General features: G+C 41.6%; 1 protein-coding gene across 3 annotated transcripts; it reads right to left on the bottom strand.

The window, feature by feature from the left end:
* Nucleotides 1-20,791: 20,791 nt before the first annotated feature.
* si:dkeyp-110g5.4 (uncharacterized protein LOC561637 homolog) lies at nucleotides 20,792-33,626 on the bottom strand. Of its 3 annotated transcripts, XM_036129963.1 has the most exons (5): nucleotides 33,519-33,626; nucleotides 31,003-31,554; nucleotides 21,291-22,399; nucleotides 20,944-21,218; nucleotides 20,792-20,873 (listed from the first exon to the last, which is right to left on the bottom strand). In XM_036129963.1, exons 1-3 carry the CDS (start codon nucleotides 33,594-33,596, stop codon nucleotides 21,887-21,889), a joined length of 1,143 nt encoding a protein of 380 aa, XP_035985856.1. In that variant the 5' UTR covers nucleotides 33,597-33,626; the 3' UTR covers nucleotides 20,792-20,873; nucleotides 20,944-21,218; nucleotides 21,291-21,886. The 3 variants fall into 3 exon arrangements, with proteins under 3 accessions (XP_035985856.1, XP_035985855.1, XP_035985857.1); XM_036129962.1 differs by having other exon boundaries at nucleotides 20,944-22,399; XM_036129964.1 differs by lacking the exon at nucleotides 33,519-33,626 and adding an exon at nucleotides 32,902-33,043 and having other exon boundaries at nucleotides 20,944-22,399.
* Nucleotides 33,627-66,972: the final 33,346 nt, after the last annotated feature.

Genomic DNA, 66,972 nt, shown 5'->3' on the forward strand with positions numbered 1-66,972 from the left:
ATTGAAGTGGACATCTAAGTGTTTAATTGAATACCCCTTACTTAGACTATTAATGGTAAGAGTTGTTGTAGTTGCAAAAACACGCCACGAGATGGAGCCCTTGCTTCATTTTCTGAAAAGCTCTTTACAATAGTTTTTGTCAAACTATCTAAATAAATTATTTATTTTAATCAACGTTTGCTCTAAAATTCTGAAATATTCATGAATGTCCAAGAGTGTTTTTTATCTAACCACACAATTTTTTTGATGGTCATTAAAAAAATGGATTCAGAGAAGAAAAATTAACTTTATAATCTTGTATCATTAATTTTTAAAAATCTTGTAAATTGGTCAAAATCGCCTGGATTTTTATCAAACTGAAAGACAGGTTATTCTGGCTGTGCTTTACAGATAGAGGCCATTTTTATTGGCATTGACCAATATTTGTGGAAAATACATTGATTTCTCCATTTTACAAACTTTGAAAAAATACAGAGTGTGCCTTTCAAACACTGGAATACATGCAGTGAGAGAATTGTGCACCTTATTCAAGGAATACATCCTTGAAAATCTGAGCTTGTTACACACACACAATTGATTTTAGTTGAATTTTTGAAGTGTTCACAGTTTTTTTCACACTTTTGGAAATAGGCCCCCGCCCCACTTTTTCAATCATTACCATATTTAATACTTTTAGTTAAGGGCAATTCAGAAGGGAATGAAGAAGGTTTTGTAAAAATCCGACAGCCCATTCTTGCGTAGTAGATTTCTTGACTCACACAGCGCCCCCTAGTGATGGACGATCCTCAAATGCGGTCACATGTGCAAAATCTTATTTGAACTATGGTTATGAGGACATGTCAAAATCTGTTATGGTTTTAGAATAATCAGCAATTACATTTAGAGCTAGCTCGCTAACAATCACTTATTTTAGCGTTACTTTTCGAAAAGTCAAAATTCAAAAATCCGCCGCGATAACTTTTTTTATTTGTCCATGACACACTTATATATAAAGTTTGTGCGGATTACACAAAAAATGTTGGAGGAGTTTAACAAGAAAGGTTTAACCTTTGTAGCCATGTAGCGCGAAAACTAGCTGGGAAACGAAGAGTGTGCCATTTCTCTTTATTTTGCAGAATCATCCAATAAACAAAGCGCCATCAAGTTTTTGAGTGTAGGACCAGTAGTTTGGTGGTTACAGGCGTAAACGGCATTGTCCTTTATTATAGCGCCCCTAGTTGTTGAGGGGTCTGAAAATTTTTGGGTTTGAGTAGCGGTGCACATTCTGTATTGGATACCTGATTCAATGGATTCGTTACAAATCCGCATGGGCCGCCCAACGCGTTTTAGCGGAGAATAATAATTACCCGTAATAATAATAATAATAATAATAATACTTAAATAATTTAAAAACACTAGAAACAACAGGTTCTCTGCTCACAGAGCAGACGAACGGCATAGCCGTTCGCCTGCGCTGCGGGCTTGGAACCCTAATAATTTAAAAACACGAGAAAAACAATAGGGTTCTCTGCTCACAGAGCAGACGAACGGCATAGCCGTTCGCCTGCGCTGCGGGCTTGGAACCCTAATAAACTAGAACTGCAAGCAGTTATTAACGGGTTCCAAGCCCACGCACCGCCCCCTTTGAGCATGTTCCTGGACTTCAGCATTCAACACCCTCATCCAAGCCCACCTACGCCGCGCCCCTTTGAGCATGTTCCTGGACTTTAGCGTTCAACACCTCCTGACCACTGTCGGTCCGGGTCTGACAGACCACCTCTGATGTCATCACCCTCAGCACGGGCTCCCTCAGGGCTGCATCCGGAGCCCCTTGCTGTTTACTCTGATGACACACGACTGCACCCCCAGGTTCACCCCCAATCACATCATGAAGTTCGCAGATGACACAAACTCATCAACAGCTCAGCTGTGGAGATGGTTAGAAGCACCAAGTTCCTGGGGGTGCACATCACGGTCAATCTCACCTGGTCTGTGACACCACGTCACTGGTGAAGAGGGCACAGAAGCGCTTGTACTTCCTGCAGAGGATGAGGAGAGCCCACCTTCCCCGCACATTCTCACAACCTTCTACAGAAGTACCATCGAGAACATTCTGACCAGCGTACCATAGAGAGCATTCTGACCAGCTGTCTCTCTGTGTGGTGTCGAGGCGGCAGCACCTCCGACTGGTGGAAAACAACGGTTGTCAAGCTTCTGCGCACGACACCACTCTCATGGGATTTATCTCTGATGGTGACGAGTCCACCTACAGATGGGAGGGTGACCATCTGGTGACCTGGTGCAGGGAGAACAACTTAGAGCTCAACGCTGTAAAAATAGTGGAGATGGTTGTGGACTTCAGGATGAACTCAGCCCCAGCTACCCCAACACCCTCTGTAACTATATATAATATATTTCAGTCATCAGTCAAGTCAAATTATGTTGCGAGTTCAGTTGTTTTTTTCTTTTCTTTGTTCAGTGGTTCATGTTGTTACCACTGGCAAGTTCACGTCAGTAAGAAAAATGGAGTTTGTCAATGGAGGTTCAGTTCTGCTTGGGGCACAGGCTCGCCATGTCCTTTCAGAGAGAATCCATGGAATCTGATCCAGTAGTCTGATCCAGCTTTTTGATCAGCAACAACAAAAAAACCTAGCCTGCACACGATAATACTATTATTGCATTCAGCTAAATAAACTCACTTTATCAATTTTTACAGCATGGTTTTTTTCTTCATTCCTCACATTAACATTGCGATGTTTTACATGCACTTTAATTTTTTTTCCCAACTCAAAACACCGGAATCATCTTTAACCCATGTAAAACAAAAATATAAAATCCTTTTTAATTATGAAACTATGACCTGCAATTTAACAAATTACGGCATATGTTTTTTTTAATCCTCTTCCAAGTCTTTGTAAATCATGAGATGAAATACAGTTATCACCTTACCAAAGAGCATGAAATCCTTCTACATCCAATACTCTCCATCATCATCCATTGTATGGACGAAACCCAGCGCTGAACACAGAAATGTCGGACTGGATCAAATACTGCGTGTGTGATGTGTTCAAGTACCTCGCTCAACGTAAGATTTACACATGTACAGCCTCAAGCTATTTAACTAAGATGTAAATGAGGTTTAAAATGTCTAATGTTTAGTTTGATATTAATGAACAGTCATAATTTTAATTTACATGAAGTATGTTTGAACCAGAAGAATTAACAGTGGGATGTTGATAAACTGACTGTATATTTGTATTGTAGTGCTTAACCATAGATTTACTTCTGAGTCAGTTAGCTTGCAGTTGAATTCATGATCTAGAGACAGGAAGATGCATTCACGGAATGGAAGTCAGCGCAGTTAACGTGGGATTGCGCAATCCCAGGGGAGGCCAAGATCGCTGGCTTGGTGGCGCTTCACTATCAAGCGCCACCAAGGATTTACGTTAAAAATAGTGAAAAGTCTTCGATTTTAAAGAGAATATGATAAAAAATAAGGAAATTAGATTAAAAAAACAACTATTATTACAAATGACTGCGTGAATCACAATATATATTATGTTATCATTATTCTATATTTTCTTTATTTCCATGATTGCCTCCACTGAATGCATGTAACTGCTATCTATAACTATAACCCATAAACTCTGCACAACATTCGCATATTTGCTCATTTTGCATCATTGCATCTCCAACTAGCATTACAAATCCTGTCGAAGTCTCAGTTTCTAAATGCATTCTCGCACAAATGCCCTTTGCACAATCAATCCAGTACATACAAATGGTTTTAAAAATACTTACCTGTACACTGTGACTTTCTCATGCATTGTTTACACTTCAATTGTTTACTTTTAAATCACTGCTGCACCTTATACTGTAATTTAAATTGACTGTAATTTACAAGCTGTATTCTTGCACAAATTGCCCTCTGCACAATCAATTCTGCATATACAAATGTTTTTTAAAAATACACACCTGTACACTGTGACTTCTCCTGATTTGTTTGCATTTCAATTGTTTACTTCAAATCACTGCTGCACCTTATACTGTAATTTATTTACTGCAATTTACAAGCTGTATGCAACGGAATTTCATTCTGTATGCACTCTGTGCATACAAAATGACAAATAAAGTTTTCATATTCTCTTTAAGTGTATCTATCCATATTACATTATAGCGTTACTTTTTAAATAAGTCTGATCCATATCTGAACTATGGATCGTTGCATATGTTCTTGCCATTACTTCTACTTTTTCTTCATTTGTTAATGCTGTTCCTTCTTCATGTTTTAGAACTGGATATGTTCTCTCTGGTCTTTTTCCCTTCATTTTCTTAATCATTCCCCATACCTCAGCTATAGAAGTTGTTCTGCCTATTGAATCACAAAAATCTCTCCATTTTGTCTTCTTTGCCTTCTAAATAACTTTCCTTGCTTCTGCTTGATCTTTTTTATATTCAATTAATTTTTTTAAATTATGTGTTCTTCTCAAAACTCTAAAAGCTATCCTCCCATTTCAAGTCTCTGCTCCGCTTAGAAAAAACACAGGATGTGACGTCACTTCCGGTGATGTGCCCAAATATGGGCATAATGGCCGCTCTGTTCACAGTTCTGCATGGCAGAGCTCCTATATGATGAGAGCTTTGAACTGATCACAAACTTCAAAAATTTGTTAAAAATCAACGGTTTGCTCTAAAATTCTGAAAATATTCATGGATCTCAAAGAGTGCTTTATCTAACTATGTGATTTTTTAAACGCCCATTAAAAAGAGCGTTTCAAAGAAAAAAAATATTAGCCTTTATAGTCTTGCAAGTGTGAATTTCAAAGTCTTTGAAATAGTTCAAAATCGGCTGGATTTTTACCAAACTGAAGTAAACATTTAGTCTGAATGTGCTTTACAAATAGTGGCCATTTTTATTGGGATTGAACAATATTTGTGGAAAATACATTGATTTCTCCATTTTACAAACTTTTAAAAAATCAGAGTGTGCAACTTTGAAAAACCTCAATACATGCAGTGAGAGAATTGTTACACCTTATTCATGGAATACATCCTGAAAATCTGAGATCGTTACACCACAAAATTGATTTTTAGTAATTTTTTGAAGTTTTATAGGTTTTTTTCACACTTTTGGAAATAGGCCCCGCCCACTTGTTTCAATCATTACCATATTTAAGACTTTAGTTAAGGGCTATTACTGGAAGGGGATGAAAAAGGTTTTGTAAAAATCCGATAAGCCATTCTTGCGCAGTAGATTTCTTGACATCACAGCGCCCCCTAGTGATGGACGATCCTCAAACGCGGGTCACATGTGCAAAATCTTATTTGGACTATGTGTTATGAAGGACATGTCAAAATCTGTTATAGTTTTAGAATAATCAGCAATTACATTTAGAGCTAGCTAGCTAACCATCACTTATTTTAGCGTTACTTTTCGAAAAAGTCAAAATTAAAAAAATCCGCCATGATAACTTTTTTTATTTGTCCATTATATGGTTATATATGGAGTTTTGTGCGGATTGCACAAAATATGTAGGAGGAGTTTAACAAGAAAGGTTTAACCTTTGTAGCCATGTAGCGCGAAAACTAGCTGGGAAACGAAGGGTGTGCCAATTCCCTTTATTTTGCAGAATCATCCAATAAACAAAGTGCCATCAAGTTTTTGAGTGTAGGACCAGTAGTTTGGTGGTTATAGGCCAAAACGCATTGTCCTTTGTTATAGCGCCCCCTAGTTGTTGAGGGGTCTGAATTTCTGGGTTTGAGTAGGGGCGCACGTTCTGAACTTAGATACCTGATCCAATTGATTCGTTACAAATCCACGTGGGCTCCACAACGCGTTTTAATTCCGTAATAATAATAATAATAATAATAACTAGAACTGCAAGCAGTTATTAACGGGTTCCAAGCCCACGCACCGCCCCCTTTGAGCATGTTCCTGGACTTCAGCATTCAACACCCTCATCCAAGCCCACCTACGCCGCGCCCCCCTTTGAGCATGTTCCTGGACTTCAGCGTTCAACACCCTCATCCCACAGCATCTGGTGGAACAACTGGAACATCTGGGCTTCAGCACACCCCTTCACCACTTCCTCACCTCCTGACCACTGTCGGTCCGGGTCTGACAGACCACCTCTGATGTCATCACCCTCAGCACAGGCTTCCCTCAGGGCTGTATCCGGAGCCCCTTGCTGTTTACTCTGATGACACACGACTGCACCCCCAGGTTCACCCCCAATCACATCATGAAGTTCGCAGATGACACAAACTCATCAACAGCTCAGCTGTGGAGGTGGTTAGCAGCACCAAATTCATCAGGGTGCACATCACGGACAACCTCACCTGCTCTGTGAACACCACATCTGGTGAGGAGGGCACAGAAGCGCTTGTACTTCCTGTGGAGGATGAGGAGAGCCCAACTGCCCCCGCCCATCCTCACAACCCTCTACACAAGTACCATAGAGAGCATTCTGACCAGCTGTCTCTCTGTGTGGTGTCGAGGTGGCAGCACGTCCGACTGGTGGAAAACAACGGTTGTCAAGCTTCTGAAGTTTGCGCACGACACCACTCATGGGATTTATCTCTGTTGGTGACGAGTCCGCCTACAGGTGGGAGGGTGACCATCTGGTGACCTGGTGCAGGGAGAACAACTTAGAACTCAATGCTGTAAAAATAGTGGAGATGGTTGTGGACTTCAGGAAGAACTCAGCCCCAGCTACCCCAACACCCTCTGTGACTATATATAATATATTTCAGTCGTCAGTCAAGTCAAGTTATGTTGCGAGTTCAGTTGTTTTTTTTTTCTTTTCTTTGTTCAGTGGTTTGTGTTGTTACCACTGGCAAGTTCATGTCAGTAAGAAGAATTAAGTTTGTCAATGGAGGTTCAGTTCTGCTTGGGGCACAGGCTCGCCATGTCCTTTCAGAGAGAATCCATGGAATCTGATCCAGTAGTCTGATCCAGCTTTTTGATCAGCAACAACAAAAAAACCTAGCCTGCACACGATAATATTATTATCGCATTCAGCTAAATAAACTCACTTTATCAATTTTTACAGCATTGTTTTTTCTTCATTCCTCACATTTCCATTGCGATGTTTTACATGCACTTTAAAAATTTTTCCCAACTCAAAACACCGGAATCATCTTTAACCCATGTAAAACAAAAATATAAAATCCTTTTTAATTATGAAACTATGACCTGTAATTTAACAAATTACAGCATAGGTTTTTTTAATCCTCTTCCAAGTCTTTGTAAATCATGAGATGAAATACAGTTATCACCTTACCAAAGAGCATGAAATCCTTCTACATCCAATACTCTCCATCATCCATTGTATGGACGAAACCCAGCGCTGAACACAGAGAAATGTCGGACTGGATCAAATACTGCGTGTGTGATGGGTTCAAGTACCTCGCTCAACGTAGGAATTTACACATGTACAGCCTCAAGCTATTTAACTAAGATGTAAACGAGGTTTAAAATGTCTACTGTTTAGTTTGATATTAATGAACAGTCATAATTTTAATTTACATGTAGTATGGTTGAACTAAAAGAATTAACAGTGGGATGTTGATAAACTGACTGTATATTTGTATTGTAGTGCTGAACCATAGATTTACTTCTGAGTCAGTTAGCTTGCAGTTAGTTGACCTCCACGCAGATTTGGCTCTGAAGGAACAGTCTGTTAAGAGTGATCCTATATATATATATATATATATATATATATATATATATATATATATATATATATATATATATATATATATATATATATATATTAGTGCTGTCAAACGATTAAAAATTTTAATCGCGAATAATCCTATGATGTCGATAGTTAACTCGAGATTAATCGCAAATTAATCGCATATTTTATCCTTTTATTTCTGAAAGTGTAATAGCCTATTTGGGCATTTTAATATGCAATTTTGCAATAAATGACACTAATAAAATACATGCTTGTACAAAAAATATTTTTGTTATTTTTCAAGCACTTTTCAGAATTGGTATGAAAACATCCTGGTGCCAAATGTTAAACTCTGGACTATAATGGCTATATGACTAATCATGATACCCTGATGTTTACACCATGTGTAAACAAATGTGTAAATACCTGTTTTCATGCCGATATATTTTTTTTGCCTCTTAAACAAAAGGTATTATGCATACATATAAATTAATAAAAATTGAACATTTCGATAAAGTCATAAGTTTTGTTCATTTCTTCACTCTCTCTCTCTCACACACACACATCTAATTCTGAGCTTTCACAACAACAACAATAATTTCTTTGAATATTTTTGCTTGCTGTTTCTATCCATATTCATAGAGTTTAAGCCTGGAAAAAGGTTTTAAATCTCCAGGTCATTCCAGCCTTACACTTTGCTTGCAACTAAGCAGGAGCTTAATACCCTGAATGAGACTGTTTAGCAACTGTTAGTAACTCCAGGTCCTTCGTTTGGAAACGTGATTCATCCCTGGGTTGTCAAATACAGAGACAACAAATTAATAATCATTAAAGAACGGTTTATGGGTTGGGTTTCTGCAATGTTATCAACGTGTAAAAGCTCATCTTCAGAACCAATCTCTGCTTAAAATGGTGATCTGCACCAAGTAATCTACTTTCAGCAGTTATTGCACCGTAAACTGCAGAAAATACGTGCAGAGTTGCTCTGTCTGCCTTTACTACCGTCGGCTCCTATGGCGGAGGGATATTTCAGCTGGATACACTCAAATGTAGTGCAGGCAGGCCACTTAATAACCCCTATTTCGTCACTTATTTAAGACCCCAAATAAGCGATTTCACTTTCAGAAACCTGCCCAAAAAAAAACGCAACCCGTGACTCATGAAATTTAGAAGCGCTTTTAGAAAAAAGAAGCCCAAAGTCGCGTGTGTCCGATGTGTGTGTGTTTGTAGAGATCCATTCATGATCAAATGCGGTCCTCTGCTGGAATTTTTTAAAGCATTAGTGTAAATATATATATATATATATATATATATATATATATATATATATATATATATATATATATATATATATATATTATATATATGGATACATGGATACATACATGGATACATACAAAATTATTGAAGTGGACATCTAAGTTTTAATTGAATACCCCTTACTTAGACTATTAATGGTAAGAGTTGTTGTAGTTGCAAAAACAAGCCACGAGATGGAGCCCTTGCTTCATTTTCTGAAAAGCTCTTTACAATAGGTTTTTGTCAAACTATCTAAATAAATATTTATTTTAAATCAACGGTTTGCTCTAAAATTCTGAAAATATTCATGAATGTCCAAGAGTGTTTTATCTAACCACACAATTTTTTTGATGGTCATTAAAAAAATGGATTCAGAGAAAGAAAAAATTAAACTTTATAATCTTGTATCATTAATTTTTAAAATCTTGTAAATTGGTCAAAATCGCCTGGATTTTTATCAAACTGAAAGACATGGTTATTCTGGCTGTGCTTTACAGATAGAGGCCATTTTTATTGGCATTGACCAATATTTGTGGAAAATACATTGATTTCTCCATTTTACAAACTTTGAAAAAAACAGAGTGTGCAACTTTCAAAAACTGGAATACATGCAGTGAGAGAATTGTTGCACCTTATTCAAGGAATACATCCTTAAAATCTGAGCTTGTTACACCACACAAGTGATTTTAGGTGAATTTTTGAAGTTTTCAAGTTTTTTTCCACACTTTTGGAAATAGGCCCCGCCCACTTGTTTCAATAAATACCATATTTAATACTTTAGTTAAGGGCAATGTCTGGAAGGGAATGAAGAAGGTTTTGTAAAAATCCGATCAGCCATTCTTGCGTAGTAGATTTCTTGACATCACAGCGCCCCCTAGTGATGGACGATCCTCAAATGCGGGTCACATGTGCAAAATCTTATTTGGACTATGGGTTATGAAGGACATGTCAAAATCTGTTATGGTTTTAGAATAATCAGCAATTACATTTAGAGCTAGCTCGCTAACAATCACTTATTTTAGCGTTACTTTTCGAAAAAATCAAAATTCAAAAATCCGCCGCGATAACTTTTTTTATTTGTCCATGACACACTTATATATAAAGTTTTGTGCGGATTGCACAAAAAATGTTGGAGGAGTTTAACAAGAAAGGTTTAACCTTTGTAGCCATGTAGCGCGAAAACTAGCTGGGAAACGAAGAGTGTGCCAAATCTCTTTATTTTGCAGAATCATCCAATAAATAAAGTGCCATCAAGTTTTTGAGTGTAGGACCAGTAGTTTGGTCGTTACAGGCGTAAACGCATTGTCCTTTATTATAGCGCCCCCTAGTTGTTGAGGGGTCTGAATTTCTGGGTTTGAGTAGGGGCGCACGTTCTAAACTTAGATACCTGATCCAATTGATTCGTTACAAATCCTCGTGGGCTCCACAACGCGTTTTAATTCCGTAATAATAATAATAATAATAATAATAAATAATTTAAAAACACGAGAAAAACAATAGGGTTCTCTGCTCACAGAGCAGACGAACGGCATAGCCGTTCGCCTGCGCTGCGGGCTTGGAACCCTAATAATAAATAATTTAAAAACACTAGAAAAACAATAGGGTTCTCTGCTCACAGAGCAGACGAACGGCATAGCCGTTCGCCTGCGCTGCGGGCTTGGAACCCTAACTAGAACTGCAAGCAGTTATTAACGGGTTCCAAGCCCACGCACCGCCCCCTTTGAGCATATTCCTGGACTTCAGCATTCAACACCCTCTTTCAAGCCCAACTACGTCGCGCCCCCATTGAGCATGTTCCTGGACTTTAGCGTTCAACACCCTCATCCCACAGCATCTGGTGGAAAAACTGGAACATCTGGGCTTCAGTACACCCCTCAACACTTCCTCACCTCCTGACCACTGTCAGTCCGGGTCTGACAGACCACCTCTGATGTCATCATTCTCAGCACGGGCTCCCCTTAGGGCTGCGTCTGCAGCCCCCTGTTGTTTACTCTGATGACACACGACTGCACTACCAGGTTCACCCCCAATCACATCATGAAGTTCGCAGATGACACAAACTCATCAACAGCTCAGCTGTGGAGGTGGTTAGCAGCACCAAATTCATCAGGGTGCACATCACGGACAACCTCACCTGCTCTGTGAACACCACATCTGGTGAGGAGGGCACAGAAGCGCTTGTACTTCCTGTGGAGGATGAGGAGAGCCCAACTGCCCCCGCCCATCCTCACAACCCTCTACACAAGTACCATAGAGAGCATTCTGACCAGCTGTCTCTCTGTGTGGCGTCGAGGCGGCAGCACGTCCGACTGGTGGAAAACAACGGTTGTCAAGCTTCTGAAGTTTGCGCACGACACCACTCTCATGGGATTTATCTCTGATGGTGACGAGTCCGCCTACAGGTGGGAGGGTGACCATCTGGTGACCTGGTGCAGGGAGAACAACTTAGAACTCAACGCTGTAAAAATAGTGGAGATGGTTGTGGACTTCAGGAAGAACTCAGCCCCAGCTACCCCAACACCCTCTGTGACTATATATAATATATTTCAGTCGTCAGTCAAGTCAAGTTATGTTGCAAGTTCAGTTGTTTTTTTTCTTTTCTTTGTTCAGTGGTTTGTGTTGTTACCACTGGCAAGTTCATGTCAGTAAGAAGAATGAAGTTTGTCAATGGAGGTTCAGTTCTGCTTGGGGCACAGGCTCGCCATGTCCTTTCAGAGAGAATCCATGGAATCTGATCCAGTAGTCTGATCCAGCTTTTTGATCAGCAACAACAAAAAAACCTAGCCTGCACACGATAATATTATTATTGCATTCAGCTAAATAAACTCACTTTATCAATTTTTACAGCATTGTTTTTTCTTCATTCCTCACATTTCCATTGCGATGTTTTACATGCACTTTAAAAATTTTTCCCAACTCAAAACACCGGAATCATCTTTAACCCATGTAAAACAAAAATATAAAATCCTTTTTAATTATGAAACTATGACCTGTAATTTAACAAATTACAGCATAGGTTTTTTTAATCCTCTTCCAAGTCTTTGTAAATCATGAGAGGAAATACAGTTATCACCTTACCAAAGAGCATGAAATTCTTCTACATCCAATACTCTCCTTCATCATCCATTGTATGGACGAAACCCAGCGCTGAACACAGAGAAATGTTGGACTGGATCAAATACTGCGTGTGTGATGGGTTCAAGTACCTCGCTCAACGTAGGAATTTACACATGTACAGCCTCAAGCTATTTAACTAAGATGTAAACGAGGTTTAAAATGTCTACTGTTTAGTTTGATATTAATGAACAGTCATAATTTTAATTGACATGTAGTATGGTTGAACTAGAAGAATTAACAGTGGGATATTGATAAACTGACTGTATATTTGTATTGTAGTGCTGAACCATAGATTTACTTCTGAGTCAGTTAGCTTGCAGTTAGTTGACCTCCACGCAGATTTGGCTCTGAAGGAACAGTCTGTTAAGAGTGATCCTATATTATATATATATATATATATATATATATATATATATATATATATGGATACATGGATACATATATATATATATATATATATATATATATATGGATACATGGATACATATATATATATACATATACATATACATATATATATATATATATATATATATATATATATATATATATTATTAATCGCGATTAATCCTATGATGTCGATAGTTAACTCGAGATTAATCGCAAATTAATCGCATATTTTATCCTTTTATTTCTGAAAGTGTAATAGCCTATTTGGGCATTTTAATATGCAATTTTGCAATAAATGACACTAATAAAATACATGCTTGTACAAAAAATATTTTTGTTATTTTTCAAGCACTTTTCAGAATTGGTATGAAAACATCCTGGTGCCAAATGTTAAACTCTGGACTATAATGGCTATATGACTAATCATGATACCCTGATGTTTACACCATGTGTAAACAAATGTGTAAATACCTGTTTTCATGCCGATATTTTTTTTTTGCCTCTTAAACAAAAGGTATTATGCATACATATAAACAGTGGTGGAGAAAGTACTCATACAATGTACTTAAGTAAAAGTACAAATACACAGACAAAAATTTACTCAAGTAAAAGTCAAAGTACCACATTATTATTTTACTTAAGTAAAAGTAAGAAAGTACAAGCTTTTAAAACTACTTAAGTATTAAAAGTAAAAGTACTTGCCAACCATAATACCTAACAGCTTATATAATGTCATTAAGTGTACCTATCGCATTTAGTTTTAATAAATCAGTAATGTACCATATTAATGAGCAATGCTGCAGATAAAGCATGTTTTTATTGTGTTTACCCCCTGTGACAGTTTAGATTTAGATATTTTATTCTATGCATCAGAATTCCAGGGATCAATATCGACAGCGTTTAGCAACTTAACTTACCTCAATATGTTTTTTCAAATTTGATAGTGAATTTTTGAAAGATAGAATTTCATGCTTTTGGGGAAGGCAAAGGCGGCATTGGAATCTCCAGGAAGCGTTTTTTGACCCAGTTATTTCAAAGAAATCTTTTAAATAAGGCCATGGGTGGGGCAGGTCTTCTGGAGGATGACTATCCTTGGACTCCATTCTGGGAGTTAATGATTCTGCAGGTCCTGTGTACTGTGCTGCTCTTCTTGAGGGAGGGCCTAATGGTTATTTCCCGCTTTGGATTGGTTGAGCGGACTGATTCTGCTCTCGCCATTGGATACTTTCAAACTAACGAACAAATCAAAAAACCGAAATGCGTCTTGGATGTAACGAGTAACGAAACGCTGTATAGAAATGTAGTGAAGTAGAAAGTACAGATACTTACTGTTAAATGTAGTGGAGTAAAAGTAGAAAGTATCCATTATTAAATCTACTTAAGTAAAGTACAGATACACGGAAATTGTACTTAAGTACAGTAACGAAGTACTTGTACTTTGTTACTTCCCACCACTGCATATAAATTAATAAAAATTGAACATTTCGATAAAGTCATAAGTTTTGTTCATTTCTTCACTCTCTCTCTCTCACACACACACATCTAATTCTGAGCTTTCACACCAACAACAATAATTTCTTTGAATATTTTTGCTTGCTGTTTCTATCCATATTCATAGAGTTTAAGCCTGGAAAAAGGTTTTAAATCTCCAGGTCATTCCAGCCTTACACTTTGCTTGCAACTGGGCAGGAGCTTAATACCCTGAATGAGACTGTTTAGCAACTGTTAGTAACTCCAAGTCCTTCGTTTGGAAACGTGATTCATCCCTGGGTTGTCAAATACAGAGACAACAAATTAATAAGCATTAAAGAACGGTTTATGGGTTGGGTTTCTGCAATGTTATCAACGTGTAAAAGCTCATCTTCAGAACCAATCTCTGCTTAAAATGGTGATCTGCACCAAGTAATCTACTTTCAGCAGTTATCACCGGTTATTGCACCGTAAACTGCAGAAAATACGTGCAGAGTTGCTCTGTCTGCCTTTACTACAGTCGGCTCCTATGGCGGAGGGATATTTCAGCTGGATACACTCAAATGTAGTGCAGGCAGGCCACTTAATAACCCCTATTTCGTCACTTATTTAAGACCCCAAATAAGCGATTTCACTTTCAGAAACCTGCCCAAAAAAAACGCAACCCGTGACTCATGAAATTTAGAAGCGCTTTTAGAAAAAAGAAGCCCAAAGTCGCGTGTGTCCGATGTGTGTGTGTTTGTAGAGATCCATTCATGATCAAATGCGGTCCTCTGCTGGAATTTTTTAAAGCATTAGTGTAAATATATATATATATATATATATATATATATATATACATACAAAATTATTGTGTTTGTAGAGATCCATTCATGATCAAATGCGGTCCTCTGCTGGAATTTTTTAAAGCATTAGTGTAAATATATATATATATATATATATATATATATATATATATATATATATATATATATATATATACATACAAAATTATTGAAGTGGACATCTAAGTTTTAATTGAATACCCCTTACTTAGACTATTAATGGTAAGAGTTGTTGTAGTTGCAAAAACAAGCCACGAGATGGAGCCCTTGCTTCATTTTCTGAAAAGCTCTTTACAATAGGTTTTTGTCAAACTATCTAAATAAATATTTATTTTAAATCAACGGTTTGCTATAAAATTCTGAAAATATTCATGAATGTCCAAGAGTGTTTTATCTAACCACACAATTTTTTTGATGGTCATTAAAAAAATGGATTCAGAGAAAGAAAAAATTAAACTTTATAATCTTGTATCATTAATTTTTAAAATCTTGTAAATTGGTCAAAATCGCCTGGATTTTTATCAAACTGAAAGACATGGTTATTCTGGCTGTGCTTTACAGATAGAGGCCATTTTTATTGGCATTGACCAATATTTGTGGAAAATACATTGATTTCTCCATTTTACAAACTTTGAAAAAAACAGAGTGTGCAACTTTCAAAAACTGGAATACATGCAGTGAGAGAATTGTTGCACCTTATTCAAGGAATACATCCTTAAAATCTGAGCTTGTTACACCACACAAGTGATTTTAGGTGAATTTTTGAAGTTTTCAAGTTTTTTTCACACTTTTGGAAATAGGCCCCGCCCACTTGTTTCAATCATTACCATATTTAATACTTTAGTTAAGGGCAATGTCTAGAAGGGAATGAAGAAGGTTTTGTAAAAATCCGATCAGCCATTCTTGCGTAGTAGATTTCTTGACATCACAGCGCCCCCTAGTGATGGACGATCCTCAAATGCGGGTCACATGTGCAAAATCTTATTTGGACTATGGGTTATGAAGGACATGTCAAAATCTGTTATGGTTTTAGAATAATCAGCAATTACATTTAGAGCTAGCTCGCTAACAATCACTTATTTTAGCGTTACTTTTCGAAAAAGTCAAAATTCAAAAATCCGCCGCGATAACTTTTTTTATTTGTCCATGACACACTTATATATAAAGTTTTGTGCGGATTGCACAAAAAATGTTGGAGGAGTTTAACAAGAAAGGTTTAACCTTTGTAGCCATGTAGCGCGAAAACTAGCTGGGAAACGAAGAGTGTGCCAATTCTCTTTATTTTGCAGAATCATCCAATAAACAAAGTGCCATCAAGTTTTTGAGTGTAGGACCAGTAGTTTGGTGGTTACAGGCGTAAACGCATTGTCCTTTATTATAGCGCCCCCTAGTTGTTGAGGGGTCTGAATTTTTGGGTTTGAGTAGCGGTGCACATACTGTACTTGGATACCTGATTCAATGGATTCGTTACAAATCCGCATGGGCCGCCCAACGCGTTTTAGCGGAGAATAATAATTACCCGTAATAATAATAATAATAAATAATTTAAAAACACTAGAAAAACAATAGGGTTCTCTGCTCACAGAGCAGACGAACGGCATAGCCGTTCGCCTGCGCTGCGGGCTTGGAACCCTAATAAATAATTTAAAAACACTAGAAAAACAATAGGGTTCTCTGCTCACAGAGCAGACGAACGGCATAGCCGTTCGCCTGCGCTGCGGGCTTGGAACCCTAATAATAATAAATAATTTAAAAACACTAGAAAAACAATAGGGTTCTCTGCTCACAGAGCAGACGAACGGCATAGCCGTTCGCCTGCGCTGCGGGCTTGGAACCCTAATTATCAGATTCACATCCAGGCAATAAAAAGCACTACATATTATCATTATTCTAAATAAATAAATAAGGTAATTATTACAAAGGCGAATAAAAGAATAAGCTAATTAAAAGAGATATATACATTTATGTCTCACTGTATAATTTAATTTCTACCTACATTTATTAATTTGGTGGCAATTAATTGTATGCTTATTTATTTATTGAGCATTTATTGAGCGACAGGGGCACTCATCTCTCCTCCAGGCATGCCGCAGTGAAAATTAACGTTCATTGTAGGAACATGCCGTGACGTGTGATGTATGACATGAAGCAGTAGCATTCCATTGCACTAATAATTTAGATATTAAAATCATACACCAAATAATTTTCTAATGACATATTAAAATTATAGCCTAATGATATAAAAAAAAGTCGAGTCTTTTTCTCAATTTCCGAGTCAGAATGATCTGAATGTAGGAGTCCGAGTCCAAGTTCGAGTCATCAGTGCTCAAGTCCAAGTCAAGTCACGAGTCTCTAAATTTAGCTAATGACTCGGACTCGAGTTTGAGTCTCGCACTCGAGTACTACAGCACTGGAAGACCGTGACCCATACCTCAGTCATCGACGCAGGCACGGCTGTCCTGGGTTCAAGTCCCAGCATGGACCTTTGCTGCATGTCTTTCTCTATCTGTCAACCACATTCCTGTCAGCCTGCTGTCAAATAAGGGCCAACAGGGACACAAAAAAAACAATACCTCTGATTAAATATAACCACAGCAGATTGGTTCAGTGGATTTATATAAATGATACATTTGAAATAAATATAACCGGAAACATTAAAATAAAGCAGATCAATGCCAAACTGACAGCCTGTTGAATAACACTAATAAAAATGAAAAATTCACAATAAATTGTATCCACCAAAGGATTTGTCATGTTTCTACAGCATGAATCTGTCTTATATTGGTCAGTCATGTCCAAGGACATCGCAGGTGGTGTAAAAAGAGGTACTCAAGAATAAAGACCCCTTAGTTCTGACAAATGGTAGTACAACAATTTCAGTTTGGGGTTCTGGAGGAACTGTTCTGCATTCACCATCTACTGATTCACTTCTCCACAAACACCTAACAAAAGCAGGCCAACAAGGAACCCAGATTATTCACCAGAAAAGACTAAATAAACCCCTTGAATGAACCAGCGGACCAGTCTGTTTACACACCAGCAAATACAAAAACACTTCCATCCATCCTAACGGGTTCATGTATTCCAAATCCACAAAAAAAGGGACTTTTATTGGATTTTATTAAAAGCCAAATTCCTGGGGCGCAGCGGGTAGCGTGACACATATACTGAGGCCTCAGTCCTCGACGTGGCCGACCGGGGTTCGAATCCAACCCCTGGTCCTTTGCCGCATGTCTCTCCTTCTCTTCCACCCCCTTTCCTGTCAGCCTACTGTCAGAAAAAGCGAGCCGCGAAAAATCCCCCAAAAAAAATCATATCATTCATTTCATTTCTGTTTTGCAGCCATTACCTGTTGAGTGTTTTCCTCATCTATATTGCTGTTCCTGAAACTAAAATTAAAAGTACAAAAAAGACTGATTATTCATTTTAAGGGCAAATGTACCAATGGAAATCTTGAGACAGAGTGACAGATTACCGATGAATAACTGTGTAGTGGGTTTATTTAATTCAAGTTATTACATTTTTGTCAAGAACATTGTCTAAAAAAAGAACATAACACTTGATCTGTTGATACAGGGTTGCCGCCATAAGCATCAGAAGTTGTTAAAGCATTATTAATCACAAAATACTGGTCCAGAAATAGTTCCATGGGCTTCCCTGATCCTCCTTGTCAACCCTACAGTCCCTGAGTCTTTCCAACATATATTCATAAGAAGCAATTTTCTTCATGACATCTGTCCATTGCTTCAAACTTGGGAGCAGAAAGGATTTCCTGTGTTTAATCTAATCCTAGAGGCTGTAACTAAACCAACAATAAAAACACATAATGTTCCTTTGGATACATTCAGTATTAGGTCTGTCATCAAATAAATATACCACATTCTATGAAGACTCACTGGGGTATGGTATCATAGGATTTTGTATTGTGTCAATTCCCCTCTCACCTCCTACAATCCCTTAAAATCTCCAGTCACTCTTCTGGTCCCTTGTGAATTCACAGATCTTTCTCCCATAATATTTTATTATTTGTGGAATCATCTCTGGCTAAAAGTTTTGAATGTTTATAAAATGCAATAGTAGATATACCCTTTGACTGCCATTGCTTCTAATATACAGGCGTTTCCCCAATGCAGAGATCGGAATTTAGCCACAAGGGGCACACTTCTGTGCAAGGTGTGATAGTTTGACCATTTGATGTACTTTGACCATCCTTGTCAATGGCAACTGGATTTATCAAATTATCCTTTTGGGATAATTTCTCCTTTGGGCTAAGTGGTAAGCATAACCCCTCTCAATATACATCTAAGCTGGTCTTTTTCCAGTATTTAGCTAGTTTGGACATTTCAAAGGATAATCTCTAAACATAGAACATGTCCAAATGCAGAACCAAGAAACCTTCTTGACAAAACTTTGAGTCGGACTCTGTCTGACAGTCCCGAAGCTGTCACCGTGAATCTTATGCCGTTCTGCTAAAGTTTGTGCTTCACTGTGGTGAATGCTTTCCTTTTCTCCGCTAGCTCTTTGGTCATGTAGGGGAAAAAACGGAAAGAAGACATCCTTCCCATTTGAAGCCTTGTTTCCCTTTCACTGCAGCGATCATCTTGTCCCCTGCATATCGTCTTAGAAGCCGGTAAGTACCGGTCTTGGGGGTCTGTCAGCGTCCACTATTGGGACGAACCATTGGTGATGCAATTAAGTAATGTTCCACCCGTCCAAAGATGTTTCTTTCAAACCCTGTTATTCTCACATAATTTCTCTGTGATTTTACAAAATTTAAATGTGGTCCCACAATATTTCCCTCATCATCATCCTCTCGGTCTCTGCCAACCTCCTCTGCATCGCCGCAAACATTGTCTTCAACTCTGTTATTTCTTTAATTGTTCAAATATCCATAGCCACACTTTGAAGCATACTTATTTTAGTCTTTTCGGTAAACATGGTATCTCCAGTCACTCTTCTGGTCCCTTGTGAATTCACAGATCTTTCTCCCATAATATTTTATTATTTGTGGAATCATCTCTGGCTAAAAGTTTTGAATGTTTATAAAATGCAATAGTAGATATACCCTTTGACTGCCATTGCTTCTAATATACAGGCGTTTCCCCAATGCAGAGATCGGAATTTAGCCACAAGGGGCACACTTCTGTGCAAGGTGTGATAGTTTGACCATTTGATGTACTTTGACCATCCTTGTCAATGGCAACTGGATTTATCAAATTATCCTTTTGGGATAATTTCTCCTTTGGGCTAAGTGGTAAGCATAACCCCTCTCAATATACATCTAAGCTGGTCTTTTTCCAGTATTTAGCTAGTTTGGACATTTCAAAGGATAATCTCTAAACATAGAACATGTCCAAATGCAGAACCAAGAAACCTTCTTGACCAAACTTTGAGTCGGACTCTGTCTGACAGTCCCGAAGCTGTCACCGTGAATCTTATGCCGTTCTGCTAAAGTTTGTGCTTCACTGTGGTGAATGCTTTCCTTTTCTCCGCTAGCTCTTTGGTCATGTAGGGGAAAAAACGGAAAGAAGACATCCTTCCCATTTGAAGCCTTGTTTCCCTTTCACTGCAGCGATCATCTTGTCCCCTGCATATCGTCTTAGAAGCCGGTAAGTACCGGTCTTGGGGGTCTGTCAGCGTCCACTATTGGGACGAACCATTGGTGATGCAATTAAGTAATGTTCCACCCGTCCAAAGATGTTTCTTTCAAACCCTGTTATTCTCACATAATTTCTCTGTGATTTTACAAAATTTAAATGTGGTCCCACAATATTTCCCTCATCATCATCCTCTCGGTCTCTGCCAACCTCCTCTGCATCGCCGCAAACATTGTCTTCAACTCTGTTATTTCTTTAATTGTTCAAATATCCATAGCCACACTTTGAAGCATACTTATTTTAGTCTTTTCGGTAAACATGGTATCGAGGTCACGAGATAAATAATCTGCCGACCCTTTGTCATGGTTTTGATGTGTCTAACCCACATGTAGTATATACTCAAGAGGCGCGGAGCAGTTTCAGATGTTTATTTAAAGCAGGGGAGCACGAGCGGATCTCAGGCGATTTATGGTTCTCGCAGCCAGGGAAAGAAAGTACAGCCGGGCTCGGGCGGTCTGCGGACAAAGGAGAAAGTTACATCAGCTCACGGAGCAAGGGGAATGGTGTTACTTTGTTTCTGCTTACCGCCAAGCGCCGCGATCTAGCCGGGGGGAGTGGAGCGGAGAGACGGACCCAATCAGCGACCCTCCTAGATGGCAGATGGTGGTGGGGAGACAGGCGGGCGGTCAGGAGGGATCCGTGCGGGTCCCGAGCAGCAGCTGAATGGATGGGTGGTTTGAGGAAAGCTGGAGTAACCAGAGCAGTTACGTAGGTGTCCACGGATTAGTTTGTTTGAGCCGAATGGGCACCGGAGACAGAGCTCACGGAGGACCGAGGAACACTCGGGACGAAGGGGTGACCTGAGAAGCAGGAAATACGGTTAAAACTCTGGGAAGGTAAGCTGTCATGTAACAAGGACCTCTTAAGCATACCAACACTTGGCTACACTCTGGCATCGTCCAGCAGTCCAAGTGCTGTCTTTATAGTGCAGCCCCGCGCTGCTGAACGAGCCGCAGGTGTGTACCACGCTCCGCGCCCACCTGTCAACTCCAGCCACCTGTGGGGAAAGCAGATGAGGCGGGGCCGGCAGAAAACTGCACGACGCTGCCCGCAGGGTCCTGACACCCTTATTTGATATTTGGCATAATAAAAACAGTAAATGTAAAGATGTCAGTTCAGTATAATTTTATTTGTGTTCATTTGAAAGATTCAAACCAATGATTAGAAAGTACTATCATTTTGACCATAACATTTTGCCATTACAATATGAGATAAAGGGTTTGTCTTTGGAAAACATTAATTAAGACATACTCAAGTAGGGATGTAAAGCTTCTAGGTTTGCAGAAACAAACAAGTCCATAAATGAGCAGCATGCTCCTTAGAACGAGCCCAGAGCTAAATGTTTACAGAGGACAAGTCATGTCTCATTCTTTACCAGCTAAATGAAGCATCCCATCAGTTTGAGCTGAAAAAAAATAAAATCTAAGAAGCATTCTAAACAGATGTCAGATCTGATGAAGCAGCATCATCAGTGAGCTGTCCTGATCAGGTCACTGAGAGCAGCTTCGTCCTGCATAAATTTGGCCTTTAGGTGAGCGATCATCTCCTCTTGTTTCAGGTCATTAAAGTCACAGTCTCTTTGTGCAGTTGACCCCAGAGGCTCCATCTGCCCATCGCTTCCATTGCACTCATCTTCTTGACAGTCCATCTGATTACAATCCAAATCATTGGTGCAGACCGAGTCTTCTTCCTCGCCCAGGTCATTTACCTCATATTCTCTACTCACCCTGTTGGTTGGGTCTTTCTGATTCTCCTGAGGCTGTGTGCAAGAAGACCGCAGAGGCTCCTCTGAGAACTCTTTTCTGGCAGCTTTATTACCCTGACTCTTACTCTCTGCCCTGTGTCTACTGTGAGGGGGACGAGGAGCTGAATTCTCAGCCCTGACTGCAGAGTCATTTTTTCTTTTCAGCTCATCAGCCTTTTCGCAGTGCTTTACTTTACCTGCATCAGCTTTTATCTTCCGTTTGCCACGGATGAGCTCCTGAAAAACACAAAACAGAACCACATCAACCTTACAGTGTCTCTTAAAGGAACGGTCTCACAGTAAACTCCTCATTTGTTCATTTTCTTTGGTGCGGTGAGACAATTTCATATTCAGGATATGAATTCATGACATTTACGTTCTCAAAAATGCACATTAAAAGTGGCTCTATATTATTTCTATGGGAATGGAAAACAGAGCTTGCACATTCCAAGCAGTGGATCAGGGGACACATCTGCCAGATGCCCCGCTCAGGTCCCACACCAAGAATTGTATCCAGCCCTCTGAACCATTTGGCTGAAAATAGTGTTACACCGATACAGATACCGATACCAGAATGGGATGGGGCCCCGATCCAGCACTAAAATGGCGGTACCGATGAGTACCAACAAATAGGGCACCGATACCATTTTGATGTTTGTATGTCACTTGAACGCAGCCTTCTCTCTCCCGACTAGTATTATACATGTTATATAAATTCATGAAAGTTGCACTATTTTGGCATTTGAGAGCCAAAACTCAGGGTTTAAAAGAGATTATTCAATTATTAATGTAATTTTACTGTCTTACTGTTGCACTATTATACATGTTATAATTTCTTGAATGTTGCACTATTTTGGCCTTTGAGAGCCAAAAGTATATTCAACTATTGTCACCCATTCCAGGTAGGCAATAAAAGGTTCTACTACCCTAAGTAGTATGCAGTTCTTCATACACACACACAATCAATTTCAAACAGATGGTATCGGTCAATACTGCACAGCATCGGTGCAACACTAATTGAAATTAACATAAGGCTGTTGCTATGCCATGATCCTAATAATGTCTCCCAAGTGTTGGGTCATCCACGAGTACATGATAAGGAGTAGACCTGGAAAGACACAGGTGGGTACCTTGGTCTTTTGGAGCCATTTTAACTGTTGATTAATTAAATTAAAGTTTATTCCATCCAATTAACTGATAGGATCCACTTAAGGACCTTCTTTGATTGTTCTAGCATGGCTGCCATCCAGAAGAGGAAGCTGGCGCTCATTCTAAAGCACAGCCAGACCACAGAAGTTTGAAGAGAAACAATCATGATGGAGGCAACATGAAGTGGTCCAAACAAGAGTCCAGTGTGCAAAATGCACTTTTTGTGGTTCTGTTTTTAAGTATAAACACTCATGCTCCTTACATTACCACTTAAGAAGCATGGAGCATCGAGAATGTCTCAACCAGAACTCACTGATGCGCTTGGTAGGCAAAATGTGATGACGGAAAAGCGGAGGGCACTATGCAAAACAAATTGTAACAGTAAAGCTTTTGTCATCGTGTCCGTCTCCATTATAACTTCTAGCAGGGCTGGGAGTGAGCTGAAAAAGGGCATCCAGAAGGCAAAGCACAGGTACCAGCACATCAAGGACCACTTCAACAGCAATAACCCACGCAACATATAGAGAGGCATCAGGACCATCACAGATTTATAGGCAGTGACCAGCAGCTCAGTGATGACCCAGCTCTCCCTGACACCTTAAACGTCATCTTTGCCTGCCGCACCTCTCCTAGCAGTAGAAGGATTGAACATCGTTCTCAGCCAGAGGTGCAGCATCAGCCTCATGTCCTGCAGCTGCACCGAGTGACCTCCACCTTAAAGAAGATCACATCAACTAGGCTGCAGGTCCAGATATGGTGTCTGGTCGGACGCTAAAATCACATGCTGATTAACTAGCAGGGGTCTTTCTGGACATCTTCAAGAACCTTTATTGTCACCATGTGTTACAATGGTGACATTTCCTTTAAGGCAGTGACCACCTTAGGATCTACATGGATAACATAACACAAAGACATACAGACTTAGTATTTACAGTTTTCCTTCTAATAATGAACATTAAAGCCTGTTAAAAAAAAAAAAAAGTCTTGGGCATTGATACAATTTGTATCTGAGGCCAAGAAGTCAGATATCAGCCCCATTGACCAAAAATTTGAATTACAAATGTTGCATTAATTAACCCCTCAGCGCTCCTTCAATTACACACTCATGCCGCAGTATTTTTTATGCAGTAATCTGAAGCCTTCATTTACATTCCCTGAGAAATAAGTGTGCAAATAGGCATTATCGGTTGTGTTATTGTAACATGTGACAGACAAACTTCTCAGCAGGGGGCGATGGCCCTCAAGGCTTTTGAAAGGAGGCTTTTTCTGTGTTCAATGGTTTTTGGATTTAATGCTTCTGAAGCATTTACCTGATGGAAGTCTACAGCCAATAATACACTGGGGGAAACCCTGTATGAGTAAAACTGAATAAATCAGAAGCTTTTAAGTAAGGACTGGAGTCCAGCCCAGTCTCACAACACTGTAACCAGCTGTAGACAGGCCATGTATGATCTGGTCAATATTTAAACAGATATTTGCAGACATTTTTTGTGTCACCTTGTGATAAAGTAGCCTAATATATGTCTTCAGATCCTGAAAATACTTATCAAATTCACAACAAATTCTAGGAAATAATACTGGTTTGTTCATGATTTAACAATAAGAAAGAGCCTGGGCAAAAACCCTACTGGAGAATTCTAAGGTCAAAACGCTACATGACATACCAAAAAGAACATAAAGGCAACCTCAATATTTCCAGAAAAACATCTTTACGGTCCAAGACTTTTGGGAAAATATTCTGTGGACAGATGAGACACAAGCGGACCTTTTTGGAAGGTGTCAATCACATCTAACACAGCATTTCAGAAACAGACCATCATGCTAACAATCAAAAGTGGCAGTGGTAGTGTGATAGTCTGGGCTGCTTTGCTTCCTCAAGACCTGGGGTCCGTTCTTGATACGTTGCTTAAAACATCCAAGATCAAATGAGACATCCAAGATGATTTCATCCGGCTAATCATGATCCGGCTAATTGGGTTCTTCGAACACACCTGTTGTTTATGATTAGTATCGCTGGATTGCGTTATCTGAGACAACTGCGCGTTCATGCGTTTGTTTAAAAGGGGAAATGTATCGATAGTAGAAACAATGATCAGCAACGCTGCTATTGGCTGTTCAGCATGGCCAAAGAACACCCACAGTTTTTCTCCCAAGCAGAGCAAGAGCTTGTAAGGTTATGCAAAATTTGTGTCATTAATTAAAACGACAGGGAACACCTCAAAGTCTGCTAAAGCCAGGAGAGAGAGCTGGCAAAAAGCAGCAGACAAATTAATGCGTAAATACTGTCCATGGTAGATGTTTCTATCACTTTCTACAGTATGAATTTTTGCATTTTAATAATCTCATATTTACTTTGTTCTTTTATGTCAGAGCCTTCACGGGACCCACTAGAACATGGGGACAAGTCTAAGTGAAATACAATAATATTCTACAAAATGGTAGCCTTTAATTATTATACTTTATTTTAAAAAGGCACTTGTTATGTCAAGAGATCCAAATTTCAGTGTCATTCCTTAGACACTGGAAGTAAAGGACACGTGCAAACTGGGAATTTTAACAAAAAAAAAATCTTTATCCGTAAAATATTAAAATCTTCCTTTTCCAAGTCATCCACAGTTTACACGGTAAAATTGTATTGCTCCGTGTCTAGATAATCCATCCATAGTTTTTTCTATTACAATATACCGCTCGACAGGAAGCAAGCCTTTCAAAGTAAACTAAACTTTACAATAAAATAGCCCAAACAAATCTTCTTACTGAATAGGATAAAAATAAAAAGCAAACCATCATACAAATAACTTAAATTTTTTTTTTTTTTTTTTTAGATTTATGGCTCTAACACACCCCCCTCCCTGGGCTGCCACCTTACCGTGGTGGAGGGGTTTGAGTGTCCCAATGATCCTAGGAGCTATGCTGTCAGGGGCTTTAAGCCCCTAGTAGGGTCACCCAAGGCAGACAGGTCCTAGGTGAGGGACCAGACAAAGCGCAGCCCAAAACTCCCCTTATGATGAGTACGATTGTTGGACCTCGTGTTCCCTCGCCCGGACGCGGGTCACCGGGGCCCCACTCTGCAGCCAGGCCTGGAGGTGGGGCACGTTGGCGAGCGTCTGGTGGCCGGGCTTTTGCCCATGGAGCCCAGCCGGGCTCAGCCCGAAGAGGTGACATGGGTCCCCCTTCCGATGGGCTCACCACCTGTCGGAGGGGCCAAAGGGGTCGGGTGCATTGTGCAACGGGTAGCAGTAGAGGGCGGGGACCTTGGCGTTCCGATCCTCGGCTGCAGAAGCTGGCTCTTGGGACATGGAATGTCACCTCTCTGGTGGGGAAGGAGCCTGAGCTTGTGCGCGAGGTTGAGAGGTTCCGACTAGAGATAGTCGGACTCACCTCGACGCACCGCTCTGGCTCCGGAACCAGTCTCCTTGAGAGGGGCTGGGCATTCTTCCACTCTGGAGTTGCCCATGGTGAGAGGCGCCGAGCTGGGGTTGGCATACTTGTTGCCCCCCATCTCGGTGCCTGCACGTTGGGGTTTTCCCCGGTGAACGAGAGGGAGGCCTCCATCCGCATTCGTGTGGGGGGACGGGTTCTGACTGTTGTTTGCGCTTATGCGCCAAACAGCAGTTCAGATTACCCACCCTTTTTGGAGTCCTTGGAAGGGGTACTGGAGAGTGCCCCTCCTGGGGACTCCCTCGTTTTGCTGGGGGACTTCAACGCTCACGTGGGCAATGACAGTGGGACCTGGAGGGGCGTGGTTGGGAGGAATGGCCCACCTGATCTGAACTCGAGTGGTGTTTTGTTGTTGGACTTCTGTGCTCGTCATGGATTGTCCATCACAAACACCATGTTCAAGCATAAGGGTGTCCATATGTGCTCTTGGCACCAGGACACCCTAGGTCGCAGTTCAATGATCGACTTTGTTGTCGTTTCATCTGATCTGCGGCCGTATGTCTTGGACACTCGGGTGAAGAGAGGGGCGGAGCTCTCCACCGACCACTACCTGGTGGTGAGTTGGCTCCGATGGCGGGGGAGGAAGCCGGTCCGACCGGGCAGGCCCAAACGCACTGTGAGGGTTTGCTGGGAACGTCTGGCAGAGTCCCCTGTGAGGCGGAGCTTTAACTCCCACCTCCGGGAGAACTTTAAACACGTCCCGAGGGAGGCGGGGGACATTGAGTCTGAATGGACCATGTTCCACGCCTCTATTGTTGAGGCGGCTAGTCGGAGCTGCGGTTGCAAGGTTGTCGGTGCATGTCGCGGCGGCAACCCTCGAACCCGCTGGTGGACACCAGCGGTGAGGGAAGCCGTCAAGCTGAAGAAGGAGTCCTACCGGGCTTTTTTGGCCTGTGGGACTCCGGAAGCAGCTGATGTGTACCGGCAGTCGACTCGGCTGGTCGCCGAGGCAAAAACTCGGGCGTGGGAAGAGTTCGGAGAGGCCATGGAGAAAGACTTCCGTACGGCTTCGAAGCGATTCTGGTCCACTATCCGGCGTCTCAGGAGGGGGAAGCAGTGCAGTACCAACACTGTCTACAGTGGGGGTGGTGTGCTGCTGACCTCGACTCGGGACGTCGTGCGTCGGTGGGCGGAATACTTCGAAGACCTCCTTAATCCCACCAACACGTCTTCCATTGAGGAAGCAGAGCCTGAAGACTCTGAGTCGGGTTCTCCCATCTCTGGGGCTGAGGTTGCCGAGGTTGTTAAAAAGCTCCTCGGTGGCAAGGCCCCGGGGGTGGATGAGATTCGCCCTGAGTACCTTAAGGCTCTGGATGTTGTGGGGCTGTGTTGGTTAACGCGGCTCTGCAACATTGCGTGGACATCGGGGGCAGTTCCCCTGGATTGGCAGACTGGGGTGGTGGTCCCCCTATTTAAAAAGGGGGACCGGAGAGTGTGTTCCAACTACAGGGGAATCACACTCTTTAGCCTCCCTGGTAAGGTCTATTCAGGGGTTCTGGAAAGGAGGGTCCGTCGGATAGTCGAATCTCGGATTCAGGAAGAGCAGTGTGGTTTTCGTCCTGGCCGTGGAACACTGGACCAGCTCTATACCCTCAGCAGGATTCTTGAGGGGGCATGGGAGTTTGCCCAACCAGTCTACATGTGCTTTGTGGATCTGGAGAAGGCATTCGACCGTGTCCCCCGGGGGATCCTGTGGGGGGTACTCCGGGAGTATGGAGTACCGGACCCTTTAATAAGGGCTGTCAGGTCTCTGTACGACCGGTGTCAGAGTCTGGTCCGCATTGCCGGCAGTAAGTCGGACTCGTTTCCGGTGAGAGTTGGACTCCGCCAAGGTTGCCCTTTGTCACCGATTCTGTTCATAACTTTTATGGACAGAATTTCTAGGCGCAGCCAAGGTGTTGAGGGGATCCGTTTTGGTGGCCTTAGGATTGAGTCTCTGCTATTCGTGGATGACGTGGTCCTATTGGCTTCATCAGGGCGTGATCTACAGCTCTCACTGGAGCGGTTCGCAGCCGAGTGCGAAGCGGCCGGGATGAAAATCAGTGCCTCCAAATCCGAGACCATGGTCTTGACCTGGAAAAGGGTAGAGTGCCTTCTCCGGGTTGGGGAGAATGTGCTGCCCCTAGTGGAGGAGTTCAAGTATCTTGGGGTCTTGTACACGAATGAGGGGAAGATGGAGCGGGAGATCGACAGGCGGATTGGTGCAGCGTCTGCTGTGAAGCGGGCGCTGTACCGATCCGTTGTGGTGAAGAGAGAGCTGAGCCAAAAGGCAAAGCTCTCGATTTACTGGTCGATCTACGTTCCTACCCTCATCTATGGTCACGAGCTTTGGGTCGTGACCGAAAGAACGAGATCCCGGATACAAGCGGCTGAAATGAGTTTTCTCCGTAGTGTGTCTGGGCTCTCCCTTAGAGATAGGGTGAGGAGCTCAGTCATCCGGGGAGGACTCAGAGTAGAGCCGCTGCTCCTCCACGTCGAGAGGAGCCAGTTGAGGTGGCTCGGGCATCTGGTCAGGATGCCTCCTGGACGCCTCCCTGGTGAGGTGTTCTGGGCACGTCCCACCGGGAGGAGGCCCAGGGGAAGACCCAGGACACGCTGGAGGGACTGTCTCCCGGCTGGCCTGGGAACACCTTGGGATTCCTCCTGAGGAGCTGGCCCAAGTGGCTGAGGAGAGGGACGTCTGGGCCTCCCTACTGAAGCTGCTGCCCCCGCGACCTGATCCCGGATAAGCGGAAGAAGACGGACGGACGGACGGCTCTAACACCAATTTTTCCTCTTTAAAAGCCACTGTTAAATGATGTGTTTGTCTGTTTATAACAGCCACCAAGAAAATCTCTCTACAATTACACTGTTGCGCTGTGCTAAAGGATCCTGTCTATTGTGCAATACGCGATTAATTCGAAAAACTCTGCAAATTATTCTTGCAACAGGTTGCTATCGTAAAAATGGACATGGCTACGGCAGACTTCCCTATCTCCTCCGCTTATACAGCCATGATCTAATCTTGTTTACATGAAATAAGCCTGCTCGAGAGCAGGCTTAAGCTGGCGCACATGTTGCTATGACAACAAGTGCAGGATGTCTTTCGAAGAACCAAACGATCCAAGATCATGCCAAATCGTCAACAATGAAATCCTGCTAACTGAGTTAGCGACGTACGAAGAACGGACCCCTGGGCAATTTGCCACAACTGATATAGGAGAATAACATCAGTACTGGACCATAACTTAGTATAACTTTGGCTATGCAGAACAATGACCCAGAGAACAGTCACCATGGCAATTTCTAAATGGAAAAAAAAAAAAAAAAGCATCATGCTGTAAGGCCCTGGACAATATTTCAATAACAATAGATAATGATCAGTAGATGTGTAGTGCAATACAAAAAAATAGGGGGTCAATATAAAGTTCAGTAGAACAGTTCTTTTGCATTCTAGCCTATCATGTAGGTTAATACTACAGTCATTACACCCTCCAGACCAATCACAAACAGACCCAGGAATGCTCTGTCACCAAGCTCCACCCCCTACTAAGAGATCAGAGAGGTCATCTTTTGTTTTGTTTTTTAAACTTGGTTGGTTGGTTGAATAAAGGGTTAAGATTGAATTCAGTGTGTTCTTTACCTAAAAATAGGTAATTAAACAACAGGATAAAATGGCCAAGGCTGCACTTAAAATATTTGTTTTAAATTTTTTTAGACAAATTATCAGTCTTGATTAATTTGATTTCCATTTCATCTATGTTTTTTTCCATATCTTCCAGCCCCATCATGCAGACAGTCAAACTTGGTGGTGTTATGATAGTTTGGGGCTGCTATGCTACTTTGAACCTTGCATTTTTGCATTTATCTTTGTCTGATATTTAAATGTGTTTGATGAGCTGAAAAATGCAAGTGCAACAAAAGAATAAAAACAAAATAAAACTATAAGGACAAATACGTACTTTTTCCACATTACATTGATTTGTGTGATAATTTGATCTGAAGTGGAACATGAGGAACTTTACAAAGTTATTCAGTTTAAATTAATCCAACATGAAGTTTCTTCAAGTTTGGTCCAGACACACCACACTAATAAAGAAGTTGATACAGAATCCTGTCGATAAATGACAGTTACATACATGAGCCTCTAGTCAGATTCCGCATCTTTGTTTAGCAGTATGGTCTCCCAGATGGGAGCTGGTAGAGGTTCCACAGCTAAGGAGTGACCCAGTCAGAGCTCATAGATGTTACTTGTTTGCTAGATAAATTACCTTTGTGAAGCTTGCAGATGGCAGCCCAGAGGTTGAAGGAATGGCAGCGTGGGTGGGTGACTTCAGTTCTGGTGTCATCTGTTGTCCTCTCCTGGCCTTCCTGATGCACAGGTAAATCTGCCCCTTGTACACAACAACAGCATTATGATTTGCCAGCTGCATTGAGTCCTGACATAAATGCTCTTTATTGGATGAATGTTTTCCAGCAGAGATGTTCTTGAGCACATCCCTGGCAGTTCGGTTGGAGGATACAAAAGACATTTTCAAAGGACCGCCCTGAAAGTCTGAGGCTAGAAATGCGTTTTCAGCCAAGTCGCTTTCTTTGTGCGAGGCAGATCCCTGTCCTTTTCTTCCAATCACTGCTGGACAAATCCATATCACATCTGAAGAGTCAGGCTTCCTGGAGGAGTCGATGTCAGAGAGGGGAAGGCCGATTCTTCTGACAACTGACTTTGGTAAACTCTTCAGGGGGATGTTTTTCACTTCAGCCTCGGTAGGGATGTAGATTTCCCATTCACTACAGACCTCCATGCTGTTTAGATCCACCTGTGTCTAATGAGAAATGGATAAATTGTAATAAATCCAACTGACATGTAGTTTAACTTCTGACTCAGCCTTATATTACTTTAGCAAAAATGAGATGTACTTTTTTTTTTAATGTATTTCCAATCCCAAAACGGAAGCAATTACAGGCTGCACTGAAAAAACCTTTACTGAAAGAAGACGACTCAATGTTCCAAATTTTCTCTATCAATTAGGTGTTTAAATTAGGTTAGAGGAAGCACAGATGTTAGAAGCCATTTAAACATGTCTTTCTTTGAGGTGAAAGAGAGCAAGATTTTCAACTGATAACAGGGAAGCTAAGAAGAGTACAGCAAAGTCGCTCTGTTTTCTTCTGAACTTTCATCCTCTAGACTTGTTCCTTTAAATCAAAGTTAAAAATCGATTTGTTTAGTAAGGCTACATTTAAATGTTAATGTTCTATTCAAACTGTTGTAGTTCACTGAAACATAAGATTAGGTTTGTAGTCTTAGACATTTGACCTTCTGCTATTGTTCCACTGCAATGTACTTTCCTCGGTTTGCTTTTCTTATGTTCTGTCCACGTACATCAAATGTGGTACAAATAAACCTGAACATGCTGTATGTGGAAATGTCGGAAGCTAAATGGAAACTTCAGAGCTAGGAACAGCCTTGCCCAAGCCTATCAATGCTACTAAATCTGTTAAGCTGTAAAGACCAAAGTATTTTTTTTTTTTCTTTGCTTCAAAATCTTTGTACAGGCCTGTTTTTACAGTGATGATACTCTGACATGCTTCATTTGCTAGGTATGCATACACATAGGAGAAACATCACTCTGCATTGTACAATGCGTGTGATGTGCTTACCTATATACAATATATAGTTTTTTTTATAGTTTATAAAAACAAATTTGAACTGCCTAAAACCTGTATCAGCAGGTCAAAGCTTCATAAAAACAGATGATCGTAATTCAGCAACCAAACTCTGCTGCTGCCTCTCTATTAGTTCGCCCTTTTAATTTTCAATACTTCCGCCAGTAAAAGAGAAAGAACCAGTTTGTACAGAGCTCCCTCCTTCCAGCTGCTGATCACGCCCTGCTAAGCTAAGCTACATCCCTGAGACTTCCTCTCATTCCCAGCCGCTGTCAGCACCAACAGGCCTCCCAGACTGACTGCCTTTAAGCGGCATTAACCCGTCAGGATGACAACGGACAGAAAGAAGCCAAACCAGCCTCGCTCCTATCGGAACCAAACGCTGCACTGAGCAAGCTGTTGCTTCGGTGAGGAGGCTCAACGAAACCACATCAGCTGCTACAAAGCTAAATATTACCAAAGAAGCACTCACTACAACAGTCCTACAACACGACTTTATCACCTACCTTGATGAGGAAGTGCTTGTGCGGCTAAGGATCACCTTTCATGGAAGTACCCATAGACATCTATGGAAGTACCATGAGCTATATAGCTCAGTGGGAAGTACCTGTTCGGTTCGCTGTGGTACCGCCAAGTTTCCGGTACGGGTTTTTTCGGAATAAAAGCGCAGCCAAACACTTCACTTCAGGGAGAAGCAAGTTTTTTTTTTTTTTTTTTTTTTTTTTTTTTCCAGTTAAAGAAAAAACAAATCCAACAACAATATACAAAATATACAAATAACAAATATGCCAGGGGGTATGCCACAATAAACAAGTACATAAAGTCAGGAGGAAAGACAAATAAACTGACAAACATATTGTAAGGCAGTTTAAGCTGTTATGGGCATAAAATAATGTTTTTTGTATTTTGTTTGATTTCTCCGAGCCTAGTTTTAAGTCAGTAAATACAGCGCAGTCATCTAGAATCTAGATAACCTGAGATTATCGCGAGAGTGTTGTTATCTTTTGTTAAATTGTAAAGGCACTCAATGCTCACTGTATGGACACTGCTAAAACGCTGTCTGTGCCAGAGCGAGAGGCAAAACAACGCAGTGTATCAACCGCCAGCCGTGTCTGTAACTCACCTGTTGCCGGAGCAAGTAAAGTTCAGTTAAAGAAGATTTCTTGTCGTGTTCTTCATCAGAACATCCACGCACCTCCATGCCACCGCAAGGTAAAACACGACAACTGGTGTCAGAAGTGAGATTTTTAAACTTCTATCTGTTAATCCAAAGAAAAAAAGAAAAAACTACATCCCGAGGCATCCTGAGCTAATAAACCAAGTTACGCTACGACTTATAAGGCAGAAGAAAGTAGTGAAGTTACCGAAGCGCATCCGCGCACAACTTTCGGTGCGGTCCTTTCACAATAAGAGCATAACAGGAAGTGCAAGAAAGACCTTAAAAAAATAAAATAAAAAAATGACAGAAGAATTGCAAGGCGCTACATCAGCCATTGGAGAGGCAGAAACAGCTCCTAAATGGTTACAGGCTCTCTTGGAAAATTAAAATCAACAAAAAAGAAACCTTCAGATGATGCTGGCCCCTGTCATTTCACACATTACAGGACAATCGGCTGCACAACAACCCACACCATCACTTATTGCCAATGGGGGGGCAAACATAATCCCAACACAGACAAGAGAAAGGCATGCACCTGAGCCAAGTGTCTCTTTTGATGTGACTACTAGACCAAGGGATAATGTGTCCTTCGCAGCTGAACTGGAGGTCATAAATCAAAGATCTCGAAGCACAGGGCCGTCAAGGCAGACTATAGCTTCTGAATCTGACAGTAGACGCAGGGAAATAAGAGACTCTGAGCGTGAAGCTCAAAACACACCTGCTTACCATGATGATAGGAGGCAAAATATTTCTGCAGCCCATTACCATACATCGCCAGAACCCCAGAGGCCTAAATTAGCTACGTTTGATGGAAATGAGGATTGGGACTCATTTTTGATGCCGTTTGAACGTCAAGCCAGGAAGTATGGGTGGACTGCTGTGGAGCGAGTGGACAGACTACATGAGTGTTTAAGAGGAGCTGCAGTGCGGTACATCTGCTCATTACCAGAACGCACAAGGGAAGATTATGTTCTGCTGGTGGAGCAACTCGCTCAACGCTTTGGAAAAAAAAAACCCCAACCAACATAAGGAGGAAGCTTGGAGAACTCAGACAAGGGCGAGAAACACCAGCTGAGTTCGCAGAGGAGATGAGACGCCTTGTCACACTTGCGTATTCAGGAGTAGACCTCCAATTACAGGACCAGCTAGCAACTGATGCTTTCCTCAAAGGCTTACGAAACCAAAAGGTTTACCCTATGAAGTAATGAATCGTAATCCAAGTTCCCTTGTTGAGGCCCAAAAGTTGGTGGAGGCCCATGAGCATAACTTCAAAGCTACTGTAGGCCGTGACACTGAGATAAAGAACAGAGCAAGACGCATCTCGTGGGTTGACGAAGAAGACAGGTGTGAAGACACTGCTACAGTGTCCCGCAGGGTCCAGACCCCCCACTATGTTACATCTGACCAGTTTGCTGCATTAATGGAACAAGTTAAGACTCTTGTTAACACGGTTGGAAATCTACAGCTGCAGGTTGAAAGTCTCCAGCCTGGCAACACAAGAGCCCAACAGCCAAAAGCAGCCCAGAGCTTTGTACCAGAAAGAAAGCAAAGTTATCAACAGGTGCAAAACACCAGAGGGCGCTCTCAAACACCAAGCCCAAATCGTGGAGCAGCTGGGCCCATGTTTTAAATGTGGAGAGACAGGACATTTCAGAAAGGACTGTGTTAGGCCACCCAGCCCTGTGGCTGCATGTAATCATAATGAAAAGCCTACAGACCACATGCTGCAGTCAGATGGAGCCCCTATCACAGATCCCCAATTACAGAGAGCAAAACAGCACCTGTAGACCTTCACCAGACCTACCTACTGAATGCAGGTGTTGGACATGGCATGAAAGCCAAACATGGACTCACAGTGACCTTTCAATCGGATCAAAGTCTTTCAACTGGGATGTGCATGTTGCTCCAATAAGACACTCTGTTCTCCTAGGATTGGATCTGATGAAAGCCCATGATGTTGTCATCTATACACGTGGAAAGGTTTTTATTGGAAGTGAACAGGTGCCCTCAAAAATTGTGCGTGACAATGGTTCAGACTACTGTGTAGCTAGAGTGACTCTTGGGGAAACCATCATCATACCAGCTTCATCTGAATGTGTTGTGTGGGGGGAAGTGGAGGACCCAAAGCCGGAAGTTACAGCTGCGCTAGAGCCTGCAGACATTGCAGAAAATGTGGCCCTTGCAAGTGTCGTTGTCACAATGAAAAAAAAGGTGCCAGTCAGGGTGTGCAATTTTTCAACCAAGAGAACAGCTTTACCAAAAGGAGCATGCCTTGGAGTCCTTGTTGAAGCTTTTCCTGAACCCACATGTGAACCGGAGCAAAGCACTGAGCCTAGTTGTATGAAAGAGAATGCATCACCATTGCTGGTAGGAAGAGTAGCAACAATCTCTGACATTCCTAAACACCTCCAAGGCTTGGTTGTTGCTACAAGTGAAACTCTAACTGAAGGACAACAACAGCGGTTTATTCAACTGCTACTCTCATACCAGTCCATCTTTGCTAAAAGTGAGACTGATCTTGGTTACATGTCTGCTGTGACGCACAAGATTGACACTGGGTCTGCTAAGCCTGTACGCCAACCTGTCAGAAGAACCCCTCTGGGATTTCAAGGTGAAGAGGAAGCACATCTTAAAGCCATGCTGGAAGCCGGAGTAATCATGCCATCAGTTTCTGAATGGGCTTCTCCAGTGGTCCTGGTACGCAAAAAAGATGGAGGAGTAAGGTGGTGTATAGATTACCGCAGTCTGAATAGTTTGACTATCAAGGATGCTTATCCGCTACCCCAGATTGAAGAATGCCTTGATGTTGTCGGTGGAGCTACCATGTTCTCTACCCTTGACCTTCAGTCTGGTTACTGGCAGGTTGCAGTGGACAATAACGATCGTGAAATGACGGCATTCATCACCAAATGGGGCCTTTATGAATACACCTGAATGCCATTTGGACTCTGTAATGCTCCGAGTACTTTTCAAAGGGCAATGGAGCTTGTCCTTAGAGGCCTTCAATGGGAAACCCTTCTCATTTACCTGGATGATGTCATTGTCGTTGGAAATGGAGTGGACCAAAGCTTAGATCGTCTGGAGCAGGTTTTTCAACGGTTTCAGAGCCATGGGCTCAAGCTAAAGCCATCAAAATGTCACCTGCTTCAAGAAGAAGTTCTCTTTCTCGGCCATATTGTGAGTGGAGAGCGAGTCAGACCGAATCCAGCTCTTGTCAAAGATGTACAGTTGTGGAAATCCCCTGACAATCTGCAAGAGTTACAAGCTTTCCTGGGGCTATGTAACTACTATCGCAAATTTGTCCCACGTTTTGCAGAGCTGGCAAACCCCCTTCATCATCTTCTCAAAAAGGGGACTGTGTTTGTACATCAGGCTGCTTTTACTAAGCTGAAAGAGAGACTGACTACCGCACCTGTGCTGGGATATCCCCGTCCTGAAGGTAAGTTCATTCTCGATACTGATGCCTCCAACAACAGTGTCGGTGCTGTCCTGTCACAGGTCCAGTGGGGAGAAGAGAGCGTTTTGGCCTATGCCAGCTGTCAGCTTACACCAGCTCAACAAAGGTACTGTGTCACCCGTCGTGAATTACTCGCTGTTGTGCGTTTCACACGCCAGTTCCGCCACTATCTTCTAGGAAGAAAGTTCCTACTTCGGACTGACCATGGCAGTCTCACCTGGCTTTTTCGGTTCAAGTGCCCTGAAGGACAGCTAGCTCGCTGGCTTGAGGAGTTGAGCCAGTACGACTTCCACATTGAGCATCGAGCCGGTAAGCAGCACGCTAATGCAGATGCCATGTCAAGGCTGCCAAAATAAAATATGGAAAAATGTGACTGTTACCAAGCAGGGGTAAATCCTGTAGATCTGCCATGCAAAGGGTGCAAGTACTGCCAGAAGATTCATGAGCAGTGGGAAAAATTTGAGGAAGATGTGGATGATGTTGTGCCACTAGCTGTGTGTTGCATAGAGCCTCAAAGCTTTATAAATTGCAATGGTACTCAGTCAGTGGAGGATCAGCCATCTGCACCCTTCTCAGAGAACCCAGCGGTTAACTGGCTAGAGTCGCTTAGTCCTGAGCAGCTGGCTACACTCCAGAAAGCAGATCCTGTCCTCGGCACCCTTCACACATGGAAGGAAACAGGGACGCTCCCCAGCAGAGACGAAGTGATGCTTGAAAGTCCTGCGGTGAGAAAATTCTGGCTTTGTTGGCCCCAAGTTACACTGAGACAAGAAGTCCTCTATTACTCCTGGGAGAAAATTGGGAACCAGCCCCCAACTTTGCTGTTACTAGTTCCAACAACTATGCAGAAAGAAGTCATACAGTCATGCCATAACCCTCCATACTCTGGTCACTTGGGAGAAGCCAAAACCCTGGAGCGCGTTCGCCAAAGTTATCATTGGTATGGCATGAGTGGAGATGTTCACCTTTTTGTTAAAATGTGTCCACACTGCAGTGCATGCAAATCTACAGGACCGAAGAAAAGAGCAAAACTGCAAGGTTACCAGGTCGGCGCACCACTAGATCGTTTGCACCTTGATATTCTTGGACCATTCCCTGTGTCAAGCTCTGGCAACAAATACATTCTTGTCATTATTGACCAGTTCACAAGATGGGTCGAAGCCTTTCCTATTCCTGACCAAGGCGCGGAAACGACTGCAAAGAAACTTGTCTACGACTTTATTGCCAGGTTTGGGGCCCCCCTAGAACTACACACGGATCAAGGCCGTAATTTTTAAAGTTTGCTGTTTCGAAATGTGTGTAGGCTCCTGCAAATAACTAAGACCAGAACTACACCTTACCATCCCTCCTCTAATGGGCAGGTAGAACGGTTCAATAGGACCTTGCTGCAGATGCTGCGATGTTATGTGGACCGGAATCAAAAGAATTGAGATGAACAGTTACCTCTGCTGACTGCAGCCTACCGCAGTTCACAACACATGGTATCAGGATTCACACCAAACAGACTCATGCTTGGAAGGGAGGTCCACCAGCCACACGATATCCAGTGTGGTACTGCAAGACTCAAATCTAATGCAATGGAAGTTGTAGATTATATCTACAAACTTGAAGAGAGCTTAAAGGAAGCACAGAGCCTGGCAAGAAGTCATCTTCGCACTGCACAAGAACGACAGAAAAAGGTGTATGACCTTCGAGCAAACGAACATTCCTACAATATCGGAAATCTAGTGTTTGTCAAAGATGACACAAAAAAGAAAGGACTAAGCCCAAAGCTTCAAGCACTATGGAGGGGTCCCCTGATTGTTGCAGCACATCGTGGTCCTGCACTTCCCAGTACAGGATTTGGACCAAACTGACAGAGTACAATCACCAGGTGATACTGAACACAACCTTGTTAGCGGCTAACGGTTAGCATGTTGCTAACCGGAAGTAGCTCTAGGAAGCTCGTACAAACTTCTGCTTCACAGAGTCTGTACTTCCTTTAGAGATAAATTTTCTAGTTGTTCTTAATCTTCAAATTCTTCAATTTTTTAAAATTTTTCAAATTTTTCAAATTCTCCAAATTTCTTCAATTTTTTCAAATTTCTTGAAATGTTTCAAATTCTTCAAATTTTTCAAATTCTTCAAATTTCTTCAAATTCTTCAAATTTTTCAAATTCTTCAAATTTCTTCAAATTCTTCAAATTTCTTCAAAATTTTCAAATTCTTCAAATTTTTCAAATTCATGAAAATTTGCTTCAGCCTACTTTCACCTATAAACGCCATTCAACTTTTAAAACGTAGTGATATCTTTTGGCTATTATGGTATGTTTCAGCTTTTTCATATCTTTCACCATTTTCGTATAGTACGTCTTTAAAATAATTTTGGCTTTTCAAGAAATTCAGCAAATAACATGGTCGTCAAGGAGCCTCGTTTAGAGTGCGCACTCTAGAAATTTAACAAATTCTTCTTCTCCGAACAACTTCTTCTCACCCGCTCAGTTTTCAATGTATCCACATAAATTATACATCAAATCGTAGGAATTTTTGTCTGGATTCTGGAAATGTAACCATCATTGGTGTGGGATTTATAGATTTTTCGCAAATCACCCCAGAGCACCACAAAGCCGGAAAGCTCTCCATTGATTTTCTATGGAGGTGTGGTGAAAATTCACACCTGACATTCCCAAGCAACACATGTTTTTACATCGTCGCTACTCCTAAACCGTTTTATGTACAGGCATGAGACTTTCACACTTTCATGTCCAGACCCTTCTGGCGCTCACAAAAAAGGAATTGTGTCGATAAATGTTACAAGTTTGCCGCAGGAACAATTTGTTCGGGAGTAGCGTTTTGGGAAAATGCTAAAACAGGATCAGACTTCAATCTCCCCAAATGAGGCACTTTTCTACATCATTGCTACTCCTAAACCGTTTTATGTACAAGCATGAGACTTTCACACATGAATGTCCCGACCCTTCTGGCACTCATAAAAAAAGAATTTTGTTGATAGCTGTTACGGTTTTGCCACAGGAACAATTTGTTTGGGAGTAGCGAATGTGCGAAATCCTTAAAACGCTTTGGAGCTTCATTCTTCCACATCATCCACTTTTTTACATCGTCGCTGTGCCTACACCGATTTTTGTACAAACATAAAAATGAGCTCCATAGTCCTCAAAAGCCTGCTGATACTCACAGTGAAATAATTATTTTGATATCTCTTATACTTTTTCAGCTACAGCGATTTGTTCGGGACCGTTTGTAGAGGATTTCTCAAATTTCATAAAAATCCTCTTTAAATCATCATTTTTTACACCTAAATTAAAATATTTCTAGCAAAAACCAATAGTTTTTCTTGTTCTCCTATCCGTTAGGAACTAAACGCTGAAAAAATTATGTCTCTACCATTTACGGAACAGGAGATATGGAGCGTTGTTTGAGGCAAAGTATTCCATTCTATTTCAATGAGGCAGAGTCTGACAAAGTCTCTGCACTTCGGTAGACTGGCCGCTGCAGCTGTGTCAGTGAGTTTCCATGACGACGGAACTCTGAGGGCCAGAGGGAGAATCTCCATTGAGATACAATGGCAACTTTCGACGCCCGCTGCAGCGGCTATGATTAATGTAGCAATCTGAAATTCGCACAGTCACTTCCTCTTGACATTTTAAAATTTTCAAGTGACTTTCAGCGATATGTCACTTTTCTGACCCATTTTGGATTTCACATGCTTTTCTATTGGGCCTTTGCTTCCAACAGGACCTGGCATGATGCCCAGACACGACCCAATTGGCCAATACAGCACCAGCCACATGTGGGAAATGGCGCTACTGACCATTTTGGTCAAATGTTGAGTTCTGGGCCCAGATGTGGTGAGGCTGAGTTTCTAAAGGAGGCCAATCTGTCCCATGAACTTTGGTCACGTTTGGTGACATTAAGTATTGGCACCCCTTTTTGAGGCACTTCCCAGTACAGGATTTGGACCAAACTGACAGAGTACAATCACCCGGTGATACTGAACACAACCATGCTAGCGGCTAACGGTTAGCATGTTGCTAACCAGAAGTAGCTTTAGAAAGGTCCTACCAACTTCTGCTTAGCCGGGGTTGTTCTGCCTTTACAGACAAATAGAGGGCTACAGCTGTGAGGGAGTCTCCATGACAACCCTTTTAGCCAGAGGCTTCTAGGAGGTCCATTGACTTAACATGGCACCTTTCGAAGGCTACTGCGGGTGCTGTGAAGACCGTAGGAAGCTGAAATTCGCAGTGTTACTTCCCGTTAGTATTTTTGATGGTACAACGAGGCAGGCGCCTTGCTAAATTTCTTCAGAATTTTTTTAGCTGTTCTTGATCTTCAAATTCTTCAATTTTTTTAATTTTTCAAATTCCTTCAAATTTGTTCAAATTCTCCAAATTTCTTCAAAATTTTTAAATTCTTCAAGTTTGTCAAATTCTTCAAATTTTTCAAATTCCTTCAAATTTTTTGAAAATTTTCAAATATTTCAAATTTTTCAAATTCCTTCAAACTTTTTCAAATTCTCCAAATTTCTTCAAATGTTTCAAATTCTTCAAATTTTTTAAATTCTTCAAATTTCTTCAAATTTTTCAAACTTCAAATTCCTTCAAATTCTTCTATTTCTTTCAATTCTTCAAACTTTTTCAAATTCTTCAAATCCCTTCAAATTTTTACATTTTTTTCAAATTCTTCAAATCTGATTTCAATGTTTTCTGCATATTCTGCTCAATCATTCTGCAGATTAGCATTCTCACTGCTGTTTCGCAGGAACAGCCTTTTCTAGTTATTATCAGTGAGAATGCTATACAGCATTCTCACTTATTAAGTTCCTTCAGGTCTTGATTATTATTCTGTACGTTTTTCGGCATCTAACTACTCCTGCATACTTCAACCGATTTAAACAATTTTCGTATCAAAATGTTCAGCTCGTTCACGACATTACTGCTATGTCTTTTTGTAATTATAACTTTTATAATATTTAAAATATTTAACTTTTTGTGCGTTTTTTGCTCTCATTGAAAATGAATGGAAAATCCTTCAAATTCTTCAAATATTTCAACTTTTTGACATCTTACTGCTTCAGCCTACTTTCAGCTATAAACGTCATTCAACTTTTAAAACTTAGTAATATCTTTTCGCTATTATGGTATGTTATACTGCTATGTCTCATGGTTATGGTACCTTTTATACTTTTTGAAGTATTTGTACTTTTTGTGCGTTTTTTGCTCCCATTGAAATGAATGCAAATTCCTTCAAATTTTTAAAATTCTTCAAATTCCTTCTAGTTCTTCTGATACAACTGATATCAATAATATTACTACAACAGATACTATAACTACTACTACTACTGATACTACTACTACTACTACTACTACTGATACTACTACTACTACTACTACTACTTATACTACTAATGATACTACTGCTGCTACTGCTACTACTAATGATGCTACTGCTGATACTACAACAACTACTACTGATACTACTACTATTACTACTACTAATACAACTACTACTACTAGTACTACTGATACTACTACTACTACTACTACTACTACTACTACTGATACTACTACTACTACTACTACTACTACTAATGATACTACTGCTGCTACTGCTACTACTACTGCTGATACTACAACAACTACTACTGATACTACTACTATTACTACTACTAATACAACAACTACTACTACTAGTACTACTACTACTACTACTACTACTACTACTGATACTACTACTACTACTACTACTACCAATGATACTACTGCTGTTACTGCTACTACAACTACTACTGCTACTACAACTATTACTACTACTAATACAAAAACTACTAGTACTACTGATACTACTATTACTACTACTACAAATTCCTTCAAATTCTTTAAAAACTGATACTACTACTACTACTACTGATACTTCTACTACTACTGCTACTACTGATCCTACTACTACTGATACTACTACTACTACTGATACGACTACTACTACTACTACTACTAATACTACTACTACTACTAAAGATACTACTACTACTACTAAAGATACTACTGCTGCTACTGCTACTAATACTGATGCTACTGCTGATACTACAACTACTACTGATACTACTACTATTACTACTACTAATACAACTACTACTAGTACTACTGATACTACTACCACTACTACTACTACTACTACTATTACTTCTACTACTAATGATACTACTGCTGCTACTGCTACTACTACTGATGCTACTGCTGATACTACAACAACTACTACTGATACTACTACTATTACTACTAATAATAATACTACTACTACTAGTACTACTGATACTACTACTACTACTACTACTGATACTACTACTACTACTACAAATGATACTACTGCTTCTACTGCTACTACAACAACTACTACTGCTACTACAACTATTACTACTACTAATACAACAACTACTACTACTAGTACTACTGATACTACTACTACTACTACTACAAATTCCTTCAAATTCTTTAAATTCTTCAAATTCCTTCAAATTCTTTAAAAACTGATACTACTACTACTACTGATACTATTACTACTACTACTACTACTACTGATACTACTACTGTTACTTCTGATACTACTACTACTACTGATACTACTACTGATACTACTACTACAAATTACTTCAAATTCTTCAAATTTTTCAAATTCTTCAATGTTTTTCAGCTATTTTCTTCTTCTGCATGGATCTTCTGCATCTTCTCCTCAAATCATTCTGCAGATTAGCATTCTCACTCGCTGTTGCGTAGGAACAGCTTTTTCTAGTTATTATTATTATTCCGTACGTTTTTGTGCGTCTAACTACTCTTTCAAACTTCAACCGATTTCAACGATTTTCGTATCAGAACGTACAGCTCTTTCACGACATTACCGCTATGTCTTTTCGTCATTATAACTTTTATAATAATTAAAATATTTCACTTTTTGTGAGTTTTTCGCTCTCATTGAAATGAATGAAAAATCCTTCAAATTCTTCAAATATTTCAACTTTTTGTCATCTTACTGCTTCAGCCTACTTTCACCTATAAACGCCATTCAACTTTGAAAACGTAGTGATATCTTTTGGCTATTATGGTATGTTTCAGCTTTTTCATATCTTTCACCATTTTCGTATAGTACGTCTTTAAAATTATTTTCGTTTTTTAAGAAATTCAGCAAATAACATGCGTTGCTATGGTCGTCAAGGAGCCTCGTTTAGAGTGCGCACTCTAGAAATTCAACAAATTCTTCTTCTCCGAACAACTTCTTCTCACTCGCTCAATTTTCACCCTATCCACATAAATTATACATCAAAACGTAGGAATTTTTGTCTGGATTTGGAAAATGTAACCATCATTGGTGTGGGATTTATAGATTTTTCGCAAATCACCTCAGAGCGAAACTAACCCGAAACCTTCCCCATTCATTTCCTATGGAGCGGTTTTCAAAAATGACACCTGGAAATCCAAAACATCACATGTTTTCGCATCGTCGCTACTCCTAAACCGTTTCATGTAGAGGCATGAGACTTTGACACATTCATGTCCCGACCCTTCTGGCGCTCACAAACGAGAAATTTTGTCGATAAATGTTACGGTTTTGCCGCAGGAACAATTTGTTCGGGAGTAGCGTTTTGGGAAAATGCTAAAACAGGATCAGACTTCAATCTCCCCAAATGAGGCACTTTTCTACATCGTCGCTACTCCTAAACCGTTTTATGTACAGGCATGAGACTTTCACACATGAATGTCCCGAACCTTCTGGCACTCATAAAAAAATAATTTTGTTGATAGCTGTTACGGTTTTGCCACAGGAACAATTTGTTCGGGAGTAGCGAATGTGCAAAATCCTTAAAACGCTTTGGAGCTTCTTTCTTCCACATCATCCACTTTTTACATCGTCGCTGTGCCTACACCGATTTTTGTACAAACCTAAAAATGAACTCCATAGTCCTCAAAAGCCTGCTGATACTCAGAGTGAAAGAATTATTTTGATATCTCTTATACTTTTTCAGCTAGAGCGATTTGTTCGGGAACCTATTTAGAGGATTTCTGAAAATCGCTAAAAATTCCCTTTATATCATAATTTTTTATGCCTTTATTAAATTTTTTCCAGCAAAAACCGATAGCATGTCTTCTTCCCCTATCCGTTAAGAATTAGACGCTGAAAAAATTACATCTCTACCATTTACGGAACAGGAGATATGGAGCGTTGTTTGAGACAAAGTTCTCCATTATAATCCAATTGCAGCCTCTGACACAAAGTCTCTGCACTTCGGTAGACGGCCCGCTCCAGCTGTGTCAGTGAGTTTCCATGACGATGGAACTCTGAGGGCCAGAGGGAGACGCTCCATTCGGATAGAATGGCAACTTTCAACATCCCCTGCAGTGGCTGTGATTAATGTAGGAGCCTGAAATTCGCACAGTCACTTCCTCTTAACATTTTAAAATTTTCAAGTGACTTTCAGCGATATGTCACTTTTCTGTCCGATTTTGGATGTCACATGCTTTCCTATTGGGCCTTTGCTTCCAACAGGACCTGGCATGATGCCCAGACACGACCCAATTGGCCAATACAGCACCACCCACCTGTGGGAAATGGCGCTACTGACCATTTTGGTCAAATGTTGAGTTCTGGGCCCAGATGTGGTGAGGCTGAGTTGCTAAAGGAGGCAGATCTGACCCATGAACTTTGGTCACGTTTGGTGACATTAAGTATTGGCACCCCTTTTTCAGGCACTTCCCAGTACAGGATTTGGACCAAACTGACAGAGTACCATCACCCAGTGATATTGAATACAACCTTTTTAGCGGCTAAATATTAGCATGTTGCTAACTGGAAGTAGCTCTAGGAAGCTCGTACAAACTTCTGCTTTACAGTGTCTGTACTTCCTTTAGAGAGAAAGCTTCACAAGAAATTTGGGCTACGTCACATAAAGCATCTCCAAGCTATGAGGTGTCAAACATCCAATGCTTTTCAATAGGGGACCAAAGCCCTTATGTTCCCAGAAATGCAAACCCATATATGGCTACTGTATAGCTCAGATGGAAATTGCAGGCTTTGCATGCAAGAGGTCATGGGATTGAATCCCAGTGTGGGAGACCTAGAGTTTTAGATTATAATCCCCAAAGTGTGTATAACAAAACATGTGTGCTGATCCCATGAAGTATTTTTTTGTACCAGCTGCCATTTTGAGTTACCATGGCAATGTTATAAAACAACGTATTTTCTCCCTATTTGAGGCACATCCCAGTACAGGATTTGGACCAAACTGACAGAGGACAATCACCCGGTGATACTGAACACAACCATGCTAGCTTTAGGAAGGTCCTACCAACTTCTGCTTAGCCAGGGTTCTTCTGCCTTTACAGACAGAGAGAGGGCTAGAGCTGTGAGGGAGTTTCCATGACAACACTGCTAGCCAGAGGCTCCTAAGAGGTCCATTGACTTAACATGGCACTTTTCAACGTTTGCTGTGGGGATGTTAAGACCGTAGGAAGCCAAAATTTGCAGTGTTACTTCCTGTTGCTATTTTTGACGGTACGGTACGCATCACGACGCAGGCGCCTTGCTAAATTTCCTCAGAAATTTTCTAGTTGTTCTTAATCTTCAAATTCTTCAAATTTTTCCTTCAATTCCTTCAATTTTTTTCAAATGTTTCAAATTTTATGAACATTTTCAAATTTTTAAAATTTCTTCAAATTCTTCAAATTTTTCAAATTCCTTTAATTTTTTTCAAATTCTCCAAATTTCTTCAAATTTTTAAAATTCTTCAAATTTCTTCAAATATTTCAAATTCTTCAAATTTCTTCAAATTTCTTCAAATTCTTATTTTTTTCAAATTCTTCAAATCTGATTTAAATGTTTTCTGCATCTTCTGCTCAATCATTCTGCAGATTAGCATTCTCACTTGCTGTTACGCAGGAACAGCTTTTTCTAGTTTTTCCATTAAATCCCATCCTAACAGATTAACGGGGCAAGTTGGTGACATTACTACAGGAGCATACAACCTTTCTTCCTGTTTGAGGGTCTTTTATTTCAAATGCTTTTAACATCCATTCTTGGGATGTTTGACCATTTGCTGATTTTACAAAAATGGACTTTTTAGACGCTTTTAGTCCAAAATAATCTTTTATACATGTTTTATAGGCTCATGAATCACATAAAAGAGTAACTGGCAGTCCATTAATTGTAAGCATGCATGGTTTTTCTTTTAATGCATTTAAAAACTCACATCTACTGTTTTTAATGGCTCTGGGTCCCCATTTACTCTCGGCCCTAGTCACATTTTATATGAAGAACCGCCCCTGCGGCCTCTTTCTTGTCCCCGCAGATGAGGTGCTTGTATCTGATTGGGACATTCCCTGGACCAATGGTCGGGTGACCCGCAATACCAGTACCCCCATCTGTTTTTATTGATTTGGGCTGAAAGCCCCCTCGGTCACTAGGACCGCCCCTGCCTCCTCGGAAACCTCCTCGATGCTGTCGAGGAGTCCAGTGGCTTGGAAAGCAAATATTTCGTCTGGGTCACACATAGGATCTGCCCAGAAAATGTGTCCCCCCCCTCTCCAGACGCACCACCTCCCTTTTTAGCGTGTTTCTCGGCGTGATGCACATAGGCCTATTCCATAACTGTGGTTACGTTAGACGTTACCAGTGTAACTAAATGTTTTTTTTTTTTCATCCACACAGATATATGCAGCTGGAAACCTTTCATTAACAAATATAAGTATTTTTATTGTTTTATGGATCCCAAATTTCCAATTATCCGCCCTCCTGCGAAAACTGCTCCCGCGGTGTTTGCTGCTGTTCCCCATTTACGCTTGATGTTCAAATATTCTGCCTTGTGGGGTTCTGCCTGTATAATTCGCCCTTATTCGCCCCAATGTTTTTTCCCACTGACGACTGTAAGGCTTGTCCGAACTCATGTCCATTTAAACCATATGAGTTATACATTCCCTCCGTGTCTCGGATCCATAATTCTGGATCTTCCTGCGGAGAAATTACACATTCTACAGCCTTTCTGGCTTCTTCTAACGACCATGGACGGAAAACTGGGATTATTTGAGGCTGCTGTGTTCCTACATTAGGATTTGCGATCTGCACCATAGGATACCATCCTTTGGACCGGTCTGTTGATGACAAATGATCTGATTTACTCAGTCAATCCAGGTCTGCATACAGATCTGAAATATCCCTGGGGAGGGGGGGGGGGGGTTAAGAGATTATACGGTGGTGGTCTGTCTTCTTCAGTTGCTACCTTAGTTTGCGTAACTGAAGTATTGTTCTGGCGAGTTCTTTTTATTTAGAGCCTAATTTTGTGGGAGATCAACAGGTGTTGGGGGAAGGTTGTCAGCTGGACACGGCGGCGCTGCAGTCGCCGCCGTTCCATCAGCCAACCCAACCCCTCCTGCTGCATGGGGCTGTCTCTCATCCTGCCTATTTTGTGCTTGAATTAACTTACAGCGCGCAACGTCAAACCCTTATATAGCTATAAATATATTTATATACATACATACACACATACACATAGACATACACTGAAACCGGTCGTATTGCTTCGAGGGACTCAAACCTCTCGATTTAACTTTTTGGGGATTTTTTTTAATCACCCGTTACAAGGGACTTAAACCGCTTGCACAACTGTTCGGGGAACTTTTAATCACCCGAAACCCTGAACGACAGACTTTAACCGATCGCTTTAAAACTTGCTTGCTGTGGTGTGCTTTTCTCCCGGTCGGATCCCGTCAATCCCTCGTTGGCGAAAGGAGTTAACCTATGACGCTGGCCCAGCGAGGAAGTTACCTCCTGGGACTTTAGACAGGTCCTTGACTCAGACCACCGGTGGGTTTCAGCGTGTCCGCTCCTCTCGTCAGCAGCTGATATGTTGGGATCCATGTCACGGCACCAGGCTGATAGGGTTATTAAAGATAACCCCTTTTATCCTAGAATGAAAAGCACACAACACAAGTTATTAGACTGTTCTATAGAAGAGGACAGAGGATAAACCCAAACGGAGAACTTCACTCCCTGAGAGTTTAGGATTGTCTGCGTCGGGTCATTTCTGTCCTCTGCTGGAATGCTGGAAACCTGTTTAATATGGGATTTAAATGACATGTCTTGGTCAAAAATAACACATAAACACAAAACACAAAAATAACATAAAAGATTTTTTACTTTATTACCAGAGGCCAAGTTAATGCCACCCAGATTAAGTGATTGGTTAAGAAGTTTATTTTTTGAGGACTCTGGCCCAAAGATTACAACTTCGGTCTTGTCAGAATTTAGATGCGGGAAATTCAAAGTCATCCAGCTTTTGATGTCATCAAGACATGACTGCAGTCAAAGTAATTGATTGGATTCGTCAGGATTTATGGATAAATATAGCTGAGTGTGATCAGCATAACAGTGGAAATTAATCCCATGCTGTCTGATAATTTTGCCGATCTGAAGCATATATATAGTGAAGGGAATGTTTCATCAGGTGCGCCTGCTGGATGAGGATAAACCTTTCCTTCGTTTCCTGTGGAGAGATGTTAAGGTGGACCAGGAACCTACTATCTATGAGTGGCAAGTGCTCCCTTTTGGTACAACGTGTAGTCCATGTTGTGCCACCTTTGCTTACAAAGCCATGTCCAAAAACACACTGCACCAGAGGAGGATGCCCGCCAATCAGTAGAAAGTTGTTTCTATGTTGATAACTGTCTGCAGAGTCTTCAGTCAGAGAACCAGGCCAAGCAGCTGGTGAATCGACTGCACACAGTACTCAGGGAAGGTGGATTTGAGCTCAGAGAATGGGCCAGCAATGTTCCTGCTGTCATCAGACACCTACCCAAAGAATCAAGGTCAGAGAGCAGCACACTTTGGTTCACACAACAAATAGCTAACCCTCAAGAACGTACACTTGGATTCTTGTGGCAGTGTAAGTCAGACACGCTCTGCTATAAGCAGCACAACCATGACTGTCTTGAACCAACTATGCGCAACATCTACCGTCTTCTTGCCCAACAATACGATCCTCTGGGATACATTATTCCATATACAACCAGAGCTAAGATCATTGTACAACGTCTTTGGGACAAGAAGAGAGGTTGGGATGATCCCAATCTCCCTAAAGATCTGCTCCAAGCTTGGAAGTCATGGGAGGAAGAGCTTCCCCAGTTGTCCCAGATCTCATTACCCAGATGCTACACTGACCACAACACAGATCGTAGTACCATCAGTCAGACCATCCATGTGTTTTGTGACGCATCTGAACGTGCTTATGGATCAGTGGCATACCTGCATAGTGATAACGGGGATGGAAAGGTACAAGTTGCATTCTTGGCAGCCAGATCCAGAGTTGCTCCAAAGAAGCAGCTATCGATACCTCGACTCGAGTTATGTGGTGCTTTAACTGGAGCACAGTTAGCTTCAGTGCTGCTGAAAGAACTCACCATCAAGATCCAAAATGTGATGTACTGGACTGATTCCACCACAGTACTCAACTGGCTCAAATCCAATTCCTGCAGATATAAAGTGTTTGTAGGTACAAGGGTTGCAGAGATACAGGAATTATCAGATATTAAATCCTGGCGCTACATCGATTCTGCTTCCAACCCAGCAGATGATATCACCAGAGGGAAAACCTTAGCCCAACTGACTGAAAAAAGTTGTTGGAATCACGGACCATCCTTCCTCCTGCAAGCATCTGACCAGTGGCCTGAATCACCAACTGACCACTTTATGGAGGAAACGGAGGAATTGAGGAACCCAGTATTCTGTGGTTTAACTAACTTCCCACAACTAACTCTTCCTGACATTCAGCAGTTTAACACCTTTCAAGAGCTCCTAGAAGCAACTGCAAGAGTACTCGATGGAGAGGCTAGTGACAAGTCTCCCACTGCTGATGACTATCACAAGGCTGAGTTTGCTCTTTTCAGACAGGCTCAGGTTGAAACATGTCATCTCAAGGCACTTTACAAAGTCAAGTTCAATCATATTATACAGATTGGGTCAGATTATACAGATTGGTCAAAAATGTCCTATATAAGGAAACCAGTTGATTGCATCAAAGTCCCGACAAGCAGCATTCACTCCTGGGGAACCGTAGAGCCACAGGAAGAGTCATCTGTATTGTACATGGCTTTGCTGCAATCCCTCATACTGAGCAAGCATGAAGCGACAGTGGGAAGAAAAACCACCCATTAACGTGAAGGAAAAACCTCCGGCAGAACCGGGCTCAGTATGAACGGTCATCTGCCTCGACCGACTGGGGTTACAGAAGACAGAACAGAGACACAACAAGAGAAACAAAAAAGCATAGAAGCACACATTGATCTAGTAATCTGTTCTACATTAGATGGTAGTAGCGGGTGAGCCGTCTTCTCTGGATGATGTCACAGTTAACAGAACGCCAGACCAGGTGTACCTACTAGAAAAGAGAGAGAACAGAAAGTTAAAGCAGAAATGACAACACATAATGCATAATTGAAGAACAGTAGAACTCAATATAGTGAGAAAATTAGATCCTGATATACTCCAGTAACCTAAGCCTATAGCAGTAAAACTATAAAGGTAGCTGAGAGTAACATGAGTCACTAGTTATAATTTTTGTCAAAAAATTATAATTTTTGTCTATCTACCAGTAGAGTGCTCACACTCGCCCCTGAATATGATCAGACCTCAGGTCTAATCCGTGTTGGAGGTAGGCTCCGCCGATGTGAAAGCCTAGGCCCAGATGTGCGCCATCCCATTTTACTCTCGTCCTCTCACCCTGTCTCCAAACTCCTGATCCAACATTATGACAAACAGCTAAACCACCCTGGAGCAGAGCATGTTTTTGCTGAGTTGCGAAGAAAATACTGGCTACTTAGAGGGAGAGAAGCCATCAGGAAGCACCAGCATAACTGTGTGGACTGCAGGAAATGGCGAGGCAGCCCTCAAGTCCCAAGGATGGCAGATCTTCCAACCTCCAGTTTGAGGCTTTACAAACCGCCTTTCTATTCCACAGGGGTGGACTGCTTTGGTCCAATGATGATAAAGGTGGGACGTCGCAACGAAAAGAGGTGGGGCATCCTGTATAAGTGCCTTACCACTCGAGCTGTCCATCTAGACCTCCTCCCAAATATGGACACCGATTCCTTCCTGATGTCACTCAGATGTTTTATATCTCGAAGAGGAAAGCCTCATGAGATCCTTTCAGACCAGGGAACTAATTTCAAAGGTGGAGATAAGGAACTTAAAGAAGCCTTCAGTGCCCTGGAACAAGCAGTGAAGGACCAACTTGCTGCTCAACAGATTCACTTCCGCTTTAATCCCCCAAATGCTCCGCATTTTGGTGGGTCTTGGGAGCGAGAGGTTAGATCAGTAAAGAACGCTCTCCGGATCGCTCTTGGAGTTCAGTCAGTGCCAGAGGAGGTGTTGAGAACAGTTCTTATTGAAATAGAGGGTATTCTCAACTCCAGGCCCTTCGGTTATGTTTCATCTGATCTGGCTGATCCAGATCCAGTCACGCCCAACTGTTGATGGGGCGGCCGGACTCCTCCCTTCCACAAGTGGTCTATCCCGAGTCTGAATTTTTAAGTCGAAAAAGGTGGCGACATTCTCAGGTTTTAACAGATCACTTCTGGAAGCATTACATCCGCCACTTTCTTCCGACATTACAAACCAGACAGAAATGGCAAACAGAAAAGGATGACATCACTGTAGGCACTATAGTGCTGATTGTTGACCAACAGACACCAAGAGCCCTCTGGCAAATAGGAACAGTGACAAGTGTTATACCTGGAGCAGATGGACGCGTGAGGACAGCTGTGGTTGAAGTTAAAGGCAGGACCTACACTCGGCCAGTTGTTCGCCTCATAAAGCTGCATGCTCTACCTCCAGATGATTAATACACCTACTGGTCAAGTTTGAGTGTCAAATTTGGGGGCTGCTGTACAAAAGACTGTTAATTATTTGTTTTCAGCCCTCTAGTTTAGGTTTTCCTTATCAGTGTTTTAGATGTAGTATTTTATTTCAGCCACTGGGTGGCTTCACGTTCATATTTGTTACATCCTGTATATGGATCTGAGCATTGAGTGGTGCGGCTCTCAAGGCTGACTTCGTTTACTTCTATTGTGTGCGTCCAATGAACAAAACCACACACATACACACTCACGTGAACCCATAACACGTGCCTTTATATGTATGGCTGAACCTCACAAGCTAATTAAAAGGAAGTAAAGCTCAATTCTGGACTCGGACATTTTTTATTTCACTAACTCACCTGGACATATATATCAGCTGTTCTAACCCGACACCCTGGAGTGATTGTTTATCCATACTCAACATAACCGAATCAGCCTCAGTCTTCAATACAATTATTATTAGGCGCCTGCCTTGCATGTGAAATGAGGAGGCAGTGCTGTGCTTCGCACAGCACTGCCTCCCAATGCAAATGCATGGGCATTTGCATTCGGACTCTTTATTATTAGGCGCCTGCCATAGCATTTGCAATGAGGAGGCAGTGCTGTGCGAAGCACAGCACTGCCTCCCATGAAAATGCATGGAGGCACCTATTACTATTCACCTCTAAACGGACTCTTTATTATTAATATTCCAGTTTCTTCGTGCGTTAATGCGGCCCGAACCATAGCGTGCACTCCCACAATATAGGTATCAAAATGTGCGGCTCAGTCGGGAATGGTGTGCTACTACTTTTATTGGGGTTTCGAGTTACCATGGCAACAAAATTAGTGAAAAACCACCCCCAAAAAACCCATAGGAATGAATGGAGTCGGGTAGAAAGAAAGCCTCAAAAAAGCCTCCAAATGACCATTTTCAACGCTGTACTGTGTCGTCATGCTTTCACCTACGAACACCGTTTAACATCCAGTTTGTAGATATATCTGTGACCTACTCAGAAGTGAAAACGGGATGTGGATATCTTTTATCGTCTCTTCACAGTTACTCCTCAAAGCTCATGTCCAAAAATCAGCGAAATCATCGTTTACAATGAAAGTCAATGACGGAATTCTCCAACCGCTATTTTGAGTTACCATGGCAACGTTATAAACAACATATTTTCTCCCTATTTGAGGCTCATCCCAGTACAGGATTTTGACCAAACTAACAGAGTACACTCAATCAGTGATACCAAACACAACCATGTTAGCGGCTAACGGTTAGCATGTTGCTAACCGAAAGTAGCTCTAGGAAGCCTGTACAAACTTCTGCTTGACATATTTGGTGAATTTTAGGATTTTCTCCCTTTTTAGGCACTTCTCAGTACAGGATTTCAAATGCATGGAGGCACCTATTACTATTCACCTCTAAACGGCTTATTTATTAGGCGCCTGCCATAGCATTTGCAATGAGGAGGCAGTGCTGTGCGAAGCACAGCACTGCCTCCCATGCAAATGCATGGAGGCACCTATTACTATTCACCTCTAAACGGACTATTTATTATTCTTTACTTCTTCTTCCGTCACGATTAATGCGGCCCGAACCGTAGCGTGGACCCCCACAATATAGGTATCAAAACCTGCGGCTCGATTACGAGATGTGTGCTACTACATTTATTGGGATTTCGAGTTACCATGGCAACAAAATTAGCGAAAAACCACCCCCAAAAAACCCATAGGAATGAATGGAGTCGGCTCGAAAGAAAGCCTCAAAAAAGCCTCCAAATGACCATTTTCAACGCTGTACTGTATCGTCATGCTTCCACCTATGAACACCGTTTAACTTCCAGTTTGTAGATATTTCTGTGACCTACTCAGAAGTGAAAACGGGATGTGGATATCTTTTATCGTCTCTTCACAGTTACTCCTCAAAGCTCATGTCCGAAAATCAGTGAAATCATCGTTTACAATGAAAGTCAATGACGGAATTCTCCAACCGCTAGAGTGGGCCACTCTAGCTTTTTTAAAGATTTCAAAACTCCGAACAACTTGACCTTACTCGCTCAATTTTCACTCTATGTAGACAAATTATACATCAAAACGTAGGTATTTTTGTCAGGATTCGGGAAATGTAACCCTCATTGGTGTGGCATTTATAGATTTTTCGCAAATCATCTCAGACCGACACAAACCCGAAACCTCCCCCATTCATTTCCTATGGAGCGGTTTTGAAAAATGACGTCTAAAAATCCAAAACATCACATGTTTTCGCATCGTCGCTACTCCTAAAACCGTTTTATGTACAGACATGAGACTTTCACACATGAATGTCCCAACCCTTCTGGCACTCAAGAAAAATGAATTTTGTGGATAACTGTTACGGTTTTTCCACAGGAACAATTTGTTCGGGAGTAGCGAATGTGCAAAATCCTGAAATCGCTTTGGAGCTGCATTTTCCCACATCATCCACTTTTTTACATCGTCGCTGTGCCTACACCGATTTTTGTAAAAATATGAAAATGAGCTACATGGTCATCAAAAGCCTGCTGATACTCACAGTGAAAGAATTATTTTGATATCTCTTATACTTTTTTAGCCAGAGCGATTTGTTCGGGATCATTTTCAGAGGATTTCTGAAATTTCATAAAAATGTCCTTTAGATCATAATTTTTTACGCCTTTATTAAACTTTTTCCAGCATAAACCGATAGCAAGTCTTCTTCCCCTATCCGTTACGAAATAAACACAGAAAAAATTACGTCTCTACCATTTACGGTTCCGGAGAAATCGTGCGTTGTTCGAGGCAAAGTTCTCCAATATAATCCAATGGGACTTATTGTGACCAAAGTGTCTGCACTTCGGCCGCTGCAGGTGTGTGAGTGAGTCTCCATGACGACGGAACACTGAGGGCCAGAGCTAGACGCTCCATTGAGATACAATGGCAACTTTCATCGCTCACTGCAGTGGCTGTGATTAATGTAGAAATCTGAAATTCGCACAGTCACTTCCTCTTAACATTTTAAAATTTCCATGTGACTTTCAGCCATGTGTCAGTTTTCTGTGCCATTTTGGATCAAACCACTTATGTTCCCAATAATGCATGCCCATATATGGCGCTACAGTGTGGCACAGATGGAAAGTGCAGGCTTTGCATGCAAGAGGTCGTGGGATCGATTCCCGGTATGGAAAACTTGGAGTTTTGTATTATAATCCTCACAGTGTGAATATCAAAACATGTGTGCTGATCCCATGAAGTATTTTTTTGTACCACCCGCCATTTTCAGTTACCATGGCAACGTTATAAACGACGTTTTTTCTCCCTATTTAAGGCTCATCCCAGTACAGGATTTGGACCAAACTAACAGAGTACACTCACCCAGTGATACCAAACACAACCATGTTAGCGGCTAACGGTTAGCATGTTGCTAACCGGAAGTAGCTCTAGGAAGCCTGTACAAACTTCTGCTTGACAGATTTGGTGAATTTTAGCATTTTCTCCCTTTTTAGGCACTTCTCAGTACAGGATTTCAACAAAACTAACAGAGTAACATCACCCGGTGATACTGAACACAGCCATGCTAGCGGCTAACCGTTAGCATGTTGCTAACGGAAATAGCTTTAGGAAGGTCCTACCAACTGCTGCTTAGCCAGAGTTCTTCTGCCTTTACAGACAGAGAGAGGGCTGCAGCTGTCAGTGAGTCTCCATGACAACGCTGCTAGCAAGAGGCTCCTAGGAGGTCCATTGACTTAACATGGCACCTTTCAACGGCCGTTGCGGGGGCTGTGAAGACCGTAGGAAGCTGAAATTCGCAGTGTGGCTTCCTGTTGCTATTTCTGACGGTACGGTACGCACCAAGTGGCAGGCGCCTTGCTAAATTTCTTCAGAAATTTTTCTAGTTAGGCGCCTGCCATAGCATTTGCAATGAGGAGGCAGTGCTGTGCGAAGCACAGCACTGCCTCCCATGCAAATGCATGGAGGCACCTATTACTATTCACCTCTAAACGGACTATTTATTAGGCGCCTGCCATAGCATTTGCAATGAGGAGGCAGTGCTGTGCGAAGCACAGCACTGCCTCCAATGCAAATGCATGGAGGCACCTATTACTATTCACCTCTAAACGGCTTATTTCTTATTCTTTATTTTTCTTACATCACGATAAATGCGGCCCGAACCGTAGCGAGCACCCCCACGATATAGGTATCAAAACTTGTGGCTCGATTACGAGATGTGTGCTACTACTTTTATTGGGGTTTCGAGTTACCATGGCAACAAAATTAGCGAAAAACCACCCCCAAAAAACCCATAGGAATGAATGGAGTCGGGGAGAAAGAAAGCCTCAAAAAACCCTCAAAATGACCATTTTCAACGCTGTACTGTGTCGCCATGCTTTCACCTACGAACACCGTTTAACTTCCAGTTTGTAGATATGTCTGTGAACTACTCAGAAGTGAAAACGGGATGTGGATATCTTTTATCGTCTCTTCACAGTTACTCCTCAAAGCTCATGTCCAAAAATCAGCGAAATCATCGTTTACAATGAAAGTCAATGACGGAATTCTCCAACCGCTAGAGTGGCCCACTCTAGCTTTTTTAAAGATTTCAAAACTCCGAACAACTTGACCTTACTCGCTCAATTTTCGCTCTACGCAGACAAATTATACATCAAAACGTAGGTATTTTTGTCAAGATTCGGGAAATGTAACCCTCATTGGTGTGGCATTTATAGATTTTTCGCAAATCACCTCAGACCGACACAAACCCGAAACCTCCCCCATTCATTTCCTATGGAGCGGTTTTGAAAAATGACGTCTAAAAATCCAAAACATCACATGTTTTCGCATCGTCGCTACTCCTAAACCGTTTTATGTACAGACATGAGACTTTCACACATGAATGTCCCAACCCTTCTGGCACTCACAAAACAGGAATTTTGTGGATAACTGTTACGGTTTTTCCGCAGGAACAATTTGTTCGGGAGTAGCGAATGTGCAAAATCCTAAAAACGCTTTGGAGCTGCATTTTCCCACATCAACCACTTTTTTACATCGTCGCTGTGCCTACAGCGATTTTTGTAAAAATATGAAAATGAGCTACATGGTCATCAAAAGCCTGCTGATACTCACAGTGAAAGAATTATTTTGATATCTCTTATACTTTTTTAGCCAGAGCGATTTGTTCGGGATCATTTTCAGAGGATTTCTGAAATTTCATAAAAATGTCCTTTAGATCATAATTTTTTACGCCTTTATTAAACTTTTTCCAGCAAAAACCGATAGCAAGTCTTCTTCCCCTATCCGTTACGAAATAAACACAGAAAAAATTACGTCTCTACCATTTACGGTTCCGGAGAAATCGTGCGTTGTTCGAGGCAAAGTTCTCCATTATAATCCAATAGGCTGACTTGGACACCAAGTGTCTGCACTTCTTTTAGACTGGCCCGCTGCAGCTGTGTCAGTGAGTTTCCATGACGACAGAACTCTGAGGGCCAGTGGGAGACGTTCCATTGAGATAGAATGGCAACTTTCGACGCCAGCTGCAGCGGCTGTGATTAATGTAGAAATCTGACATTCGCACAGTCACTTCCTCTTAACATTTTAAAATTTTCATGTGACTTTCAGTCATGTGTCAGTTTTCTGTGCCATTTTGGATTTCACATGCTTTCCTATTGGGCCTTTGCTTCTAACAGGACCTGGCATGATGCCCAGACATGACCCAATTGGCCAATACAGCACCACCCACATGTGGGAAATGGCACTACAAACCATTTTGGTCAAATGTTGAGTTCTGGGCCCAGATGTGGTGAGGCTGAGTTTCTAAAGGAGGCCAATCTGTCCCATGAACTTTGGTCACGTTTGGTGACATTAAGTATTGGCACCCCTATTTGAGGCACTTCCCAGTACAGGATTTGGACAAAACTGAGAGAGTACAATCACCTGGTGATACTGAACACAATGTTGTTAGCGGCTAACAGTTAGCATGTTGCTAACCGGAAGTAGCTTTAGGAAGGTCTCACCAACTTCTGCTTCATAGAGTCTGTTCTTCCTTTAGAGAGAAAGCTCCACAAGAAATTTGGGCTACGTCGCATAAAGCATCTCCAAGCTATGAAGTGTCAAACATCCAATGTTTTTCAATGGGGGACCAAACCCCTTATGCTCCTAATACTGCATGACCTTATATGGCGCTACAGTATAGCTCAGATGGAAAGTGCAGGCTTTGCATGCAAGAGGTCGTGGGTTCGAAACCCGGCGTAAGTGACTAAGATTTTTGTGTTATAATGCTCACAGTGTGTATATTAAAACATGTATGCTGATCCCATGAAGTATTTTTTAGTACCACCCGCCATTTTGAGATACCATGGCAACATTATAAATGACGTATTTTCTCCCTATTTGAGGCTCATCCCAGTACAGGATTTGGACCAAACTAACAGAGTACACTAACCCAGTGATACCAAACACAACCATGTAAGCGGCTAACGGTTAGCATGTTGCTAACCGGAAGTAGCTCTAGGAAGCCTGTACAAACTTCTGCTTGACAGATTTGGTGAATTTTAGGATTGTCTCCCATTTTAGGCATTTCTCAGTACAGGATTTCAACCAAACTAACAGAGTAACATCACCCGCTGATACTGAACACAACCATGCTAGCGGCTAACCGTTAGCATGTTGCTAACCGGAAATAGTTTTAGGAAGGTCATACCAACAGCTCCTTAGCCAGAGTTCTTTAACCTTTACAGACAGAGAGGGCTGTAGCTGTCAGTGAGTCTCCATGACAACGCTGCTAGCAAGAGGCTCCTAGGAGGTTCATTGACTTAACATGGCACCTTTCAACGGCCGCTGCGAGGGCTGTGAAGACCGTAGGAACCTGAAATTCGCAGTGTTACTTCCTGTTGCTATTTCTGACAGTACGGTACGCACCAAGTGGCAGGCGCCTTGCTAAATTTCTTCAGAAATTTTTCTAGTTAGGCGCCTGCCATAGCATTTGCAATGAGGAGGCAGTGCTGTGCGAAGCACAGCACTGCCTCCCATGCAAATGCATGGAGGCACCTATTACTATTCACCTCTAAACCACTCTCTTTATTATTCTTTACTTATTCTTCCTTCACGATTAATGCGGCCCAAACCGTAGCGTGCACCCCCACAATTGAGGTATAAAAACGTGCGGCTCGGTCTCGAGATGTGTGCTACTACGTTTTTGGGGGTTTCGAGTTACCATGGCAACAAAATAAGCGAAAAACCACCCCCAAACAACCCCATAGGGATCAATGTTATCGGGTAGAAAGAAAACCTAAAAAAAGTCTCAAAATGACCGTTTTCAAAGCAGTACTGTGTCGTCATGCTTTCACCTACGAACACCGTTTAACTTCCTGTTTGTAGATATATCTGTGCCCTACTCAGAAGTGAAAACGGGATGTGGATATCTTTTATCGTCTCTTCACAGTTACTCCTCAAAGCTCATGTCCAAAAATCAGCGAAATCATCGTTTACAATGAAAGTCAATGACGGAATTCTCCAACCGCTAGAGTGGGCCACTCTAGCTTTTTTAAAGATTTCAAAACTCCGAACAACTTGACCTTACTCGCTCAATTTTCCCTCTATGTAGACAAATTATACATCAAAACGTAGGAATTTTTGTCAGGATTCGGGAAATGTAACCCTCATTGGTGTGGCATTTATAGATTTTTCGCAAATCACCTTAGACCGACACAAACCCGAAACCTCCTCCATTCATTTCCTATGGAGCGGTTTTGAAAAATGACGTTTGAAAATCCAAAACATCCCATGTTTTCGCATCGTCGCTACTCCTTAACCGTTTTATGTACAGACATGAGACTTTCACACATGAATGTCCCAACCCTTCTGGCACTCACAAAAAAGGAATTTTGTGGATAACTGTTACGGTTTTTCCACAGGAACAATTTGTTCGGGAGTAGCGAATGTGCAAAATCCTGAAAATCGCTTTGGAGCTGCATTTTCCCACATCATCCACTTTTTTACATCGTCGCTGTGCCTACACCGATTTTGTAAAAATATGAAAATGAGCTACATGGTCATCAAAAGCCTGCTGATACTCACAGTGAAAGAATTATTTTGATATCTCTTATACTTTTTTAGCCAGAGCGATTTGTTCGGGACCATTTTCAGAGGATTTCTTAAATTTTATAAAAATGTCCTTTAGATCATAATTTTTTACGCCTTTATTAAACTTTTTCCAGCAAAAACCGATAGCAAGTCTTCTTCCCCTATCCGTTACGAAATAAACACAGAAAAAATTACGTCTCTACCATTTACGGTTCCGGAGAAATCGTGCGTTGTTCGAGGCAAAGTTCTCCATTATAATCCAATAGGCTGACTTGGACAAAAAGTGTCTGCACTTCTTTTAGACTGGCCCGCTGCAGCTGTGTCAGTGAGTTTCCATGACGACGGAACTCTGAGGGCCAGTGGGAGACGTTCCATTGAGATAGAATGGCAACTTTCATCGCTCACTGCAGTGGCTGTGATTAATGTAGAAATCTGAAATTCGCACAGTCACTTCCTCTTAACATTTTAAAATTTTCATGTGACTTTCAGTCATGTGTCAGTTTTCTGTGCCATTTTGGATTTCACATGCTTTCCTATTGGGCCTTTGCTTCTAACAGGACCTGTCATGATGCCCAGACATGACCCAATTGGCCAATACAGCACTACACACATGTGGGAAATGGCACTACACACCATTTTGGTCAAATGTTGAGTTCTGGGCCCAGATGTGGTGAGGCTGAGTTTCTAAAGGAGGCCAATCTGTCCCATGAACTTTTGTCACGTTTGGTGACATTAAGTATTGGCACCCCTATTTGAGGCACTTCCCAGTACAGGATTTGGACAAAACTGAGAGAGTACAATCACCTGGTGATACTGAACACAATGTTGTTAGCGGCTAACAGTTAGCATGTTGCTAACCGGAAGTAGCTTTAGGAAGGTCTCACCAACTTCTGCTTCACAGAGTCTGTTCTTCCTTTAGAGAGAAAGCTCCACAAGAAATTTGGGCTACGTGGCATAAAGCATCTCCAAGCTATGAGGTGTCAAACATCCAATGTTTTTCAATGGGGGACCAAACCCCTTATGGTCCCAATACTGCATGACCTTATATGGCGCTACAGTGTAGCTCAGATGGAAAGTGCAGGCTTTGCATGCAAGAGGTCGTGGGTTCGAAACCCGGTGTGGGAGACTAAGATTTTTGTGTTATAATCCTCACAGTGTGTATATTAAAACATGTATGCTGATCCCATGAAGTATTTTTTTGCACCACCCGCCATTTTGAGTTACCATGGCACCATTATAAATGACGTATTTTCTCCCTATTTGAGGCTCATCCCAGTACAGGATTTGGACCAAACTAACAGAGTACACTAACCCAGTGATACCAAACACAACCATGTAAGCGGCTAACGGTTAGCATGTTGCTAACCGGAAGTAGCTCTAGGAAGCCTGTACAAACTTCTGCTTGACAGATTTGGTGAATTTTAGGATTGTCTCCCATTTTAGGCATTTCTCAGTACAGGATTTCAACCAAACTAACAGAGTAACATCACCCGCTGATACTGAACACAACCATGCTAGCGGCTAACCGTTAGCATGTTGCTAACCAGAAGTAGCTTTAGGAAGGTCCTACCAACTTCTGCTTAGCCAGGGTTCTTCTGCCTTTACAGACAGAGAGGGCTGCAGCTGTCAGTGAGTCTCCATGACAACGCTGCTAGCAAGAGGCTCCTAGGAGGTCCATTGACTTAACATGGCACCTTTCAACGGCCGCTGCGAGGGCTGTGAAGACTGTAGGAACCTGAAATTCGCAGTGTTACTTCCTGTTGCTATTTCTGACGGTACGCTACGCACCAAGTGGCAGGCGCCTTGCTAAATTTCTTCAGAAATTTTTCTAGTTATTCTTTACTTCTTCTTCCGTCACGATTAATGCGGCCCAAACCGTAGCGTGGACCCCCACAATATAGGTATCAAAACCTGCGGCTCGATTACGAGATGTGTGCTACTACATTTATTGGGATTTCGAGTTACCATGGCAACAAAATTAGCGAAAAACCACCCCCAAAAAACCCATAGGAATGAATGGAGTCGGGTCGAAAGAAAGCCTCAAAAAAGCCTCCAAATGACCATTTTCAACGCTGTACTGTATCGTCATGCTTCCACCTACGAACACCATTTAACTTCCAGTTTGTAGATATTTCTGTGAACTACTCAGAAGTGAAAACGGGATGTGGATATCTGTTAACGTCTCCTCACAAATACGCCTCAAAGCTCATGTCCGAAAATCAGTGAAATCATCGTTTACAATGAAAGTCAATGACGGAATTCTCCAACCGCTAGAGTGGGCCACTCTAGCTTTTTTAAAGATTTCAAAACTCCGAACAACTTGACCTTACTCGCTCAATTTTCACTCTACATAGACAAATTATACATCAAAACGTAGGTATTTTTGTCAGGATTCGGGAAATGTAACCCTCATTGGTGTGGCCTTTATAGATTTTTCGCAAATCACCTCAGACCGACACAAACCCGAAACCTCCCCCATTGATTTCCTATGGAGCGGTTTTGAAAAATGACGTCTAAAAATCCAAAACATCTCATGTTTTCGCATCGTCGCTACTCCTAAACCGTTTTATGTACAGACATGAGACTTTCACACATGAATGTCCCAACCCTTCTGGCACTCACAAAAAAGGAATTTTGTGGATAACTGTTACGCTTTTTCCGCAGGAACAATTTGTTTGGGAGTAGCGAATGTGCAAAATCCTAAAAACGCTTTGGAGCTGCATTTTCCCACATCATCCACTTTTTTACATCGTCGCTGTGTCTACACCGATTTTTGTACAAACATAAAAATGAGCTTCATGGTCCTCAAAAGCCTGCTGATACTCATGGTGAAAGAATTATCTTGATATCTCTTATACTTTTTGAGTTACAGAGATTTGTTCGGGACCCTCTTTAGAGGATTTCTGAAAATCCATAAAAATCCCATTTAGATCATAATTTTTTACGCCTTTATTAAACTTTTTCCAGCAAAAAACGATAGCTTTTCTTCTTCCCCTATCCGTTACGAACTAAACGCCGAAAAAATTACGTCTCTACCATTTACGGATGAAGAGATATCAAGCGTTGTTCGGGGCAAAGTTCTCCATTATAATCCAATGGGACTTATTGTGAGCAAAGTCTCTGCACTTTGGTGCAGAGACTTTGGCTGCTGCAGGTGTGTGAGTGAGTTTCCATGACAACGGAACTCTGAGGGCCAGAGGGAGAAGGTCCATTAGGATACAATGGCAACTTTCGACGCCCGCTGCAGCGGCTGTGATTAATGTAGGAATCTGAAATTCGCACAGTCACCTTCTCCTAACATTTTAAAATTTTCATGTGACTTTCAGCCATGTGTCAGTTTTCTGTCCCATTTTGATTTTACATGCTTTCCTATTGGGACTTTGCTTCCAACAGGACCTGGCATGATGCCCAGACACGACCCAATTGGCCAATACAGCACCACCCACATGTGGGAGATGGCACTACACACCATTTTGGTCAAATGTTGAGTTCTGGGCCCAGATGTGGTGAGGCTGAGTTGCTAAAGGAGGCCAATCTGTCCCATGAACTTTGGTCACGTTTGGTGACATTAAGTATTGGCACCCCTATTTGAGGCACTTCCCAGTACAGGATTTGGACCAAACTGACAGAGTACAATCACCCGGTGATACTGAACACAACCTTGTTAGCGGCTAACGGTTAGCATGTTGCTAACCGGAAGTAGCTCTAGGAAGGTATCACCAACTTCTGCTTCACAGAGTCTGTTCTTACTTTAGAGAGAAAGCTACACAAGAAATTTGGGTTACGTCGCATCAAGCATCTCCAAGCTATGAGGTGTCAAACATCCAATGCTTTTCAATGGGGGACCAAACCCCTTATCTTCCCAATGATGCATGCCCATATATGGCGCTACAGTATAGCTCAGAGGGAAAGTGCAGGCTTTGCATGCAAGAGGTCGTGGGTTCGAAACCCGGTGTGGATGACTAAGATTTTTGTGTTATAATCCCCACAGTGTATATTAAAACATGTGTGCTGATCCCATTAAGTATTTTTTTGTACCACCCGCCATTTTGAGTTACCATGGCAACGTTATAAACAACATATTTTCTCCCTATTTGAGGCTCATCCCAGTACAGGATTTTGACCAAACTAACAGAGTACACTCAATCAGTGATACCAAACACAACCATGTTAGCGGCTAATGGTTAGCATGTTGCTAACCGGAAGTAGCTCTAGGAAGCCTGTACAAACTTCTGCTTGACAGATTTGGTGAATTTTAGGATTTTCTCCCTTTTTAGGCACTTCTCAGTACAGGATTTCAACCAAACTAACAGAGTAACATCACCCGCTGATACTGAACACAGCCATGCTAGCGGCTAACCGTTAGCATGTTGCTAACTGGAAATAGATTTAGGAAGGTCCTACCAACAGCTGCTTAGCCAGAGTTCTTCAACCTTTACAGACAGAGAGGGCTGTAGCTGTCAGTGAGTCTCCATGACAACGCTGCTAGCAAGAGGCTCCTAGGAGGTCCATTGACTTAACATGGCACCTTTCAACGGCCGCTGCGAGGGCTGTGAAGACTGTAGGAACCTGAAATTTGCAGTGTTACTTCCTGTTGCTATTTCTGACGGTACGCTACGCACCAAGTGGCAGGCGCCTTGCTAAATTTCTTCAGAAATTTTTCTAGTTAGGCGCCTGCCATAGCATTTGCAATGAGGAGGCAGTGCTGTGCGAAGCACAGCACTGCCTCCAATGCAAATGCATGGAGGCACCTATTACTATTCACCTCTAAACCACTCTCTTTATTATTCTTTACTTATTCTTCCTTCACGATTAATGCGGCCCGAACCGTAGCGTGCACCCCCACAATTGAGGTATAAAAACGTGCGGCTCGGTCTCGAGATGTGTGCTACTACGTTTTTTGGGGTTTCGAGTTACCATGGCAACAAAATAAGCGAAAAACCACCCCCAAACAACCCCATAGGGATCAATGTTATCTGGTAGAAAGAAAGCCTAAAAAAAGTCTCAAAATGACCGTTTTCAAAGCAGTACTGTGTCGTCATGCTTTTACCTACGAACACCGTTTAACTTCCAGTTTGTAGATATATCTGTGACCTACTCAGAAGTGAAAACGGAATATGGATATCTTTTATCGTCTCCTCACAGTTACTCCTCAAAGCTCATGTCCAAAAATTAGCGAAATCATCGTTTACAATGAAAGTCAATGACGGAATTCTCCAACCGCTAGAGTGGCCCACTCTAGCTTTTTTAAAGATTTCAAAACTCCAAACAACTTGACCTTACTCGCTCAATTTTCACTCTATGTAGACAAATTATACATCAAAACGTAGGAATTTTTGTCAGGATTCGGGAAATGTAACCCTCATTGGTGTGGCATTTATAGATTTTTCGCAAATCACCTCAGACCGACACAAACCCGAAACCTCCCCCATTCATTTCCTATGGAGCGGTTTTGAAAAATGACATCTGAAAATCCAAAACATAACATGTTTTCGCATCGTCACTACTCCTAAACCGTTTTATTTACAGGCATGAGACTTTCACCATGAATGTCCCAACCCTTCTGGCACTCAAGAAAAATGAATTTTGTGGATAACTGTTACGGTTTTTCCACAGGAACAATTTGTTCGGAGTAGCGAATGTGCACAAATCCTGAAATCGCTTTGGAGCTGCATTTTCCCACATCATCCACTTTTTTACATCGTCGCTGTGCCTACACCGATTTTTGTAAAATATGAAAATGAGCTACATGGTCCTCAAAGCCTGCTGAGACTCACAGTGAAGAATTATTTTGATATCTCTAATACTTTATTAGCCAGACGATTGTTCGGGACCAGTTTTCAGAGGTTTCCTGAAAATTTCATAAAATGGCCTTTCGATCATAATTTTTTTAACGCCTTTATTAAACTTTTTCCAAGCAAACCGATAGCATTCTCTTCCCCCCTATCCGTTAGAAATAAACACCGAAAAAATTACGTCTCTAACCATTTACGGTTCCGGAGAATCGTGCGTT

This window comes from Fundulus heteroclitus, unplaced genomic scaffold (genome assembly GCF_011125445.2).
Source record: "Fundulus heteroclitus isolate FHET01 unplaced genomic scaffold, MU-UCD_Fhet_4.1 scaffold_260, whole genome shotgun sequence".
Classification (NCBI taxonomy): domain Eukaryota; kingdom Metazoa; phylum Chordata; class Actinopteri; order Cyprinodontiformes; family Fundulidae; genus Fundulus; species Fundulus heteroclitus.

Bases quoted from the DNA above. Each gene is read 5' to 3' on its own strand.
- si:dkeyp-110g5.4 (XM_036129963.1), bottom strand. From the start codon at position 33,596: ATGGAGGTGCGTGGATGTTCTGATGAAGAACACGACAAGAAATCTTCT. The intron at 31,555-33,518 runs GTGAGTTACAGA...ATTTCTCATTAG, and splicing joins TTTACTTGCTCCGGCAACAG to ACACAGGTGGATCTAAACAG. The intron at 22,400-31,002 runs GTAATTTATCTA...TGTGTTTTTCAG, and splicing joins CATCTGCAAGCTTCACAAAG to GAGCTCATCCGTGGCAAACG.